At 46.8% G+C, this 72,089-nt stretch overlaps 2 pseudogenes; both read left to right on the forward strand.

The window, feature by feature from the left end:
• Positions 1–14,469: 14,469 nt before the first annotated feature.
• On the forward strand, positions 14,470–15,174 carry LOC149327096 (uncharacterized; annotated as a pseudogene).
• A 21,606-nt stretch (positions 15,175–36,780) lies between these two features.
• On the forward strand, positions 36,781–37,469 carry LOC149327097 (uncharacterized; annotated as a pseudogene).
• Positions 37,470–72,089: the final 34,620 nt, after the last annotated feature.

Genomic DNA, 72,089 nt, shown 5'->3' on the forward strand with positions numbered 1-72,089 from the left:
CAGCAACTCTCTCCCCCTGCTCAGCAGTGGTCTTCCTAGCAGACTTTCTCACCGCCCTCGAACGGATTACCTGTGTGCGTTGTTCGCGTGTGTCTCCTGCTTGGACGGCGCACCCTGGACTCTGGACGAACGGTGAACTCTCCCGCACGCACTTCGTGTGCCTGCTATACTTTTTCGCCCAACGGCCTCTCTTCACGCTGCCTTCTTCTGCTTTCTCTCAGCGCGCCCCCCTGGCCCGCTTCTATACCTCCTGCCTTCCTGGCTTCCCTCGCGCTCGGGGGCGCCCGTTCCGGCGCACTCTCCGCGTTGCTCTTGGGCTGCACGCATGTCGCGGAGTTGGCCGCAGTCGTAGGCCCACACGGGGCGGGTTGGGTTCATACATCGCTATCTGAGAGCGGTAGTCTGCGCTGTCGTGTCCGTCGGGGTGGCCGCCTCGGACTCTCCCTCTTCTGCCGCCACCGCTTGCTCCGTCGTCGCCGCACTGCCCCTGCGCCTCCCGGTCCTTTCGCCGGGCCGCGCCGTCGCCCGCGTTCTCTTCTTGCTCAGGGCGTCGATCGCTCTCGTGCGCTCTTCCTTTGGCTCGCCTCCTTGGCAGCCTAACTCCACTGCGCGCAATTCCATTGCCCGCTAACCGCACACGCGGTAAACCACATGCGAGGTCTCTACCCACATGACTACCCTATTTGCGCACCTCAGGCCTCGCTAACTACGCAACGCGCTCTTACAGCCCGTTCATCTCTCCGGCCGCTCCAAAATTTTGAACGAGCCACCTCCTTCCTTTTCGACTCTCTTCTTCCGCGGGCGCTGCGCGTTTTGGCGATTCTGTGGGTGTCCTCGTGGCGGTGGGTGCACTCTGGAGTTGGCCGCAGTTGTCAGCAAACACGGGGCAGGTTGGACAAGTGCTTCGCTATCTAAGGGCGGTAGTCTGCGTTGTCGTGTTCACGGCGGGGCTGCCCCGGACTCCTCCGACACTGCCGCCACCGCCACACTTCGGCCCGTGTCTCGCTGCCCCTGCTATCCCGCTCTGTCGCCGTGCTGCGCTAGCGCCCCACCACTCTTTTAACGCGCATTCCATGCCTGCAGCTGCGTCGCGGCATACCTCTCTTTTCCTTTTCTTTTAGCGCGCATTTTATGCCCGCTGCCACTTCGCGGCATACCTTTCTTTTCTTTTACTTTGCGCGCATTTTATGCCCGCTGCCGCTTCGCGGCATACCTCTTTCTTCCTTTTCCCTTAGCGCGCATTTTATGCCCGCTGCCACTTCGCGGCACAACCTTTTTCTTTGTTTGATTTCAAATCAAACAATGAATAACCAACTCGCCCATCAGCTTGTGCTTTCAACCTTTTTCTTTGCACGCGCCTCATGCCCGCTGCCGCTCGCGGCAGATCCTTCTTCGCCTTTTTCCGACCTATTCTTCCGCGCGCAGCTACCCTGCCCGCAACCGCCGACACGCCTGGGGTGGTAGACTTCGCGCAGAGGGTCCCTGGGACGCGTGCTCCACTAGCGCACTTCTGCGCCGCATGGTTCCACTCCCTTTCCGCCTTTGCTACGGCACGATCCGTCCCTACTCTATCTCTTTCATTCCCCTTTTCCTTCCCAGTGCAGTGCAGCGATCATGACCCTATATAGGAGACAACACTGCACGAACAATTCTTCACCAAACAAGAACCACTAATCGGTTTCTTCCTCAAAGAGAAAGATTTCCTCCTTTCCATTCAGTACTGTAAATACGTGGATCTCTGCATTCACTCAACTTTAACCCTCATGAAAGACAGTCCACCGTATGAAACCGTTGGATAAATAAGCCTAGATAATTGTACCAGTTGTGTGCGACCTTTTCAATCTGCAACTCTTCACTGGCAACTAAGCAATGCAGACTGCTTCTACAAAGGCTACCTAATCACTTTCCAGAAAATCCTACTGCATTAATCAGTAATGAACTTTTCAAGTATGTATACGAATACTTCGATCCACTGCAACAGGACACCCCCGACTTCATCTACCACTCAGCGAAATTCTCGCTCAATTCTGCACTGCCCATGACCGTCGACAGAGTCCTAATACACGTTGGACCCGCCAACATCGCTGCAGCAGGTGCCTTCGTCACCCTGTCCAGCATGGAGGTCATCGGCAGAATCGGCCGCGAGTAGCTCTCGATAAGGCTTTGCATAAGCCTTCCTCTCCCGTGCACCCTGAACCACCGACTCCTATGAACCTCCAGAGCCATGAAAAGAAGCTTGAACCTTATTCTGAGCGGAGTGGCTGCAAAGCACCACACAGGCAGACTCCGTTCAACCACCTGCTGTGTTGCTTTCAGACAGAGAGAAAATTCTTAAGGCACATCAAGCATTAAGGAATATTACTCATCTTCAAGTTCCAGTCTGATGAGCCAGCCAGCTGGATAAACACGGGATTGCTGACAGACTGCAAACAGCTCACCATCATGACATGACCACGTACGGAGTGTTGCTGAGGCCAAATGCGGTGGTGACATCTCGTGGATTTAGGAAACTAGGACGGCTACTAAAGAGCAAGGCATGGGATTCTAGCTCAACGTCCACCGGAGCATTGCTGGGGGGGACCTCTGAGTTCTCTGCTTTCAGGCGAGACCCATCACAGAAACTGTGCCCTCTCCTTCGGCCAAATAAACCGCACCATTTTCTCGGTGAGAATATGCCATCACCAAGGTGCGTCATGTATAACGAGCTCCTAAAAAAAAAAAGAAGGAAAGCAAGAACATGATGAACCATTACTGATGCCATAGTCGCCTGCACGGCTCATCAAGGATGCTTGTGCCAAGCCTCATGCTGTGCTTCAAAGATGTCGTCAGGGCCTTGCACGACGCTCAAGATCACAAGGTATACCAGCCTGAAATGACAGTCTTCGTTCCATGTCGCTCCATACAGCGCTCTATGTGATCAAGGGGTCCCGTACGGGCCCGGAAACGTCGTTTCCTTTTGAAGAATTTGTTGGCGAGTGTATGTTTGTTATTTGCACCATGTTCGCTCCTCGCCAGACGGTATTCCATCAAACTCTGGACTATACCATCCTGAACTCATGAGAGTTGAGCAGCTGCACCACAATATTTTATTCACCCCAATGATATTCTCAATACCCCAACTGAGTAAACAAAAAGAATGCTGCAGTAGAAATTTTGGAACATTACACATTTTCCAGCCAGTTATGCACAGTAGGGGTGGAACTGGTAAACCCAAGTGCGGCTGGTGTTGAGACTACTGCTGCAAGCCCATAACCAGAAAATGAGGCCCTGGGGAAAGCCCCAACCTATATTGGTTTTATGTGGCCCCATTTCAGCATTCATGGGCTCTAGCAAGGCGCCGACGGTGATTTTTTTCCCTTCCACCCATGTTTCCAGAAATATTCTAAGGAAAGTGGTCACTTGTTGGACCAACCCAATCAAAAAAGACGACGAGAAATTTTTGTAGTAACAACAAGAAATTACTACTACAAGTTACTACAAGAATGTAGTAACTAATGCACTGCTTTCACAAAGGAAGATGGATAGTATAGTGGCAGTGAATAGCAGTCTTAGCCGTGATATCCCATGGAAAGGTACCAAGTCGTTACGTATTAAGAAACAAAGGATGTTGCTTAGGAAACACAAATCTTGTCTTAAGCCCTTCAAGATTGGCACTCAGAGCTGTAAGTTTCTGGCATCATAAAAGCAACACGAGTAAGCATAATATGAAGGAGCGGTCATGAGAGGTCATGGGGCTCGGACTGTTTGCTTATGTTTGGTTGCCGTAAAATACCTTGTGTAAAGCAGGAATTTAACATTCTTTGCCTCAGCTCTTGGAGTACCTGTAGTGGACAGCTGCTTTGGTACCCCTGGCGAAGATGGTCAGGTTAGTGTGCAATTTTGTTTGCCATGTACTCTTATGTATAAGCTGATTCCAAATGTAAGCCAACCCCTGACGTGTATTGAGTATAACAGTTAGGAGGCAGTAATTGGGTAACGTGGCTAGCAAACACTTCAGAAAGAATTACGTTTGAAGATGTGGTATTGATGGGGGGCATGCAGGTTTGAATTGTTTTTCTAGTCCAGCATGATATACGTGCAGCTGGTGCTTAAGGGGGGACCCTGGTCTTAAATTTTTTTATTTTCTGCAGGATTATGGTGAAAACTGCCTTGTTTGTGTAGTTTTTTTGGGCTGATTTCAAATATGCATATATTTTCCATAAACCATCAGTTTTTTTAAGATGAGGTGACTTTTCTCTCAAACTACAAGTGCTATACTGACAATTTATATATTACAATATTATAGAACAAACAGTGTGTGCAATCAGCAAAAATGAATGTTCTTGACTAATTTTAACTAAAGTCAAAGCAATTCATAATGTTGACAAAATATTTTTGTGGTGTGTCTGAGTGGCTGAAATTTTTTCTCTATAGTATGAACTGCTCTAACTTTAGTTAAAATTAGTCGAGAACATTTATTTTTGCTGATTGCACTCTCTGTTCTAGGATATTGTAATAAATGTTCAGTATAGCACTTGTAATTTGACAGAAAAATCACCTCCAAACAAAGAACGTGAAATCCCCAGTATCTTAAAAAATTAATTGTTTACGGAAAATATAAACGCGTATTTGAAATGAGCACAAAAAACTACATAAGGAAATTTTCATAATAATCCTGCAGTAAATAAAAAAATTTAAGACCAGGGACCCTCCAAAAAGGTATGCTTCCTGAGAAAATGTCGAATAGTATTTATGGTAAAGTCTTAGTGAGATGGCAGATTAGATTGAGGTGAGGTATATCCGATTATGATTTTTAAAAATTGGTAACGTGCGAGTAACTCAAGCATTTCAATCCTCTGGCCTTGTTTCAACTCCCTCAAGCGCATTAGCAAGGTGGATGTGATGTGTATTGTAGATGGGTATTCTAAATGAAACTGTGCAAGTAATTTTAAGCCTGTAATTTTGAATATTGCATGGTATGCAACAGTACTTGTGGCTTTTCTAAAATTACTTCGACCAACTAAGTACCGTTAGTGTTTGAGCAAATGTTTCTTTTGTCCTTTTCGTTTTTGGTGTCATTTGAAACAATATGCAAGTGCAGCTTGGGAACGGCGTGCACATGAATGCAGATGTGTGGACAGCACTAATGACGCAGACCACAGACGCTGCATTTTGCAAGCGCCTTGCTGTTGCCTTGTGGGGCATAGAGGTGTTGCGAAACGCAGCGTATTTGGAAAGCAAACCAACAAAGACATTTCACAGGGCAAGACGACAGTGTTTCCACCTCTTTCGCCCATGAAGCTGATGGGAATGTCATGTGAGTAGATGCAGCAGTCTTTTATGCTTATCTTTGTTTTTGTTACAATGCTGTAAGGTGATGAACATTCTAGACATAAAACGTGTAGCACAAAAGCAGTCAGTGTCAAACAACACAAAACAGGAGTGATGAGACTGGAGCAGTGAAATGATCAAATTTCAGTTCACACCGCTGGGATACTAGTGCACTTTATTGTCACTGCTTTGGTATAATCACTGCTGCGTGAAATTATTTCACCCCGTCTGTATTTTTTTATGCGAAGCATATTGCTAGAGCTACCACTCACGGCGTCGCCGTGGGACCCCCACGTGACACCGTGACGTCACACCACGTGACATCGGATGAGAGAGCCGGCCTCCACCTCGCGCCGTCGCCGTGGGACCCCTAGCCGTCACACCCGCGCATTACCGCGCATTTCGAACGCGCGTTCACACTCGGTGTAGGTGAAACGCTCGCTCCACCGGGCAGGCAGACGCGGCTTCCGTGGCAATCCAGGCGCTCACCCAACGCGCGTTAGTGTCTGTTAGTGCAGCCAACTTGGAGTCGATTGGGTAGGCTTCGTCCACTCAAGGAGAGAGCAAATTTGAAAACACTGTTGTCTCACAGAGGCGAAACGAAAGCGAAGAGCCGCAATGAAGCATATATGGGCAGCTGTCTATTAGTGCAGCCAACTTGGAGTCGATTGGGTAGGCTTCGTCCACTCAAGGAGAGAGCAAATTTGAAAACACTGTTGTCTCACAGAGGCGAAACGAAAGCGAAGAGCCGCAATGAAGCATATATGGGCAGCTGTCTATTAGTGCAGCCAACTTGGAGTCGATTGGGTAGGCTTCGTCCACTCAAGGAGAGAGCAAATTTGACAACACTGTTGTCTCACCGAGGCGAAAAGAAAGCGAAGAGCCGCAATGAAGCATATATGGGCAGCTGACTATTAGTGCAGCCAACTTGGAGTCGATTGCGTAGGCTTCGTCCACTCAAGGAGAGAGCAAATTTGAAAACACTTGTCTCACAGAGGCGAAACGAAAGCGAAGAGCCGCAATGAAGCATACATGGGCAGCTGTCTATTAGTGCAGCCAACTTAGAGTCGATTGGGTAGGCTTCGTCCACTCAAGGAGAGAGCAAATTTGAAAACACTGTTGTCTCACCGAGGCGAAAAAAAAGCGAAGAGCCGCAATGAAGCATATATGGGCAGCTGACTATTAGTGCAGCCAACTTGGAGTCGATTGCGTAGGCTTCGTCCACTCAAGGAGAGAGCAAATTTGAAAACACTGTTGTCTCACAGAGGCGAAACGAAAGCGAAGAGCCGCAATGAAGCATATATGGGCAGCTGTCTATTAGTGCAGCCAACTTGGAGTCGATTGGGTAGGCTTCGTCCACTCAAGGAGAGAGCAAATTTGAAAACACTGTTGTCTCACCGAGGCGAAAAGAAAGCGAAGAGCCGCAATGAAGCATATATGGGCAGCTGACTATTAGTGCAGCCAACTTGGAGTCGATTGCGTAGGCTTCGTCCACTCAAGGAGAGAGCAAATTTGAAAACACTTGTCTCACAGAGGCGAAACGAAAGCGAAGAGCCGCAATGAAGCATACATGGGCAGCTGTCTATTAGTGCAGCCAACTTGGAGTCGATTGGGTAGGCTTCGTCCACTCAAGGAGAGAGCAAATTTGAAAACACTGTTGTCTCACAGAGGCGAAACGAAAGCGAAGAGCCGCAATGAAGTATATATGGGCAGCTGTCTATTAGTGAAGCCAACTTGGAGTCGCGTCGGTAGGCTTCGCCCACTCAAGGAGAGAGCAAGAACAAGCACCCAAACCGAAAGAGACAAAAACGCTCATCATCACTTCATCACTCAGGCCTGCAAACCTGAAGCATCATCGTGCATTCAACTTGGAGTCGATTAGGTAGGCTTCGTCCGCTCAAGGAGAGAGCAAATTTCAAAACACTGTTGTCTCACAGAGGCGAAACGAAAGCGAAGAGCCGCAATGAAGTATATATGGGCAGCTGTCTATTAGTGCAGCCAACTTGGAGTCGCGTCGGTAGGCTTCGCCCACTCAAGGAGAGAGCAAGAACAAGCACCCAAACCGAAAGAGACAAAAACGCTCATCATCACTTCATCATCCTTGAAACAAAAAGAGATAATACAAGTGATCAAAAACAGCTTTGATCCTTTGATACTTGGAATCAAGGAGACGACCTTAAGACCAGGTCGGGATGGAGTGGTGGTGACATCAACACACCAGGATTCGCTGGACGCACTCAAGAGCACATCGAAGAGCGTGAAAAATTCAAGAACTTCCAAATCAAAGTGCCCAAAGGAAGAAGAATCGATGTCAAAGTAGTGGGCATTGAGCAGGATATCAGTGATGAGGAACTGACAAATAGGATCATCAAGCAAAACGACCTCACCTGAACAGAAGAAGATTTTCAATTGAAGACGACTTGGAATAGCAAAGGAGGAAAAACGGCAATCTTTGCTCTGAGCAGAACAGGATAAAACCAGGTACGCGACAAAACACACATGAACATTGGATGGACAAAGAGTCCAATTTTCGACTGCATCAAAGTGACAAGATGCCTAAAGTGTGCCACATACGGCCATAGCTCCTTCGGCTGCTACGAGGAATTGCGTTGTAACCAGTGTGGCAGACACGGACATGAATCACGTGATCGCAACTATGGTGCTTCGTGCCCGGTTTGTGTGAAGTCGGGAGCACCGGAACATGAAACAAAGCATTCAATCCTGTCGTTCTTCTGCCCAATCTACGAAACGAACAACAACGAAGAGAGGGAAAAGATCAATAAGAGGCTGACCTAAAGCACTTGAAGACACCATGGCACAGACAACACAAACACCCACCAACGCAACACAAATCAACAGAAACAACCAAAGCACACAATTACAAAAGGACAACACCCTAGAAATAATTCAAGCTACCGTATTTGCACGATTCTAACGTGCACCTTCTTTTCCGAAAATAAGCGTTCAAAAATACACGAGCGCTACAATTGGACTCAAAACGCAAAAAACCTCCAAACCAAAACCTACATCTCAAAAACCGAAACAAAGCAGCTCAATGAACGACAGCCAGCCACATCGCCATCGGTATCAGCAAGTCGTTTTGAGCCTGATCTATCTATGGGCGGATCCAGTGTTTCGATCGCCATTTTTCACATACGTTCCGTTTACCTGGTGTACACAGAAGCTGCATTGGATAGGTGCATTCACCCACAGCACAGTGACAAGATGGAAAGGCAACAACGCTTTCATTACGAGGCGTCGTTTAAGCGGAAAGTAGTCCTGTTAGCAGAGGAACCGGGCAGCGACCCATGCATTAGGTGTCCCGGATACATGCGTTCGCGATTGGCGGAAACAAAGGGGCCGCATTTTTACGTGCAAGGCATTACGGAAGGGCTTCAGTGGTCCACAGCGTGGCCGCTTTCCCGAACTCGAAGATTCGCTTGTGGATTACATCAAAGCCCTACGAGTCAACCAACTGCCCATGTCCTCGGATGTAATCAAGGCAAAGGCTCTACAACTGGCGAGGGAGTACAGCATATCGAGGGACCGCTTCACAGCCAGCAGGAGCTGGATGCAGAAATTTTTGAAGCGGAAAGGGTTCTCGCTGAGGCGGAGAACCAGCATCTGTCAAAAACTACCGGACGCCTACGAAGAGAAGTTGGTAGCGTTCGAGCAGTTCGTCATCAAACTTCGGCTATTACATAACTACCCGCTTGGGCAGACCGGAAACGCCGACCAGACGCCCATTTTCTCTGACATGCCGTCAAATTATACGGCTGAGTCAACAGGTGCCAAGCAGGTGCGTATACTGACATCTGGCAACGAGAAAAACGAGGTGACGGCGATGCTGTGCTGCACGGCAGACGGACACAAATTAAGTCCGTATTTGATATTGAAAAGAAAAACTGCGCCAGTAGACGTTACATTTCCAGACAATTTCGTCGTCCCCATGCAGCCGAAAGGGTGGATGGACACCGACCTCATGGTCGATTGGATCGATTCGGTTTGGCGGAAGAGACCTGGAGCCAGCCCTGGTGTGCGCGCAATGCTGGTGCTTGACTCGTTCAAGTGCCACATTTCTGACCGCGTCAAGGAGAAGCTTGCGGCCTTCCACACTGATCTGGTGGTCATCCCTAGCGGGACGGCTTCCCAAATCCCGTCACTCGATGTCTGTTTAAATAAGCGCAGCGTACAGCGATTGGCTCAGTGAGCAGGCCCTCACGCCGGCAGGCCGTCTCAAGAGAGCGGCGCTCGAAGACATCGCAAGATGGATTGACTGTGCGTGGAAGGCCGTCCCGCAGGCAATGGTCATGCATGCATTAAAAAAATGTGGAATTTCCAACGCTTTAGATGGCACCGAAGATGACTATTTGTGGTCAGTGGACAGTGAAAAAGAGCTGTCTTCCGACTCTGACAGCAAGTAGCCTATGTTCGTGTGTTCTGATTTGTGTTCGTGCGTTCTGAATTTTGTTCTTGAGTTCGATTAAATGTTTTAAGCAACTTTCAGACGCTTGTTGACTGTGTTATTCCGTGTACGCGGTACAATCGGCGCCAAGTTTTTTTTGTGGTTTCACTGCGCATTACAATCGGGAGCGCATTAGAATCGTGCAAATACGGTAATTTGGCAAGGGCATACAAACCAAATGAAGCATTACAACTCTATCAGCAACACAACTCTCACAACGTCTCAGCCATTCAGGAACCATACCACCTTAAAAATAAAATAATTCCTTTCCCAATCCGGCATAGACTAATGGCAACCGAAAATACTCCAAAAACAGCAATAATAATACACAACCAGGACATTCAAGCCTTTCCCATTGTAGTTGAAAGCAAACTAATAATAGTCAGAATAACGAAAGGTAACAAAGCATTTATTATAATAAACAAGGTTTGAAAACGGAGTTTGCCCATTTTTTGGCGATACAAAATTTTGGGTGATATGAAAATTTTCACCTCCCCTTGAATTTCGTATCACCGAGATTCTACTGTATCATGTTACACCGTGTCAGAAATGTTCATTTCAAAAGTGACAAGGCGATGAAGCAAGGTGAATCTCAAGAATTTACAAGAGCTGATGGAAAGGTGGTTGTTGTCAAATGGAAAGATAACAAGTCTTTTACTATTGCTTCTACATGCACAGGTGCAAGTCCAGTAGAAACCGTGAAGCACTGGTCCAAGAAAATGAAGGAATATATTGACGTTCCTTCACCGGCAGTTGTCCGCAGGTAAAATTCATTCATGGGAGGGTTTGATGTCTGTGACCAGCTATTGGACTACTACCGCATCTCAATCAAGACAAAGAAGTGGACTCTGAAAGTCGGTCTCCACATGGTGGACTTGGCCCTAGTGAACGCCTGGATGGAGTACCGAGAGGACCGTAGTAGTAACAATGCCCAACGACGTGAAGTAATGGAGCTAGTGGACTTTCGCCTGCACCAAAACGGTGCAGGTCTGGTAGTGATGATGGAGGTTACCTTGATGACGCACACAGTGATAAAGTCATCAGTGTGGAAAGAATTCCTGGTGTTGACAAGCGTACAGACAGTTTTGACCATTTCCCAATGGCTGACGCTATCAAGAATGCTAGGTGTTGCAGGCTGCCAGGATGCTTGTCAAGAAGTCGCACGCGCTGTACAAAGCGTGACGTCTACCTCTGTCTGACAAGCCATAAGAATTGCTTTAAATCTTTCCATACCAGAGTTTAGGGGGTGCAAATTCGCATGCACTCATCATTTCCTTTACTATACTGGACGTCATACTAATAGAAGCCCAGCCCATACATAAGTGTGGGTTCATTTTGAACATAACGAAGTAAATATTTTCGTTCTTTGATGATAGACGTTAGTTCAGAGGCCCACACAAAAAAATAATCACAGGAAAAAAAAATGCCATTTATCCGGCTGTTTGTGCACAGGCAGGAAAGGGATAGCCAAATGCCTTATCACCTAACTAGTGACAAGCATGAATGGATGAACAAGATTCCCACTGTAATGACACTGTCAGGCAGGGCACTTTTTTCTTATTTCTTTTTTAAGCCCAAACTAATATCTGTAATGACGGTGCATCATCATCGGCGTCTCCGCCTCGATCGGGCGTGCCTGGGCCGAGATACGCTGTTTTTCGTGAATTCAAGCTTCAAAAAGAGGGAGTTTGCAAATTCCATTCAGCACTCCTCCTTCGCGAAGTGTTCGCGAGCACTTTACAACAAACTGCGTGAAAATTGGACCAATATTTCTGAAGATATTTGGAAAAAACGGTCCCAGGACCGCCAGGAGAGCTTTGCCTAGCCTGGGCCTAACTGGGAGAGAAAAACGCTGCTGACGTCAAGGAAAAAGCCAATCACCGCGAATAATAGGTAAATTCGATTCAAAAAACATCCAAGGAATCTAAATCGATCAAAAAAACCACCTTCGATGACCGATTAGAGAAGATATCACCGAAAAACGAGTACAGGCACATGTCACTGAGGAGTAGGGTGCACCCCAGGGAGCAGGAGACCGCCGAACGGAAATCGCAATAAGGCCACATTCTCACAGCCAGTTTTTGGCTTGCTCAGTCGCCTCCGTCGCGCCGGCAGCCGACGGAGGGGACTGGTTTTGGACCGTTTTCCCCCCCAAATCGGGTGGCCGGTGCCGCCGGGTCCTGCTCTACGTTTCCGTCGAGCAGCGGCGACGGAGCCCCGCCCCATGGAAAGCATACCAGTCATAGCACAAGCTCGCCTCACGTCACCCGCGGCTTGCTTGCTGCGACCAAGAGATGGCGCTGGCGAGCATCGTTGGCGGCGGCGGCGATGCGCGGGTGCGCGGGCAGGGAGAAAATAAAAAAAGCCTGCTCATTTTTGTACTCTCCGTGAGATGCACGCGTCTTGCGAGTCTTGCGCCCCGAAAAGCGCCCGCTGTCGAGGAACAGAGAGCGGATGACAGTTTTATTTCATATGGCAATATACGAGGCGTTCGAGCCAAAACGGGTCTCCGAATGAGATTGTGTTTGCACTAGGCGTGGGATATACGATAAATGATTTGTTTTTGTTTTTTCGGGAGGGTAACGAAGTGGGGGACGAAAAGACTGTTGCCAGGTTTAAAGCGAATTGAAGGGGATGGCTGATGCAAAGGGGAACCATCCAGGTGAAGAAAGGAGAAAGAGGCGAGAGAGGTAACTGCGGAGATAACGGAAAGAGCATAAAAACAAAATTCCGTTCACCCATTGCTAGCTCTTGAGGCCTCATTTTTTTTATTAGCCGTTTAAATTGTTTTGGTAGCTTAATTCTTGAATGGTTGTATAGAGACCAATCTCTCAAGCCATTGATAACAGAGTTCATTACCACCCTACATATGTTCAATTTCGTGCATATTGGCCTGAATACTGTGACTGCAGCACTCATTTCAGCTGCTGCTTTAAAAGTAGCTTGCTATACTAATATATATTTGCTTTGGTGCATTACGCGTGTTGTTTCGCTGCAAAAAGAGGGGAGTTGTGTAGAGTTAATAAATTAACTTCAAACTTTTTCCACCGCTCGCGACATCGCATCGTTTTTTTTCTCCGGCCAAAGCACAAGCAGACGACAGACGACTTTTTTTTCGCGCGGAAGAAAAAAACAGGCACTGACGTAGAGTCACGTGGGAGCAGCGAGCGCCCGCCCAAACTGGTTTGCCGGTGTCCGGCGCCGCTTTCGATTAGAACACAAATCCGTTCCGTTGCGGCCGCGGTTCCCGGCTCCGTCGCCGCCGCGCCGGAGAGGAGACCGGCTGTGAGAATCAGGCCTAACTCGGCTAAAAATAACAGCACAGAGAACTATGACCAATGACCACTTCTTGGAAAGGATTCAACAAGAGCTACCGGAATATCTAATTTGTTTTGACGTGGCTTTTGTGGAAATGCTGTTTTGAGAAGCCACCAGCCGGGCACCAAGCACAGGGTTGCTCGATCATAGTGTTGCCAGACCTGGACAAAAAAAATTGTCCTGAATCCGCCAAATTTAGCGGAAGTTCGGAAAAATTGGTTTTTTCGATGGAGGAAGCATTTTGAGTGCTAAGAAGACCCAAGAACAACATTTAGAGCCTCGCAAGGGCTACCAGAACAGGTAACCCAGATATTGAGCTCTTTTTTCACCAAGAACGTGAAAAAAAAAACGGCCTACTACAATACCAACCACAGCCCTGAAAACAAGAACACAAGCTAACCGACCAAGATCTTCAGGACGGAGATCTTGAAACGTACCACCACAGACATGAGTGGAAGGGAGGACTTCCTCTACTCCAGTAGTGAAAGTCAGGCAGACACAACTACGGGAGCTTATAGCTCGAAACAGGACCGCAAGAAGAAGAAAACCAAGAAAGGACAAAAACAAAAAAGGCGAGACGATTTCTTGCAATAAGAGTCAAAGAAAGTAGAAAAGATGGCAAAGCATCTCCCGTCAAACAGCGAGCAACGGAGAAAGGAGAAGTCAAAACAAATCCAACAACAACAGCTGACTCCAAACGAGGAAGACAACAGAGAAGATCAGTTACAAGGACTTCAGACTCATTTAGAAGAGAAAGATGGTGAAATGAGAGACGACGGAAATGCAAGCAACACGTTCTCAGAACAAGGTAACCACCCCATTCACCAAGGAATCTTGGACGAGGCCGCAAACCATCTACCTAGACATATTCAGACGCCCATGCGAAGCAACGCAAGCAACGCCAGCGACAAAGATAAAGAAGATGCAACAGAAAGACCATGGGGAGAGAACATCCGAAACATGACGAAGAAAATGGCAAGATGTGATCAGAACATGTTCTGAGGTGCACCAAATGCCCAAGCCTGGTCATCGGTCGCGCGACCCCAACCCTCCACAAGCTCGGGAGGCCGCCCGGCGACGCCCGAGTACTGGGGCGTTTGCAAAGAGCTTGGGTTCAATGTCGCCAAGCCGAACTGCGATGGGGAAGTTGTAACCTTCTATCGTGCCGCAGCAAAAGGTAGGCGGGCGCAGTTCGGTGCAACAGGTGCCGAAAACAACTCTCGCAACTGCATGGCACTGCTGCGTTGCGAGGGAGGCTGCTCTGCGCGGAAATGGAGGCAGTTCGCCGAGCTTTTTTTTCCCATAAGGACTGCCTAGGCCGCCCTAACGTGAAGCTGCCACGGTCAGCTGTGCTTTACCTGACCTTCTGCATAGCGAAAAAGATCTCCTTGTCCGTCGCCAGAGAGATGCTCAGCAACGAAATCTCCAAGTAGGCCTGCATCGACTGGACGAACTACGTCTGTGAGGTCTGCTGCGCTGAGCTGTCTGAGCAGCCCCCTATGGGTGGGCCTGGCGAACAGGTTTCGATGAGTGCCTCATGAGGGGCAAGCGCAAAGCCAACCACGGCCAGCTTTTGGCAGGCGACAATGTGCCACTGCACCGCCAGAACAACAACGGCGGCGTAGTGGACCGTGGCCCATGGATTTTTGGAATGATGAGGGAGGCCTGCAATGAGTTACGCCTCTTTAACATCGACCGGCGAGATGCTGCGACTTTCGGAGCCATCATCGCCAGCCACGTTCGGTCGGGGACTACTATCGAGAGTGACGAGTGGGCGGCATATCAGTGTGTGCCAGGGCTACTGGACAGGAACGAAGTCAACATCATCCTAACTTGTCACAACACTGTGAACCACTCACAGTTCTTCGTGGACCCTATGACCAGCGTCCACACTCAGAACATCGTGAGTTCCTGGCAGAAGGCCAAGGCCTGCCTGATCAGAAGCGGACGGAAACTCACACTGGAGCTCGCGGAGTCCTACCTTGGGTGGCTTCGGTGGCTGTTCATCAACGGAAGGCAGCGCTGCCATGACCCCTTTCTTTTCACTGATGGAGGTCATCTCAAAGCACTACTGCACGTGAGGTGAGCCCCTGACATCTCTGCTAGTACACAAGGCCCTCTGGGTCTCAAAGCTGCTTTGCCAGTTTTTTTCTTTCACAGTCACTCTGGGGGCCACGGAACGGGCCAAGGAACTAGGCCTGCCGCTGTCAACGATAGTTGGTCAGCGCAACGGGATTATGCAAAATGTGCAGCGCTTCGCAATAAATTCAAATTCAAACTGCCCATCATGTGGAAGTTGGAAGAGGTTCTCCTAACGTGGTTGCTCGAGGTCACGGCAGCCGGCGCCAACATCGACGGAAAAGTGCTTCAAGAAGGTAGCGGACATCGCACTCAAACCGGGAAGTGATAACTGTCAGGCCTCCGGTGGGTGGATTCACCGGTTCAAGGTACGGCATAACTTTTCGTACAAGACCATATGTGGCGAAAGAAAAAAGTCGATGCCGCCGCCGTGGAAGACTGGATGGCAACCACGCTGCCGTCTTACATAGCGGGATATGAGGCACGTGATGTTTTTAATGTAGACGAAGCAGGGCCGTTCTACTATCTCCAGCCTGAAAAAAGTTTGTGCTTCAAAGGCGATGCCTGCCACGGAGGACAAAGAAGCAAACAGCGTGTTACAACTTTCTTTTGTTGCAGCACCGACGGATCAGAAAAGATGCCGCTGACTGTCATTGGCAAGTATCACAAGCCCCGATGCTTTAAGGCGGCCAATCGATTGCCCTGCGTATACAAGGCGAACAAAAAGGCGTGGATGACATCTTCTCTGTCCATGGAATTCGTCACGCACCTTGACCGCAAAATTTCTTGCCAAAACAGAAAAATTGTTTTGCTGCTGGACCAGTGTAGGCTACAGAGTGTTAAGGTGGCGTTCCTGCCCCCGAACGCAACGAGTCATTTGCAACCACTGGATGCCGGAACACCATTTCAAAGCTTTGTTGGTGCGTCGCCTCCTTGCGAAGATTGAACAGGATGCAAATCTCCAGATCAGTCTCCTGGACGCTATGCACTTTCTTGCAACGGCTTGGAATCTCATCACTCCTGCGACTGTCGCCAACTGTTTCGAGAAGTGCGGGATTTTCAAATCCGCAGTGACTACCGCCTCGCAAGTGCCAGACCCGATTCCGATCGATGTCAGGAACCAACTTGGCATCAACTGTTGCGCCGACGATTATGTCACCGCGGACGACAATCTCACCACCTGCGGTCTCCGCACAGTAAAAGGCATCGCGGAGGAAGCGTCATCACATCCTGGCATTCCATGCAGTGACGAAGATGACCAAAGCAGCGATGACCCACCACTGACGGCAGCAGAAACGATGCACACACTCGATATTCTGCAGTGCGCCGTGACCTCTGAGTCTGTGCGTCAAAACATAGCAGCCCAATTTTTCAGTTTTCAAAGCTCTCTGCTGTCAGATCTCGCGGAAAAGAAGGTGCAGAAGGATATACGCGACTTCTTTCAATGAAAATAAATGTTTTGTGCGTGTTGGAAGGTTTGAAAAAAAGAGTTTGCTCATTTTTCGGCGACATGAAATTTCCGGTGATACGAAAAGTTTTCACCTCCCCTTGAATTTCGTATCACCGAGATTCTACTGTATCATGTTACACCGTGTCAGAAATGTTCATTTCAAAAGTGACATGGCGATGAAACAAGGTGAATTTCAAGAATTTACAAGAGCTGATGGAAAGGTGGTTGTTGTGAAATGCAAAGATAATTCTTTTACTATTGCTTCTACATGCACAGGTGCAAGTCCAGTACAAACCGTGAAGCGCTGGTCCAAGAAAATGAAGGAATATATTGACGTTCCTTCACCAGCAGTTATCCGCAGGTACAATTCATTCATGGGAGGGTTTGATGTCTGTGACCAGCTATTGGAATATTACCGCCAAGACAAGACAAATCAAGACAAAGAAGTGGACTCTGAAAGTCGGTCTCTACATGGTGGACATGGCCCTAGTGAACGGCTGGATGGAGTATCGAGAGGACTGTAGCAGTAACAACGCCCAACGACGTGAAGTAATGGAGCTAGTGGACTTTCGCCTCGCAATCGGTGAAGCACTTTGTGCACCACCAAAACGGTGCAGGTCTGGTAGTGATGATGGAGATTACCTTGATGACGCACACAGTGATGAAGTCATCAGTGTAGAAAGAATTCCTGGTGTTGACAAGCGTACAGACAGTTTTGACCATTTCCCAGTGGCTGACCCTATCAAGAATGCTAGGTGTTGCAGGCCGCCAGGATGCTTGTCAAGAAGTCGCACGCGCCGTACAAAGTGTGAAGTCTACCTTTGTCTCACAAGCCATAAGAATTGCTTTAAAGCTTTCCAAACCAGAGTTTAGGGGGTGCAAATTCGCATGCACTCATCATTTCCTTTACTATACTGGACGTCATACTAATAAAAGCCCAGCCCATGCACATGTGTGGCTTCATTTTGAACATAACGAAGTAAATATTTTCGTTCGTTGATGATAGAGATTAGTTCAGAGGCCCCCACAAAGAAATAATCACAGGAAAAAAAAAATGCCATTTATCCGGCTGTTGGTGCACATGCAGGGAGGGATAGCCAAATGCCTTATCACCTAACTAGTGACAAGCATGAATGGATTAACAAGATTCCCACTGTAATGACGGTGGGGGGGGGGGGGAATCTGACTGTGCAGCCTGCTCGTGGCCCCCCCCGCCACCGGATACGGGCCGGTGTAGTTTTGGCTACTAGGCTTTGTTTCGGTGCAATGCCAGCAGTGGGGATGGGATGGCCGGGACTCATCCTCTGGGGATGCAAACCCCCAATGGGAGTGGCAGCGACTCCCAGACGACTGTGAGGGCCAGTCGTGCACGTGAGGTCCGATGCCTGAGCGGAGGCAGGCCTGGGTTTATACTCAGGTTGGACCCACGAAATCCGGCCCGGAAGGCATGTCAAAACGCCAAAAGGTTTTCAAATACATGCTACCTTCCTCTGCGCGCGGGGGCGTGCAAGTCTGGCTACCGATGCGTCGGTTTCTGGTTACGGAGAAACCAGGTCCGCGCGGGGGTTCATAGTGGCCAGGCTCTGAGGACCGCCACCTCGGGGAAGCGGCCTTACGGCCGGCCGCAGGCTTAACCGCCTGCGGGATGCCGGGGGATGAGGGCCTAGTACTGCCTCGTAAGAGTCTGGCGAAAACCGAAGATGTGTGGCGTACCGGTGGAGTAGGCCCGGGTCATCTCATCCTAAGCCACGTTCTTGGTTAGTGGCCCGGTCGCCCGGCCTTGAACACTCTCTCCTCAGTAGGAGAAGAGCAAGCTAGGAGAGGAAATAAGTGCATGGATGGTTGGAGGAAGCACAGATGGGTCCCCCCGGAGCGACCAGTTCTGAGGCCGCGAGGCCGTTGACGTTCTGGACCTCTACTGGCCGGGACTATCACACATACTTCCGGAGTCTGAAAAACCGCGAAAAACCTTCGACGGCTAGTAGCCGGCAGGTGGGAAAAGCCCTCTAGTGAGCGAAGAGGAGCCCCAGGTAGCTACAGACCCCGTGTTAGGTTTTCCTGTCTCCGACGGTCGGAGCCCGTTGCGTATGGTGGGTGGTCGGGCATCCCGTGAGTGGGGCCGCACCATTGGGCAATCTCGATGCTCTCCCTGCCCTGGCCAGGCAGGCCAGTAATGGAGTCGAGATAATTGAAGGATCAGAGCAAAAAACTCGCTGTCCCCATTCCCTTCCCATGTCCCATTTCCCTTTCCGCTACTTCCCAGGGGAGGTCAGGGGAGCCTCCCCGGGCCCGCTCTCTCGGCTGTGGGTCGCTACAGTAGCTTTTCCCTTTTATTTTACTTTTCCACCCACGGGTGGTAAAATTACAACTTGCCTACGGGCCTATTCTTTTATTTTACTATTGGGTTAAGCCTGTTGTACGTAAGTGGTGGAGGCAGGGGCCTATTATTTTTATTTCCTTTTCGGTTGCCCCAACCTATTCAATGTAATGACGGTGCAGCCCGTTGTGCTCTAAGCGGTGCGGGCCAGGCTCTTTTATTTTCCTTTCTTTTTAGACAAGCCCACCCTAATATCTGTAATGACGGTGCGGGCAGGGCAGTTTTTTCTTATTTCTTTTTTAAGCCCAACCTATTCTTTGTAAGCGATACAATCAGCGTTTCCTGGCCGTGGGGGCAGCCTGGAGCTCGCTGGAGAGTTTTTCTACTTTTTCAACTAGAACTTCTTCAGAGTGAGTAAAAAGATTTCGCAGTCCTCCTTTATAAAGGTCTAGCGCATCTATGTTTCAAATTTGAGCTAAATCAGCCCAGTAGTTTTTAAATTATAAGTGTTTTTCTACCTCACTTGGATGTAAACAACGCACACAGCCATGTGCTGAACACAAATAACGTGTTTCTGATCATTTGTCCCCTTTTTAACCAGCTTAAACTGTATGTAGCTTAATCGTGCAGTCTTTTCAATCATTTTGATACTTTATTTATCCCTTTAGACCAATTTGTTTCAAAGTTAGTGGCAATTTTGTGATGTAAACACACGGCCTCCCACCTAGGCCTTTTCTACCAGTGAAGGACAGAAAATTGCTCCCACGCTTAGAATACTTAGTTTAGTCCCATAAAACTATATATTTTTAGATTCCTTGAAGAGTAAGGAATACATCTGTGTTTGTCTTATCTTTGCTGTTTGATGTTTAAGGAAGTTATTACCGGAAAACCTCGCGCACGTGTTCACATAGAGGTGACTTTTGTGTTAAATTTTGTTTTTATAATTTTTTGTCTTAAGCCAAATACACAATGTAACATATCATTGTGACCAGAAAACTCAGAGCATTCACATGCCTTTAATTTCAAGTCTCTAGCTTTATTAGGTGTCAAGTTATCGTTTTTTTCCATCTGAGCTATAGGGAAGTTAATTGTTATTACACTGTCTTACTGAAATCTGCCAGATTTGGTGGAATTGCGCCAAATCGTTTCTGAGCGTTCCAGTTCAAGTCTGCTGTATTTTTCAGGTGTTTTTGAGTGTTGCTCAGCATTTTAAATACTTGGCAAAGTGTAAATCTACTAATTTTGAGTTTTCTTCTGTGCAATTGATCATTGTCACTATACTGTCTCACTAATTTCCATCGGATTTGGCGTATTTGTCGCGATTTTGTTTCTAAAGCCTTTAACTGTGCCTACATTGCGAAAATTGTATGCAAGACCCTAACGGCAAAGCACAAGGGTAATAGGAAGGAAGCGGGAGCCGTACAGAACACAGAGTCAAGCATGGAGAGACAGACTGAAGCACCTCCGGACGTTCAGCAGGGTGGTCATGAACAGCCTGTGGAAACCGCCGACATGGCGACGAATGTCGACATCGACTCCAGTTTCATGACAAATCTTCTGCAGCTACAGAGGGATGGGGCTGATGTCATGGGAGCGAGCAGAAGGCTTTTGGATGATTTTCAGAGGCTGAAAGCATTGACTCTGAGGACCTTTAAAACCAAGGCTTTTTTGGAGGGACGGCTGGCAGAGAGATACAGCACAGTAGTGGAGGAGAGCCTGGGGAATGGGCCTGATAAGGTGATGAGTGAAAGTGATGTGAAACCAGGCGGGCAGGCAGCACTTATTACCGAGCAAGAGGGCAGTGAGGAGTCCTCATCAACAATCAGGAAGACATTAGACTTTTAAGCCTCAAGATTTTGAATTGAACGAAGTTTCATTGCGTCCAATTGGCAATGGAGTCGTGGTGTCAGCCCGAAACATCACGGGGCTTCAGAGGCTAAAAAGTCAGATGGAGAGCGAGACTTTTGGCCGTAAGTGGAACTTCAAGCTCACGGAAGGTGTCCAACCAGAGGTCAAGGTTGTGGGCCTAAGTTCCGGAGTGCCAAACGAGGAGATAGTTGAAAGGCTCATCACGCAAAACAAATTAGACTGTGAGCCAGCAACTATGAAGCTCATTTTTGTCAAGGACAAAGGCACATACAAGAGTGTGACTATACGCATCAATGACCACTCTGTTGCAAGAGCGTTGGTAGAAAGAGAACAAGTCTATGTTGGGTAGAACAGATGTGCCATCTATGAGAACGTCAAGGAGAGGGCTGAGTCGGGCTGGTTGGTTCATGTTGAATGATACGGTGTCTGTCTCATCTTCTTCCGTCCCGTCCGTCAGCACTGTTTTGCCGTACCATTCAATATGAGAACGTGTATGTCAAAAAATGCACGAAACCGCATCGCTGGGCCATACGATGAAATTTTGTAGGGCTGAGAAACCCAGACGCACAGAGTGTAGTGGACCGCATTTTTATAGGGATTGCCAAGAAGAGTGCTTGAGGTGCCCCCTATGCCACGACATGGGAAGGAAAGAGAAAGGCCACTCAATGTGGGAAGGCCGATGTCCGACAGTTCAACAGCGTTATGAACAACGGCGTTATGAGAACGTGTATGTCAAAAAATGCACGAAAGCGCATCGCTGGGCCATACGATGAAATTTGGTAGGGCTGAGAAACCCAGATGCACAGAGTGTAGTGGACCGCATTTTTATAGGGATTGCCAAGAGTGCTTCAGGTGCCCCCTATGCCACGACATGGGAAGGAAAGAGAAAGGCCACTCAATGTGGGAAGGCCGATGTCCGACAGTTCAACAGCGTTATGAACAACGGCGTTATGAGAACGTGTATGTCAAAAAATGCAAGAAAGTGCATCGCTGGGCCATACGATGAAATTTTGTAGGGCTGAGAAACCCAGATGCACAGAGTGTAGTGGACCGCATTTTTATAGGGATTGCCAACAAGAGTGCTTGAGGTGCCCCCTATGCCACGACATGGGAAGGAAAGAGAAAAGCCACTCAATGTGGGAAGGCCTTTGTCTGACAGTTCAACAGCGTTATGAACAACGGCGTTATGAGAATGTGTATGTCAAAAAATGCACGAAAGCGCATCGTTGGGCCATACGATGAAATTTTGTAGGGCTGAGAAACCCAGATGCACAGAGTGTAGTGGACCGCATTTTTATAGGGATTGCCAAGAGTGCTTGAGGTGCCCCCTATGCCACGACATGGGAAGGAAAGAGAAAGGCCATTCAATGTGGGAAGGCCGATGTCCGACAGTTCAACGGCGTTATGAACAACGGCGTTATGAGAACGTGTATGCCAAAAAATGCACGAAAGCACATCGCTGGGCCATACGATGAAATTTTGTAGGGCTGAGAAACCCAGATGCACAGAGTGTAGTGGACCGCATTTTTATGGGGATTGCCAAGAAGAGTGCTTGAGGTGCCCCCTATGCCACGACATGGGAAAGAAAGAAAGGCCAGTCAATGTGGGAAGGCCGATGTCCGACAGTTCAACAGCGTTATGAACAACGGCATTATGAGAACGTGTATGTCAAAAAATGCACGAAAGTGCATCGCTGGGCCATACGATGAAATTTTGTAGGGCTGAGAAACCCAGATGCACAGAGTGTAGTGGACCGCATTTTTATAGGGATTGCAAAGAGTGCTTGAGGTGCCCCCTATGCCACGACATGGGAAGGAGAGAAAGGCCACTCAATGTGGGAAGGCCGATGGCCGACAGTTCAACAGCGTTATGAACAATGGCGTTATGAGAACGTGTATGCCAAAAAATGCACGAAAGCGCATCGCTGGGCCATACGATGAAATTTTGTAGGGCTGAGAAACCCAGATGCACAGAGTGTAGTGGACCGCATTTTTATGGGGATTGCCAAGAAGAGTGCTTGAGGTGCCCCCCATGCCACGACATGGGAAGGAAAGAGAAAGGCCACTCAATGTGGGAAGGCCGATGTCCGACAGTTCAACGGCGTTATGAACAACGGCGTTATGAGAACGTGTATGTCAAAAAATGCACGAAAGTGCATCGCTGGGCCATACGATGAAATTTTGTAGGGCTGAGAAACCCAGATGCACAGAGTGTAGTGGACCGCATTTTTACAGGGATTTCCAAGAAGAGTGCTTGAGGTGCCCCCTGTGCCACGACATGGGAAGGAAAGAGAAAGGCCACTCAATGTGGGAAGGCCGATGTCCGACAGTTCAACAGTGTTATGAACAACGGCGTTATGAGAACGTGTATGTCAAAAAATGCACGAAAGCGCATCGCTGGGCCATACGATGAAATTTTGTAGGGCTGAGAAACCCAGATGCACAGAGTGTAGTGGACCGCATTTTTATAGGGATTGCCAAGAGTGCTTGAGGTGCCCCCTATGCCACGACATGGGAAGGAAAGAGAAAGGCCACTCAATGTGGGAAGGCCGATGTCCGACAGTTCAACAGCGTTATGAACAACGGCGTTATGAGAACGTGTATGTCAAAAAATGCACGAAAGCGCATCGTTGGGCCATACGATGAAATTTTGTAGGGCTGAGAAACCCAGATGCACAGAGTGTAGTGGACCGTATTTTTATAGGGATTGCAAAGAGTGCTTGAGGTGCCCCCTATGCCACGACATGGGAAGGAAAGAGAAAGGCCACGCAATGTGGGAAGGCCGATGGCCGACAGTTCAACAGCGTTATGAACAATGGCGTTATGAGAACGTGTATGCCAAAAAATGCACGAAAGCGCATCGCTGGGCCATACGATGAAATTTTGTAGGGCTGAGAAACCCAGATGCAGAGTGTAGTGGACCGCATTTTTATGGGGATTGCCAAGAAGAGTGCTTGAGGTGCCCCCCATGCCACGACATGGGAAGGAAAGAGAAAGGCCACTCAATGTGGGAAGGCCGATGTCCGACAGTTCAACGGCGTTATGAACAACGGCGTTATGAGAACGTGTATGTCAAAAAATGCACGAAAGTGCATCGCTGGGCCATACGATGAAATTTTGTAGGGCTGAGAAACCCAGATGCACAGAGTGTAGTGGACCGCATTTTTACAGGGATTTCCAAGAAGAGTGCTTGAGGTGCCCCCTGTGCCACGACATGGGAAGGAAAGAGAAAGGCCACTCAATGTGGGAAGGCCGATGTCCGACAGTTCAACAGTGTTATGAACAACGGCGTTATGAGAACGTGTATGTCAAAAAATGCACGAAAGCGCATCGCTGGGCCATACGATGAAATTTTGTAGGGCTGAGAAACCCAGATGCACAGAGTGTAGTGGACCGCATTTTTATAGGGATTGCCAAGAGTGCTTGAGGTGCCCCCTATGCCACGACATGGGAAGGAAAGAGAAAGGCTACTCAATGTGGGAAGGCCGATGTCCGACAGTTCAACAGCGTTATGAACAACGGCGTTATGAGAACGTGTATGTCAAAAAATGCACGAAAGCGCATCGTTGGGCCATACGATGAAATTTTGTAGGGCTGAGAAACCCAGATGCACAGAGTGTAGTGGACCGCATTTTTATAGGGATTGCAAAGAGTGCTTGAGGTGCCCCCTATGCCACGACATGGGAAGGAAAGAGAAAGGCCACTCAATGTGGGAAGGCCGATGGCCGACAGTTCAACAGCGTTATGAACAATGGCGTTATGAGAACGTGTATGCCAAAAAATGCACGAAAGCGCATCGCTCTGCCATACGATGAAATTTTGTAGGGCTGAGAAACCCAGATGCACAGAGTGTAGTGGACCGCATTTTTATGGGGATTGCCAAGAAGAGTGCTTGAGGTGCCCCCCATGCCACGACATGGGAAGGAAAGAGAAAGGCCACTCAATGTGGGAAGGCCGATGTCCGACAGTTCAACGGCGTTATGAACAACGGCGTTATGAGAACGTGTATGTCAAAAAATGCACGAAAGTGCATCGCTGGGCCATACGATGAAATTTTGTAGGGCTGAGAAACCCAGATGCACAGAGTGTAGTGGACCGCATTTTATAGGGATTGCCAAGAGTGCTTGAGGTGCCCCCTATGCCACGACATGGGAAGGAAAGAGAAAGGCCACTCAATGTGGGAAGGCCGATGTCCGACAGTTCAACAGCGTTATGAACAACGGCGTTATGAGAACGTGTATGTCAAGAAATGCACGAAAGCGCATCGTTGGGCCATACGATGAAATTTTGTAGGGCTGAGAAACCCAGATGCACAGAGTGTAGTGGACTGCATTTTTATAGGGATTGCCAAGAAGAGTGCTTGAGGTGCCCCCTATGCCACGACATGGGAAGGAAAGAGAAAGGCCACTCAAGGTGGGAAGGCCGATGTCCGACAGTTCAACAGCGTTATGAACAACGGCGTTATGAGAACGTGTATGTCAAAAAATGCACGAAAGTGCATCGCTGGGCCATACGATGAAATTTTGTAGGGCTGACAAACCCAGATGCACAGAGTGTAGTGGACCGCATTTTTACAGGGATTTCCAAGAAGAGTGCTTGAGGTTCCCCCTGTGCCACGACATGGGACGGAAAGAGAAAGACCACTCAGTGTGGGAAGGCCTATGTCCGACAGTTCAACAGCGTTATGAACAACGGTGTCGACTCATGGGTTTTCTACCGAAAGAGGACAGTAACTAGAAATTGCAGAGCGCAATTGAGGAAAAAAAAAGGCGGAGAAAGAATTTTTATTGTGTGCGTCAATTTGTGTCGAGTACTGTAGCCGCCAAACAACCAAGAAACAATTTGAGCAAATCATAGAATGGCAAAAACATTGAAGGTAACTCAAATCAATTTGGCAAGATCTTTTAAAGCAACAAAACATTTAACTAACGTGGAGTGCCAATTTAAACAGGATGTCACCTTCATCCAGGAACCATATGCACTACAGAATAAAGTAATTGGCTTTCCTACAAAACACAAAGTATTGGCAAGTGCAAGCAACCCAAAAACAGCAATAGTGTCAAAAGAAAACATTCGACAGAAGTCTGTCTGGTTGGGAAATTTAATGTTAGGAGGAGGTAAGTGACGCCAACCAAGTAAAATACAGGAAAAACACGACGTTTCGGGACCGGCTCGGCCCCTTCTTCACGGTGTGACTACGGGCGAGCGCAGCTTGGCTTTTTAAGCCCCTGTGTGGAGGACCTGCGGGTCAATGGCCGCAGCCCATGGACGTAGGATGAGGGGAGAGTCCCCAGGGAACGATTAACATTCTCTCGTGTTTGCTGTATGTGCCACGACTCGAGAAGAAGCCTCCTGCGTGGGTTAGCTTCCGTTTCCAATACAATGGTGCTGTCGAAGTCAATTGGGTGGTCACACCCTTCACAGTGTTCGAACCATCCCATCCCGCACAAAGCATCTGTCGTGACGTCATTACTGAAGAGAGCCGACTCCATATGTTCCTCAAGTGAAGATAAAAGGAAGGAGAAGAACCGAGTCATTTCTGACCTCCAAAAGAACGGCTACCCAAGCTCATTCATCCGGCGCATTATCAGGAAACAAGAAAGGCAAAACAAAATCCGGTCTATTATTTCCTCAGACGCATGCCAGAAGCGGAAACGTGTTTGCATCCCCTACGTGAGAGGCGTGAGCGAGACGCTCGGTCGCATTCTCGGAAAAGAGGGGGTGCTGACAACGCACAAACCGACCGGCACTATCGGTCGCCTTCTCCCCCGCCCAAAAAACCGGCAGCCCAGAGAAAAGGCCCAGGGCGTCGTGTACAAAATTCCGTGTTCCGTCTGCCCGGCGTCGTACATAGGGGAAACGAAGAACTTCGCGGAAAGGATGAACCAACACAAAGCGGACGTCCGTCACATGAATCGTCAACGCAGCGCCGTGGCCGAACACTGTGAAGGGTGTGACCACCCAATTGACTTCGACAGCACCATTGTATTGGAAACGGAAGCTAACCCACGCAGGAGGCTTCTTCTCGAGTCGTGGCACATACAGCAAACACGAGAGAATGTTAATCGTTCCCTGGGGACTCTCCCCTCATCCTACGTCCATGGGCTGCGGCCATTGACCCGCAGGTCCTCCACACAGGGGCTTAAAAAGCCAAGCTGCGCTCGCCCGTAGTCACACCGTGAAGAAGGGGCCGAGCCGGTCCCGAAACGTCGTGTTTTTCCTGTATTTTACTTGGTTGGCGTCACTTACCTCCTCCTAACAGCAATAGTGGTACACAATGAAAAGATAGGAGTTTTATTCCCTATAAAGTTAAGTGAAAACATAGTAGCTGTGAAAATTAATTGGCACAACAAGGAGCTTCTACGCATTAATTGCTATATACCACCATTTCAAGCACTAAATTTAACTCTAATGGAAATAGAAGTAATCGGAAAATATCCTTCAGATAACATCTTAATTGTAGGAGACTTTAATGCGAAAAATCATATTTGGGGAGGAAAACAAACTGATGAAAAAGGTACACAGATGGCTGAATTTATTATCCGAAATAATTTAAAATTACTAAATCAAAATAAATCGCTCCCAACATTTGAGACTACTAATGGAAAAAGCTGGATAGATCTATCAATAATTTCGCATGAACTGTATTCGAGTATTAAAAATTGGGAAGTTCTTGATGACTATTGCGGCAGTGATCACAGGTACATCAATTTGGAATTTTTCTCGGAGCGAGGTAAGGGAGAAATCAGACTGACAAAGATGGGTGAATTTAAAGTACTGGAGGCACTAACCAAAGACAATTGGATGGAGGAAACAGGACACCAGTCCATACAATCAAAACAACAACTAAATGAGGTAATCATAACTTTCTATAAGAAAGTAGGAGATTTGGCCAAAAAAAGTTTTCGAGGAAGATAAATAACAAAACTGAAAGAGCAAAGGCATGGTGGAAACCAGAACTGGAGATAGAGAGAAAAAAAGTGAACGCTCACAGAAGGCGTTATCAGAGAGCTCAAGGGGACATAAGAGAAATTTATAAGAAGGTATATAAACAGGCAGTTAAGAAATATGAACAAAATTTAAGCGAAGCAAAAGATAAATCGAGGAAAGAATTATGTGCTCAAACCAGTAGGAATCCCTTGACGCTCCCATACAAGTTAGCAGCTGGTAAGATCAAGAGAGCAATAATAATAATACCCAGCATAACAACTCCATCAGGGACTGCCACAAAAACAGAAGACAAAAAGAGAATACGAGGCAGTGGACTTCATTCTCAGGAGTTTGTACGAGGCAGTTGATAATAATGACAGTCAAGGAGTGCAGGCAGAGGCTAATAATGAGGGGAGACAGTATCAGAATTTGGGGAAGAGAGCAATGGTCAAATAAGTGTAATGGAAACATATTGCAACATAGACTGCTCTGAAGAAGAGGTTAACCGTGTAGTGGCAACACTTAAAAAATTCATTGCACCAGGCCCCGACAACCTTAGAACATACTTCATTCAAGAATTATACGTAAAACAAAAGCATTTCTTTATTAACATATTTAATACGGCATTTAGATTAGGGGTTATTCCAGACATGTGGAAAATAACTAGAGTAATACTAATTCCAAAGAACAATAAAAAATCAGACAGTATTAATTCTTTCAGACCTATAGCTATTAACTCTGTTTTTGGAAAGGTACTGGAAAAATTATTGAATGATCGGGCATATTTCTACCTAGCAAGTAACAATCTTCTTCCAAGTAGACAATTTGGGTTTAAACACAAAACTTCGGCAACAATGGCACTGAGTCATATCAGAGAGAACATAGGAAAGGAAATGGAAAAATTTAAGAAGGTATTAGCCCTATCACTGGATATCAAAAATGCATTCAATCAAATTAACGAAGAAAATATAGAACCGATATTAAACAAAGTAAACAAAGTAATGTAAAAAACCTAATTTTAGATTCATTAAGGAACAGAATAATAAGGTATGAAACAGAGAGCATTAAAGTACAATATGCCTTACAGAAGGGATCCCCTCAGGGGTCTCCTCTAAGCGCGCTGCTTTGGAACCTTATCATGGCAGAATTATTAACTCAAGAAAAATCAGCAAAATTTGAAATTCAGGCTTTTGCAGATGACATCACAGTAAGTGTAAGTGGTAAGTCACGTCTGGAACTGGAAAAAAACAGTGAGGAAGCCCTCCAGCAAATTTCAAAATGTGCAAAAGATAATCGTCTTCAGTTTAATTATAGTAAATGTCAATACTTACTAGTAAGAAGAAAAAACTATCAGAAAAGACCGCCACAAATCAAATTAGATAATGCCAACATCCAAAGAGTAAAAGAAATGAGAATTCTGGGAGCGATATTTGATGACGGCATGTCATTCTCACCACACCTAAAACAAGTTCAAGAGACGGTTACCTCGTTTGCATTACGACTATCAAAATTCACAGGGCCAAATTGGGGAATGACAACAAGCCAGCTCAGACAAATATACAAGAGAGCAATCGAGAGGATAATTGTCTATGGCTCACCCGTATGGTACACACAACACTCACACATGATCAGGAAACTGAAGGCTATCCAAAGGATATCGCTTTTAAAGATCTGGAAAGCTTGTAGGACTACACCTAACGTATCACTAAACATACTGCGCAATGTTTTGCGAGTTCATCTCACCATTGAGAAAGAAAATCGTCTTTATAATATTGTGCACAATAAAGAAGATTTTGAATGGGATAATCAAGTTTTTAAGGGGGAGGAAATTGTGCAAAGAATGAATAAGTGGTCCATTCACCCAGCAAAAAGACAAAATATCCCATTCGGTAAACAAATCGAACCATCAGATTATCAAATTTTCAGACGGTTCGGAAACCGAAACAACAGTCGGGGCAGCCTTCGTCGTTTTTGATAAAAAGGGGAAGGTGGTAGACTCTCAACAATTTAGACTACCAAAACATGCAAACAATTTCATTGCCGAAGCGACAGCTATCAAAGAGGCAGTACGTTATATTAGAAGCGTACAAGGCAATTCTCAGCATTATCAGATAATTACCGACAGCCTTTCAACTCTACAAGGACTAAAAAATCCATACAATGATAACTTATTCATAGATCAGATTAGGACACTAGTTAAAGAACAAAACAATCACAAGATAACCTTTACCTATGTAAGAGCACATAGAGGAATCATCGGTAATCAAGTGGCAGATCATTTGGCAAATAAAGCGAGAACACGCGGATTAGATGTAATGGTACCAATAACAAAAAAATTCGTTAAAAGCAAACTCTATAATGAAGCTCAACACAAATGGGAATTATATTGGCAAAAATTTGTAAAAGAAACGCATATCAATGGACCCAAACCATTAAAAGCATTCCAAACCATTTCCCCACTAATCATTTGCCGCCTCAGGCAATTAGTGGCCACGGACGATTTCCATATTATTTAAAGCGATTTAACATAGGCAATCAAGACTGTCTGAGTGGCAAAGAGGCAGACATCTTTGATCATTTTATTGTAGATTGTGAAATCACAAAGGGGTTATCAAAAAAATTAAAACAAGTTCTATCAAATGACAGCACAAGTAATAAAACAGAAATAGTCAAAAACAGAAAAGCCTTAAAGATCATAGAAGAGGTAACCGCACTCATAAACGAAAAATGCTCTTATTGTAAATGAGCAACAGGAAAACGCTAACCTATGAATTCCGTCTCCGGATGGAGGAAAGGGGAAGATAACAGTGAGGCCAACGGTGGTGGGCTGTGACCGCTCCGTCGGAAAAAAAAAGAGAGCCCCGGGATCACTCTGAGAGACCAACCATGGTGAGCAATCACCACAGATCAAGTAAAACAAGCACATCAATCTCTTCCATGGCTCCCTTCGGGTAGAGCGGTCCATCCGTGGACACGACAGGCGACGAGCTCATTTCGGGCCGAAACTGCACACTCAGTGGATCATCAAGTAAATAGCTCCCTACGGGTTGAGCGACTTCACTCTGTGAAGATAAGTCCACCAGCTCCCTAAGAGGTGAGCATCTTATTCCTTCCCTTTGGGGTCGAACATCACAGTCTCCCTGGGTGCTTGACCCACTCAGGATCAAAAATAATCCTCTTAAGGACAATCACAGAAAAAAAAAGCACCACCATGGCAATCTCAAGTTTGATTCCCCAAGCCCCGAGGAGGCATGTTCTGCGGTTAGCGGTAATCAAGTAAACAACAACATCATGTGGAACTGGAGTTATCTTGTGCTGTTATAACAACAGAACAATAGGAGAAGAATATAGTGTAAAAAAACAAAAAAAGTAAGATCAGCATCAGCAATACAGAATTCTGGCAAGCACTCGATACTAACACTTCAAGTAGAATAAGAAATAGAGAAATTAATACGTAGCATAGTAAACGACGGCTGCCCCATCAGGGGAGAGCAAATTAAATAACGAGGAATTATTGCACAGTATGTTTAATGCAGTAATGAAAGTAGAGGGAATAGACGTATTGGGACAAGGGGACTAGGAGTTGAATGGCAAAAAACTGATCATGGCCTTCTGTGGAAATACCTCCCAACGTTTTTCATTCAACAATGAGAGGAAATAAAACAGCAAAAGTAAAACAACTAGTTACTCGAATTAATTGAAAGGAATAAAGGGTAGATTATACTAAAAGAACTTTTGAGTTGACTTCAGACGGAGACCGTAAGAGTTAAGAATCCAATGGGTAAGCAGGCATCATAAAGCAAGACAGGACATTTTTATATTGAAATTCCATACTACTTTTTACTGTTTCCTACAAACCATTTATTAATCAACTAGCAATAGTATTTATTTGTTACATTTCAAATCACTTAACAGTGTATCCAATCTCAGAGTAGAGGAAAACATTGCTTTCAAAATGTCAATAGTTAATACTAGTTATTAACAGAAAGTAATGCATCTAATATGCCCATGTTTTTCTTTACTTATTGCCGTGTTTTATGCATTTTTTCTTCTTCCCTTCCACTATTTTCTTTTCTTTTTTTTTTACTATATGTGACTATTAACTCTCCTACTAATTTTCTTTTCTCAAGAGGAAATTAATGCTTTCTTGAGTTTTAAAAGTTTTCCAGAAGGAAATCGACTACCTGGGAAGACGGAGCGATCTTCAGTACCTGGTTACCGTTTCCTACGAGAGCATCTTAACACAAGGCGACAAACAGGAAAGAAATGCAAGACCTTTGTACGTCAAGAGGACAAGATTAGATGTGTCATTAATGTAGTTAGAGAAACAAGAAGAATCAAGATACATGTGCGTCAAGATTCCAAGATTAATTAGATGCGTAATTAAGTGGAAGAGAATAAATACCGTTGAGCCGGGCCCCCCCTCGGCTGTGGTTTCGCTGATGATGGTAGACCCCCCCCCCCTTTTTTGTTCTTTTTTCCCTTTTCTGCAATGCAAAATTTTTTTTTTCATCTTTTTTTTATATTATATTGGTTTAAGCCCGTTGTGCTTTTAGCGGTACGGGCGGGGCACTATTATTTTTCATTCCTTTTAATCGCCCACACTAACATCTGTAAGCGATACATTAGTTTTGCGGGGCGTCTACTTCAATTAGACTCAACTACACTCTGTAAGAGGAAACATAGGAAGGCAAAGAAGCCCGTTGAGGAGGTCCCCCCAACAGCAAAGGAGACTACCACCCCGCCCACAGCAGGTGGGGAAAGGGAGAAGAAAGCTGCGAAAGACAGCACACCAACGGCAGATGCACGGAGCAGCTACTGTAGGGAGGAATGGCTTTAAGGAGGAATGGGATCAAGGGGAAACTCCAAGAGTTCATCTCCCGCAGTCACCCACTTTTGGGGGAACACAGGGCCATCACGACGCGGATTTTCCCCCCTCTCCTCTTCGAGTGTTCATCAACCCACAGTGAACCAACAGAGAAAAGATATGCAGTGAACAAAATGGGCAAGATTGACGCTGTAATGTTCAAGGCAATAACACGGTTGTCAGTTATAAACGATGGCAATATCGAAGCTGAACAGCACATAAATGACACTTTGACAAACGTTGCCAAACTCAAGATGCTACTTCTAGAATCTACCCATGAGGTAGAAGGCCTGAAGGGCCACGTTAGAGAACTGAGAGAAAGAGAGCCTCTCGAGGGGAGACCCATTCAGGCAAACATGGCATGGAGTGACGCAGTGGAGAGGGGAGAGCAACCGCCTGCTCCCCAAACGAGGGAAGTTGAGAGGGCCCAAAGATCTCCTCGAACCGAGGCAGCCATCATGCATTCAGATGAACTGAACTCGAACAGAGTTGTGGTACTCATTCGTCGGAACTTAGACCCATGTGCTTTGGGACTGAAGGACGTCACGATGAGACCCTGCCGAGCGGGAGTAGTTACCACATCTGATTCTAGAGATACCATTGCCAGGTTAGAAGAATTGAGCAAGTGTGAGGTCATCAGGAAACCTGTCCAACTGCGACGACCAAAGAAAAAGCACCCACAGGTAAAGATAGTCAGAATCCCCAAGGAGATCACAACGGAAGAAATCGTGCCAAGGATCTTGGTTCAGAATGACAAGCAATGTGCAGAGGAAGATGCTAAGGTTGTCTAAGAGAGGGAAGGCAAGTTCGGCAAAACAGTGCTATTGGAACTCACAAAAAAGATCTTTGAGGCCCTCAGAGAGCGCACAGATATCAACATTCAGTGGACAATATGTCCGCTATATGACGCAACCTATGTGCCGAAATGCAAATGCTGCGCATGCAATGGACATACACAGTGATTCTGTAGTAATCCAAAGAGGTGTATTGATCGCGGAGGAGATCACCGCGTCCGACATTGTAATGAGAAAGAGTACTCTTGCAAGGCCTGTGAGGACAGGGGCCGCGACCGAGAGGAGTGCCAACACTCATTCTGGAACTGCACCACTTTCCAGGCCGCACAGACAGCAGAAACTCTGGCCCTCGTTAAGAGCTTAGGCCAATAAGAACCAGGACAAGCAACATGGCTTCCGTAGTGAAAATTTCTGCAAATAAATCTAGCCACAGCATTTAAAGCAACAAAACATTGACAAATTTTCAAACTCAACTCAAACAAGACATTCCTATAATCCAAGAGCCATACGCATTACAAAATCAAGTAATCGGATTCCCATTAAACACAAAGTATTAGCGGGAACAATTAATTCAAAACCCGCCATAGTAATTCATAACAAAAAAAATTTGTTTCCCCTATTAAGCTAAAGCAGAACATGGTGGCCGCGATACTCAATTTTGGCAGTCATCAAGTGTTACGTATAAACTGTTACAAGTGAAAGCCTAGACCACACACTTGGCATGGTAGATAAGGTTCTGTAGGATTTCCCGTCCTGCTATACCTTAATAGCGGGGGACTTTGATGCAAAGAATTCAGTATGGGGAGGAGACATCACTGATGAAAAAGGAAAGCAAATGGTGGACTTTATAACATTAAATAGTTTAGAGTAAATTAACGATAGGGAATACCTTCCAACATTTGAAAGCACGAATGGTAAAAGTTGGATTGATTTCACCGTGACGTCAGTCTCTTTGTACTCGCACATGAAATGGGAAGTGCTAGAAGACTACTCAAGTGGTGATCACAGCTATATTTACTTGCAAATGCTTCTGGAACAAAAGGACCTTCCGCTGTTCTCTCGGAGGGGGGTCGCTGGATAGTAGGCTATTCTCTTTTCCTCTTTATTTCCCTATTTCCTCACCCCATTTCACTCTTTCTTTATTTTTACAAAATTCATTTCGGTTCTATACCGTTTTATTTTATTTTACAACTGGCTTACTGCGCTCCCGTGACACAATTGTGGTACGGGAAAGGTGACTTCTTCAGCTCAAACTACATCGGTCCCAGTGAAATACTCTTCAAAAAGGTCCAAACAATCTAAATCAACCAAGAGAACAGCCTTCAATGCCCTGTTTTTGAAGATTCAGCAAGGAAACACTCCCGTGCACATGGGCCAAAAGAGTGGGGCACGGCCCCGGGCAGAGGAGACAACCGAGTGAAAATCCGAATGATTCGGTGAAAAATCATCCGACAAAGAACTATAACCACTCATTTTAAGCATCTCGACAAGGACCATTAGGATATATCATCTGTTTTTGCCTGTCGCCTTTCGAAACCATTTTTTCGGTCCACCCTTGCGGAGTGAAAGTACACAAGGTTGCTCGACCATAGGGTCGAGCACTTCTCCAAAATCCACCATACTTGGCAGTATTCAGAAAAAATCGTTTTTTTTTTCACTGGAAAAAGCATCCACAGTAATCAGATGAACTAGAGACAAACATTCTGAGCCTCCTACAAGCACGAGTGAGACAAATTGGTTGAAATTCTGCTGGATTAACAGAATTTTTAGGAAAACTGACAGCCTCTGTAGAAACTCAACAAGAACATTTGGGAATTTTGCCCGAAGAGTGAAAAGAAAGGAATCTTCACAAAGGAGAGAGAGCATCGGCTATTGTGGAAGCAGGAAGATATGAAGAGACTCCGAAGGAACAAAAAAGAAGAACGTTTGGGCAAGGAGCCCGAAGACAAAAAAGAACAACGATGAAAAAAGACAAAAATAAAGGAGCCACGACAGCAAAGCTTCCCAAAGCCACTAACAAGGACAAAACAAGTCAAGAAAACTTGTTCAATAGACCAATGAGTGCCAAGAAAAAAGAAACGAAAGAGCAAAAACGACAAGACAAGAACGACAAGGTTTGGGAAGGATGGAGTCCAGACGAAAGGGTCACTAAGACGACTCAAACAAGGAAAAATGACAGACCAAGAGTCGGTCTCAGCGAAACGATCAAAATCTGCGAAACAAAAGGACGGAGTAGCGGATAAAGAAGAAGAGAGCCTACTGACGAAACTGTTGAAACTGGATGCAATGATTACAAAGGCACTAATAAAGGTCCCGGTGCTAACGAAAGGAAAGGAAGAAGTCCAGGAACACCTTGACAAGATAGTGACAGCAGTCAATGATCTAAAGGCAATCACATTGGAAACAAACCAACAGTGCCGCTACCTGACAGGAAGATTGGAAGCAGTGAAAGAGCAAGTCAAAGTAAAGTCAATGCCCTCATATGCAGAGGTGCTCAAGACAGCGTCAACAGAAGAGAAAAAAGAAGCAAAAGAAACACAAGCACTGATCATTTTCTCGAAAGGGACAACACAGAATGATCTCATGGATCTACTGAAAACCCAAGTAGACCCAGTGGAACTGCACCTGAGGGATACAACCTTGAGACCCGGTAGAGAGGGAGTGATCGCGACTTCATCACATGCACCCTCACTGGACATCTTGTCTAAACACATTGAAGAAACAGGAGAGCCTGGACAACTAGAAGTGAAAAGGCTCAAAGGCAGAAGATTCGAGTTCAAGGTGGTGGGAGTCAAAGAAGATATCGAAATGGACAGTTTGGCAGAAAGGATCGTCGAGCGAAATGGCTTGAACCTAGAAAACGACGACGTGGAGACAAACCAGCTGGACTGGTAAAAATGGAAAGACAGTTACCGTTACAGCAACCAAGAAAGGTTACAAGGCTTTGCAAGAAAGGACACACTTGACCGTCGGGTGGACAAGGTGCCCCATCAACGACAATGTAAGAGTTCTGAGGTGCACCAAATGCCCAAGCCTGGTCATCGGTAGTGCGACCCCAACCCTCCACAAGCTCGGGAGGCCGCCCGGCAACGTCCGAGTACTAGGGCGTTTGTGGAGATCTTGGTTTCGACGACGCCAAGCCAAACTGTGACGGGGAAGTTGCAATCTTCTATCGCGCCGCAGTGAAGGGTAGGCGGGCACAGTTCCGGTGCAACAGGTGCCGAAAACAACTCTCGCAACTGCATGGCACTGCTGCGTTGCAAGGGAGGCTGCTCTGCGCAGAAACGGAGGCAGTTCGCCGATCTTTTTTGCCCATAAGGACTGCCTAGGCCACCCTAACGTGAAGCTGCCGTGGTCAGCTGTGCTTTACCTGACCTTCTGCATGGCGAAAAAGATCTTGTCCGTCGCCAGAGAGATGCTCAGCAACGAAATCTCCAAGCAGGCCTGCACCAACTGGACCAACTACGCCCGCGAGGTCTGCTGCGCTGAGCTGTCTGAGCAGCTCCTGTCTGGCGAACAGGTGTCGATGAGTACCTCATGAGGGGCAAGCACAAAGCCAACCACGGCCAGCTTTTGGCAGGTGACAACGTGCCACTGCAATGCCAGAACAACTACGGCAGCATAGTGGACCGTGGCCCATGGATTTTTGGAATGATCAGGGAGGCCACCAAGGAGTTACGCCTCTTTAAAGTCGACCGGCGAGATGCTGCGACTCACGGAGCCATCATCGCCGGCCACGTTCGGTCGGGGACTACTATCGAGAGTGGCGAGTTGGGCGGCATATCAGTGTGTGCCGGGGCTACTGGACAGGAACGAAGTCAACATCATCCTCACTTGTTGAACCACTCACAGTTCTTCGTGGACCCTATGACCGGCATCCACACTCAGAACATCGTGCGTTTCTGGCAGAAGGCCAAGGCCTGCCTGATCAGAAGCGGACGAAAGCCCACACCGGAGCTCGCGGAGTCCTACTTTGGGTGGCTTTCATGGCTGTTCGACAAAGGGAGGCAGTGCTGCCATGACCCCTTTCTTCGACTGATGGAGGTCATCTCAAAGCACTACTGCACGTAAGGTGAGCCCCTGACATCTCTGCTAGTACACAAGGCCCTCTGGGTCTCAAAGCTGCTTTGCCAGTTTTTTTTTCTCTTCATGGTCCCTCTAGGGGCCACGAAACGGGCCAAGGGACTAGGCCTGCCGCTGTCAACGATTGTTGGTCAGCGCGACCGAATTATGCAAAATGTGCAGCGCTTCGCGATAAATTCAAATTCAAACTGCCCATCATGTGGAAGGTGGAAGAGGTTCTCCTAATGTGGTTGCTCGAGGTCACGGCAGCCGGCGCCAACATCGACGGAAAAGTGCTTCGCAAGAAGGCAGCGGACATCGCACTCAAACTGGGAATTGATAACTTTCAGGCCTCCGGTGGGTGGATTCATCGGTTCAAGGTACGGCATAACTTTTCGTACAAGACCGTATGTGGCGAAAGAAAAAAGTCGACGCCGCCGCCGTGGAAGACTGGATGGCAACCACGCTGCCGTCTTACATAGCGGGATATGAGGCACGTGATGTTTTTAATGTAGACGAAGCAGGGCTGCTCTACTATCTCCAGCCTGAAAAAGTGTGCTTCAAAGGCGATGCCTGCCACGGAGGACAAAGAAGCAAACCGCGTGTTACAATTTTGTTTTGTTGCAGCACCAACGGATCAGAAAAGATGCCGCTGACCGTCAATGGCAAGTATCACAAGCCCCGATGCTTTAAGGCGGCCGGTCGATTGCCCTGCGTATACAAGGCGAACAAAAAGGCGTGGATGACATCTTCTCTATTCATGGAATTCATAACGTACCTTGACCGCAAAATTTCTTGCCAAAACAGAAAAATTGTTTTGCTGCTGGACCAGTGTAGGCTACAGAGTGTTAAGGTGGCGTTCCTGCCCCCGAACGCAACGAGTCATTTGCAACCACTGGATGCCGGAACTATAAGAAATGTTAAACACCATTTCAAAGCTTTGTTGGTGCGTCGCCTCCTCGCAAAGATTGAACAGAAGGACGCAAATTTCCAGCTCAGTCTCCTGGACGCTATGCACTTTCTTGCAACGGCCTGGAATCTCATCACTCCTGCGACTGTCGCCAACTGTTTCAAGAAGTGCGGGATTTTCAAATCCGCAGAGGCTACCGCCTCGCAAGTGCAAGACTCGATTCCGATCGATTCCTGAAACCAACTTGGCGTCAAGTGTTGCGCCGACGATTACGTCACCGCGGACGACGATCTCACCACCTGTGGTCTCCGCACAGTAGAAGGCATCACCGAGGAAGCGTCATCACATGTTGGCATTCCATGCAGTGACGAAGATGACCAAAGCAGTGATGACCACCACCGATGGCAGCAGAAACGATACACGCCCTCGATATTCTGCAGTGCGCCGTGACCTCAGAGTCTGTGCGGAAGAACACAGCAGCCCAATTTTCCAGTTCTCAAAGCTCTCTGCTGTCAGATCTCGTGGAAAAGAAGGTGCAGAAGGATATACGCGACTTCTGTCAATGAAAATAAATGTTTCTTGCGTGTTGGAAGGTTTGAAAATGGAGTTTGCTAGTTTTTCGGCAACACGAAATTTTGAGTGGTACGAAAATTTTCACCTCCCCTTGAATTTCGTATCACCGAGATTCTACTGTATCATGTTACACCGTGTCAGAAATGTTCATTTCAAAAGTGACATGGCGATGAAACAAGGTGAATTTCAAGAATTTACAAGAGCTGATGGAAAGGTGGTTGTTGTGAAATGCAAAGATAATTCTTTTACTATTGCTTCTACATGCACAGGTGCAAGTCCAGTACAAACCGTGAAGCGCTGGTCCAAGAAAACGAAGGAAATATTGACGTTCCTTCACCAGCAGTTGTCCGCAGGTAAAATTCATTCATGGGAGGGGTTGATGTCTGTGACCAGCTATTGGAATATTACTGCATCTCAATCAAGACAAAGAAACGGACTCTGAAAGTCTGTCTCTACATGGTGGACTTGGCCCTAGTGAACGCCTGGATGGAGTACCGAGAGGACTGCAGTATTAACAACGCCCAACGACGTGGAGTAATGGAGCTAGTGGACTTTCGCCTCGCAATCGGTGAAGCACTTTGTGCACCACCAAAATGGTGCACGTCTGGTAGTGGGGATGGAGATTACCTTGATGACGCACACGGTGATAAAGTCATCAGTTTAGAAAGAATTCCTGGTGTTGACAAGCGTACAGACAACGTTTGACCATTTCGCAATGGCTGACCCTATCAAGAATGCTAGGTGCTGCAGGCTGCCAGGATGCCTGTCAAGAAGTCGCACGCGCTGTACAAAGCGTGACGTCTACCTCTGTCCGACAAGCGTTATGAATTGCTTTAAAGCTTTCCATACCAGAGTTGAGGGGGTGCAAATTCCCATGCACTTATTTCTTTTGCTGTACTTGAAGTCATGCTAATAAAAGCCCAGCCCATACATATGTGTGGGTTCATTTTGAACATAACGAAGTAAATATTTTCATTCTTTCATGATAGAGGTTAGTTCAGAGGCCCACACAAAGAAATAATAGCAGGAAAAAAATGCCACTTCTCCGGCTCTTCGTGCACGGGAAGGACAGGAATAGCCAAACGTCTCACCACCCAATGAAAGGCACACATGAATGGATTAACAAGATTCCCACTGCATTGCTTCTCGGCCTTTTGGCTTAATATCATGCGAAGATATCTGTTCTTATCAGCCTAATTCTGTCCCTCAAGCCTTCCCCCGTGATACAATTGTCGTATGGGAGAGGTGACCTCTTCACCTCAAACTACATCTGTCCCTCAAGCCGAGTCATCACCAAAGACTACCTACCTTCAAAAAGTGTAGGCAGAACTCCTCTCGCAAAACATGTCTCGTCACCAAACTAGTGACGCACATGAATGGATTAAAGAGATTCCCACTCAGACTACTGTAAGGGGGCATAATCCAACTCCCTCCCCAAACCTTCTGAGGATCAGGTGCGTGGAACAAGATGCGTGGAACAATTCTTGGTCTGATGAAGATCAGCTACATGTTGAAGTCGAGCAGTCCTATTTAACATTTACATTAATGATATTGTTGCCCTAGACCCTACAGCGCGTTTCATAATCTACGCAGACGACACAAGCATATTCATCCCTGGCAGCAATTCTGATCTTACACCGCGTGTGCAAAACATATTAAATGCGCTGGAATCCTGGTCAACTTCGAACCTGTTAGCCGTTAATGTGTCGAAATCAAAAATTGTCATTTTTCGTCCTAAAAACAAGATATGTCACCTATCAAACGACCTTTACTACAAGTCGAATAGAATTGAAATAGTACACTCATTCAGGTCATTAGGTGTAGTTTTATCTGAACACATTCATGATATATCATTAATATTATCAAGAGCTATTGGCCTTGTTTACCGCCACAGGAATTTATTGCCACTAACAGTGAAAATAATTCTGTACCGCGCCTTATTCTGCTCTCACTTGAATTACTGCACACTAATATGGGCCACCACAACAAACACAAACCTACAGAAACTGTCAGTACTGGAAGAAAACATGCTCAGAATAATATATGGGTTACCCTACGGACACACAACCAGGCACTTGTTTACCACATTCAGCATTGTAAACGTCCAGAAAATATATAATTACAGGTTAATTAAATCTGACATAACTGAACAAAAAGCCTACTTAAACACAATTACCCACTAAGCCTCACTTCAGGATTTCCAGACTCCATACCCACAACGTCACAAACCACACTGGTCTATACCTGTTACACGAACAAATTACGGACACCAAATGCTTAATTACCGTGTCCCGCTACTTTTAAACATATTTATTGATTCAAACATTGATGTCCTTCATATTCCATTTTCCACCGTACGTGATTTTATAATTCAAAGCTTGTAACTATACTCATTCTTAATCATAAGCAGCACTAACACCACTTTTGGAATGAAGCCTTGCATTGTGTTATTTTTGCCTTACTATGTGTGTTAATGTTGTATTACGTGTTGTTAATTCTTTTGTTGCAGTTTCGTTTTTGTTTCTGCGGCATGTGTGCAGTACGTACAGAGCGCAATGGGTCTGGCTGTATGCTACTGCCTGAGGTGGTGAGAACTTAGTCAAGCGTCCTTGCTTTTTTTCTCACCACCTCCATCATTTGTTATGATGGAAATAAACATTATTATTATTATTATTATTAAAAGAATGAGATTGAGGAAACAGGTGCCACTAATGAGGAGGACTTTCCTCCACTTCCCACCATCCTGGAGACTGACTATGAGCGAAGTAGTAAGTGAGAAGCTGATACGACAAATTGTAGAAATCGATGGAGCCCCCTTCAAGGCAGCCACTAAGATAGCAGCAGAAACAGGGCAACGAGGAAGTAGAAATGCGACTTAACCAGATAATCACTTAAGTTGCAAAAATGAAGAGGCTCTTTAATATTAGAGTCCACGTATGCAGCGCAAGGACGAAGAGGTAACACCCCAGCTACACGGCTGTTTCGAATGTCTTCCAACCGAATGTCATTCGACTCGACTGCCGAACTTACGCTGCTACACGAAGTTTTCCGATGGCATTCGGTTCAGATGACATTCGAGTCGACGGATCTCGGCGAAGACATTCCAGATTTTGGAATGCCTTCGAAACGCGAGCACAGCCTGAACTGACCAATAGTAGTCGCCGCCGTCGCTTCGCCCCGCCCACAGCCCAACAGCCGCGCGACTGCTTTCGGCTCTGTGGCTGTTCATTTCTACCCGCTGCTCACTTTTTTCTGCTGTTTGTTTAGCAAATAGCTAGTGTTCTGTCTTAGTGAATGCTTGCAGATAATAGTACACCAATGAACATTTACCGCATGTGCATGAAATTTCCCCAGGAGTGCGCCAATGAGGACGACCGCACTCATACTGCTGTTCACATCGTTGCGTATGAACTGTTTGTGCTCGTTTGCAAGACATAAAACGAAATATGTGGTTTAGTTCTATTAAATAGTCTCTTCTCTTCAGTACCGGTTGTACCCATGCTTGTTTACGCAGTGCGACAATCTGTGGGAAGCGCCGACGCGATCGCTCGCCTGAGAAGCACTTGACAGCCAGGTTGTTGACATCGCGTAGGACTGGCGCTTCTCGCTAATTTTCCCGGCTTCCTCCGACATGCCCAGTACTTTATTTTAAACTGCTTGATCCAGAAGTATGTTTGGCGACCGTTCGCGTTAACTGAAACAGCCTAACTTGTTACCCACAAGCTAGCGACGGCGACGACTGCTGCTGGCCGTAAAGCACGGCTCGGCAGCCCGAGTCACACCGCCGCTTCCCGTTCATCGTATGCGCGTCCTGCGATGTAAGCAATAGTTGATTTCATGTCACTGTTGTCAAAACTACACTCGTTGACCATTTGCATTCGCTAGAACTTGTGAATTCGTTCTTCACAACCACCGCAATCACCGATCCAACCCTGCAGACTCGCTAGGCCTAGTCGTCGCGGAAGGGAACGGAGTCGTCGTCGACTGAAATTACTTTGTCAAGTGCTTATCGCTAGTGAGTGTCCAAGTGTGCACATGTGAAATATAGCCGTTCGTTTCGCTTATTTCCAATACGGATAATGTATAAGCGCGCATGTATTCGCACCGTCACCTCATCAGAGTGTTTTCGCTCAGCCGCCGAACTCCCGAGGGCATGAAGGCTGACCGTCCGCCGATCGGATTCGTCAGTGTCGTTTAGCCAAAAAACTTCTCCCACTACAACAATATTAAAGTGAACTAGATAGTTCACTATAATCACATGCTGCTGTTCACCGTGATAGTGCCGTTGTCGGACAAGTGTGACCGTCATCGTTGTACACTGAAAACGAGCTGAGAATTTCGAATGCGTTTGGAAAGTGTCGTGTAGCACCACGGGAGTTCGTCGAGTTCGAATGCCATTCCAAGTCTCGACTGCCATTCGACTCAGATGTCATTCTAAAGTGCCCGTGTAGCACAGGTATAAGATTGTAGGAATGAAGGAATGCTTCCAGGCATCGAAGGAAGAACAGGTTCGTAAGGTCACACGTTGATGAGGAGGACCAGAAAAAGAAGAGGCAGGTTGCCCCTAAATTCAAGGAGGCTTTAGTTGTGACATCAGAGACCTTGTCAAAGAAAAATTTGGGCAAGTTAATCGAGAAGTTCATTGATTCCTGTTCCCTCAGCCTGATGGACGTAGAGATGCGGCCGTCAAGAGAAGGAGTGGTAATTACCGCAGACTCAACTCTCCGGAAAGCATTAAGCGACTCCATACGGCTCTTAGAGAGAACAGAGCAACAAGGAAACAGGTGGAAACTAGAACGCCAAGGAAGAAAAAACGTCAGCTCAAGGTGGTAGGAATTTCCGAGGAGGTCCCGGAGGGTGAGACAGTTCACAGCTTTGTTAACCGAAACAACTTGAGGTGTGAAGCGGAGGAATTCACACTGCTCAAAACTTGGAAAGGAAAACAAGGTACTACTGCAGTCATTGAATTGAGTAAGGATGCTTTCGAGGCCCTAAAGGGGAAAGCTCGGTTGAACACTCTCTGGACAAGCTGCACCTTTTTCGATCACACTTTCCTGCCAAGATGCAAGAACTGTGCCCGGTTGGGACACAGAGAGATTCTGCAACTCGGAATCACGTTGCACAGACTGTGGACAAAACCACCATGTAAGACAGCGTACGAGCCAGGTAAAGCACTGTAAAATCTGCGAAGAAAAGGGGTGACATGCAGCACTGAGCAACGCCGCTGATCTTGCCGACAACTGGCGTGAGTCAGAGCTGCTCAAGGTGCTGCAGGAGCAACGACCAGAAGATATATTTAACGCAGACGAAACTGCCCTTTTTTAATGAGCTGCTTCCTGAGAAAACACTCTGTGAGAAGAGAGATCCCAGCAAAGGTGACGAGAAGTCGAAGCAACGCTTGACCGTGCTGTTTTGTTGTTGTAACGCTGCAGGTATGGAGAAGCTGGAGCCGCTTGTGGTCGGACGGACTGCGAAACCACGCTGCTTCAAAGGCATGCGTTGCCTTCCGGCTAAGTATGTGGCCAACAAAAAGGCCTGGATGACGGCGGAGTTGTTCCAAGCCCAACTTTTGCAAGTGGAGAAAATGATGCGGCTGCAGAACTACAAGATTGCCTCTGTTGTCGGCAACTGTGCCGCGCACAACAAGATCCCGATGCTAGAGCACCTGGATGTAATTTTCTTGCCACCAAACTGCATCTCCCTGTTGCAGCCGCTAGATCAAGGAATAATACCAAGGCGCACAACAGTGAATTGCGTTACACCTGAAGCACAAGGTTGAGCTACCAACTAGGGTAAACGTTCGCCAAGCCACTGAAATGATTATGAGAGCTTGGTGAAGCGTCCCCCCAGACGTCGCGCGTAACTGCTGGTTGAAGGCTGGATTTGCTACAGCTCAGGACAGCGCTAGCGATGCACTTGACGAGCGTGCCGATGACAGAGACTGTTCCTGTCCTGCTGCACAGGTCCAGGAATCGCTCAACACGTACGCCGCTTTCTGCAACACAGCAGCGGGTGTGACGGCGGGCGAATACGTCGCGGTTGACTATGACGTGATGACCTGCTCTGCAGTGACCACTGAAGACAATGTCGAAGCAATCAAGAATGGAAAAGAAGCGGAGGCCTACAAAGATAGCAGTGATGAAGAGCCTGTAGACGAAACAGAACTTTTGATGACAAGAGAGGCCATAGCGGCATTCCAATGCTAACCGAGTGCTTGGATACTTACGACGCAACTTTTCCAAAGCACCACCCTCTCTAAAATTAATCCTTTACAAAACTCTAATACGGCCAAAGCTCGAGCACGCCGCGTCAATTTGGGATCCAGGCCAAACAAACCTAACGCAGGCATTGGAAATGGTTCAGAATAATTCTACTCGCTTTATTCTTTCTAACTATACCAGAACAGCAAGCATCAGTGCCATGAAATCTAGCCTCAACTTACCATCCTTGTCATCACGTCGCAAAATTTTTCGCCTCTGCCTTTTTGACAAATTATTCTATCACCCGCAGTTTCATGCCGAACTTATCTCACCACCTCAGTACGTATCACCAAGACTACATCACATTCATAAGGTTCGCATCCCTTTCTGCAGACCAAAAACTTTTTTCCAGTCATTCGTACCACGCACATCGAATAAGTGGAATCACCTTCCTTCTTCGACGGCCACCATCACCGATCATCAATTATTCAAGAATGTCATAGCTAACATTGTCTAACTAGGATTCATTTTATACTGTGTTATCATTTTTTTCTTTTTTTCTATTTCCTGAACGCCTTAGCTATTAATGTATGTGTCAAAGTCATGTTTGTACCGTGTCTGTTTCATTAACTCTTGTTTGTTGATTACATTTTTTTGTTTTGTAACCACTCGCCTCTGTAATGCCGTAATGGCCCTGAGGGTATAGTAAATAAATAAATAAATTATGTAAATTTGCGCAACTTTCCATCCTTTTTAGGGACATCAATAAAGACGGTACGACAGGCTCGGGCGCCATCCAACAGCACCATTACAGTCGGATCCATGCATTCTTGGGGTCGTTACCAATGAACGACCCCTCACTCATTCAGGAAACCCGCTGTGCTGCGGGAGCCACTGTAGAGGAGGTATGATAATGCCACGAGCCAAAGTGAAGGTCACTCAGGCGTGCAAGCAGCACTAATCATAACTAAGAGGGCAGTGCCGAGTCTCCCACAACAATCAGAGAGGCATTAGAGAGTAACTTTCAGCCCCAAGACTTTGATTTGAACCAGGTCTCTTTGCGACCAATCAACAATGGAGTTTTAGTGTCAGCACAAAATGTCACTGGGCTTCAGAAGCTGAAAACTCAAATGGAAAATGAGACGGTTAGCTGCCAGTGGAATCTCAAGCTCTCGGAGGGGGTTCAGCCAGAAGTTGATGTGGTAGGAATCAGTTCTGATGAGATATTAGAAAAGGTTACATATTAGATATTAGAAAGCCTTCCCAAAATACCCGCATCGGCTGGTCTCGAAGAATCCGGCCTGTGCGGCAGTCAATCAGGTCAGTCTGCATGTGGCCAAAGTCACGGCAGAAGCCGTCGGGGTGCCATAAAGATGCATCGAGGCGGTTGAACACACCGGAGACCAGCACGGGGTGTTCAGACCAGCACGGGGGAGATCCCTTTCGTATTCCAGCTGCAGGAACCTTGGAGTTCAGAATGTCAAAGAGGTCATTTAGTAGCATCGTGAACTGTTCCGTTCCAAAACTGTCGGCGAAGCCAGGTACCATCATTTGTCTGTAGACCTTCAGGCAAATCGACACACTTCGGCTGAAGAGCTGCAAGCGAAAAAGAGTAAAAGAAATTTGTAAAGCTTGGAAAAACATGATGGCAAATTAGTTTTGAAAATGTCTGGACGCTGACAAGCACAGATGTAATGTATAAGCATGCAGTTTTATGGCACCAACTGCTTACAATGTTTACAATGACTGAATGGCCAACTTTACCTGAGTCGCCAGACGAACGTTCATGGTCTGGAGCTTCTGTGGCTTGACATGGTGCTCAGTCAACTTAGGAACCACTTTTATAGCGGCCTTTTTTTCCGCCTCAAAAAGACGTTCATAGTTCATGATGAGATATTAGAAAAGCTCATCACACAGAACAATCTAAAATGTGAACCAACAGCAATGAAGGTTACGTACATCAAGAACAAAAACGTGAATATCCCTATCAGTGACTGCGGAGTTGCAGGAGACCTAGTGGAGAGAGAGAGGGTCTACATTGGATGCAGGACCAGGATGAGGAGGACCAGGAAAAGAAGAGGCAGGTTGCCCCTAAATTCAAGGAGGCTTTAGTTGTGACATCAGAGACCTTGTCAAAGAAAAATTTGGGCAAGTTAATCGAGAAGTTCATTGATTCCTGTTCCCTCAGCCTGATGGACGTAGAGATGCGGCCGTCAAGAGAAGGAGTGGTAATTACCGCAGACTCAACTCTCCGGAAAGCATTAAGCGACTCCATACGGCTCTTAGAGAGAACAGAGCAACAAGGAAACAGGTGGAAACTAGAACGCCAAGGAAGAAAAAACGTCAGCTCAAGGTGGTAGGAATTTCCGAGGAGGTCCCGGAGGTTGAGACAGTTCACAGCTTTGTTAACCGAAACAACTTGAGGTGTGAAGCGGAGGAATTCACACTGCTCAAAACTTGGAAAGGAAAACAAGGTACAACTGCAGTCATTGAATTGAGTAAGGATGCTTTCGAGGCCCTAAAGGGGAAAGCTCGGTTGAACACTCTCTGGACAAGCTGCACCTTTTTCGATCACACTTTCCTGCCAAGATGCAAGAACTGTGCCCGGTTGGGACACAGAGAGATTCTGCAACTCGGAATCACGTTGCACAGACTGTGGACAAAACCACCATGTAAGACAGCGTACGAGCCAGGTAAAGCACTGTAAAATCTGCGAAGAAAAGGGGTGACATGCAGCACTGAGCAACGCCGCTGATCTTGCCGACAACTGGCGTGAGTCAGAGCTGCTCAAGGTGCTGCAGGAGCAACGACCAGAAGATATATTTAACGCAGACGAAACTGCCCTTTTTTAATGAGCTGCTTCCTGAGAAAACACTCTGTGAGAAGAGAGATCCCAGCAAAGGTGACGAGAAGTCGAAGCAACGCTTGACCGTGCTGTTTTGTTGTTGTAACGCTGCAGGTATGGAGAAGCTGAAGTCGCTTGTGGTCGGACGGACTGCGAAACCACGCTGCTTCAAAGGCATGCGTTGCCTTCCGTCTAAGTATGTGGCCAACAAAAAGGCCTGGATGACGGCGGAGTTGTTCCAAGCCCAACTTTTGCAAGTGGAGAAAATGATGCGGCTGCAGAACTACAAGATTGCCTCTGTTGTCGGCAACTGTGCCGCGCACAACAAGATCCCGATGCTAGAGCACCTGGATGTAATTTTCTTGCCACCAAACTGCATCTCCCTGTTGCAGCCGCAAGATCAAGGAATAATACCAAGGCGCACAACAGTGAATTGCGTTACACCTGAAGCACAAGGTTGAGCTACCAACTAGGGTAAACGTTCGCCAAGCCACTGAAATGATTATGAGAGCTTGGTGAAGCGTCCCCCCAGACGTCGCGCGTAACTGCTGGTTGAAGGCTGGATTTGCTACAGCTCAGGACAGCGCTAGCGATGCACTTGACGTGCGTGCCGATGACAGAGACTGTTCCTGTCCTGCTGCACAGGTCCAGGAATCGCTCAACACGTACGCCGCTTTCTGCAACACAGCAGCGGGTGTGACGGCGGGCGAATACGTCGCGGTTGACTATGACGTGATGACCTGCTCTGCAGTGACCACTGAAGACAATGTCGAAGCAATCAAGAATGGAAAAGAAGCGGAGGCCGACAAAGATAGCAGTGATGAAGAGCCTGTAGACGAAACAGAACTTTTGATGACAAGAGAGGCCATAGCGGCATTCCAATGCTAACCGAGTGTTTGGATACTTACGACGCAACTTTTCCAAAGCACCACCCTCTCTAAAATTAATCCTTTACAAAACTCTAATACGGCCAAAGCTCGAGCACGCCGCGTCAATTTGGGATCCAGGCCAAACAAACCTAACGCAGGCATTGGAAATGGTTCAGAATAATTCTACTCGCTTTATTCTTTCTAACTATACCAGAACAGCAAGCATCAGTGCCATGAAATCTAGCCTCAACTTACCATCCTTGTCATCACGTCGCAAAATTTTTCGCCTCTGCCTTTTTGACAAATTATTCTATCACCCGCAGTTTCATGCCGAACTTATCTCACCACCTCAGTACGTATCACCAAGACTACATAACATTCATAAGGTTCGCATCCCTTTCTGCAGACCAAAAACTTTTTTCCAGTCATTCGTACCACGCACATCGAATAAGTGGAATCACCTTCCTTCTTCGACGGCCACCATCACCGATCATCAATTATTCAAGAATGTCATAGCTAACATTGTCTAACTAGGATTCATTTTATACTGTGTTATCATTTTTTTTCTTTTTTTCTATTTCCTGAACGCCTTAGCTATTAATGTATGTGTCAAAGTCATGTTTGTACCGTGTCTGTTTCATTAACTCTTGTTTGTTGATTACATTTTTTTGTTTTGTAACCACTCGCCTCTGTAATGCCGTAATGGCCCTGAGGGTATAGTAAATAAATAAATAAATTATGTAAATTTGCGCAACTTTCCATCCTTTTTAGGGACATCAATAAAGACGGTACGACAGGCTCGGGCGCCATCCAACAGCACCATTACAGTCGGATCCATGCATTCTTGGGGTCGTTACCAATGAACGACCCCTCACTCATTCAGGAAACCCGCTGTGCTGCGGGAGCCACTGTAGAGGAGGTATGATAATGCCACGAGCCAAAGTGAAGGTCACTCAGGCGTGCAAGCAGCACTAATCATAACTAAGAGGGCAGTGCCGAGTCTCCCACAACAATCAGAGAGGCATTAGAGAGTAACTTTCAGCCCCAAGACTTTGATTTGAACCAGGTCTCTTTGCGACCAATCAACAATGGAGTTTTAGTGTCAGCACAAAATGTCACTGGGCTTCAGAAGCTGAAAACTCAAATGGAAAATGAGACGGTTAGCTGCCAGTGGAATCTCAAGCTCTCGGAGGGGGTTCAGCCAGAAGTTGATGTGGTAGGAATCAGTTCTGATGAGATATTAGAAAAGGTTACATATTAGATATTAGAAAGCCTTCCCAAAATACCCGCATCGGCTGGTCTCGAAGAATCCGGCCTGTGCGGCAGTCAATCAGGTCAGTCTGCATGTGGCCAAAGTCACGGCAGAAGCCGTCGGGGTGCCATAAAGATGCATCGAGGCGGTTGAACACACCGGAGACCAGCACGGGGTGTTCAGACCAGCACGGGGGAGATCCCTTTCGTATTCCAGCTGCAGGAACCTTGGAGTTCAGAATGTCAAAGAGGTCATTTAGTAGCATCGTGAACTGTTCCGTTCCAAAACTGTCGGCGAAGCCAGGTACCATCATTTGTCTGTAGACCTTCAGGCAAATCGACACACTTCGGCTGAAGAGCTGCAAGCGAAAAAGAGTAAAAGAAATTTGTAAAGCTTGGAAGAACATGATGGCAAATTAGTTTTGAAAATGCCTGGACGCTGACAAGCACAGATGTAATGTATAAGCATGCAGTTTTATGGCACCAACTGCTTACAATGTTTACAATGACTGAATGGCCAACTTTACCTGAGTCGCCAGACGAACGTTCATGGTCTGGAGCTTCTGTGGCTTGACATGGTGCTCAGTCAACTTAGGAACCACTTTTATAGCGGCCTTTTTTTCCGCCTCAAAAAGACGTTCATAGTTCATGATGAGATATTAGAAAAGCTCATCACACAGAACAATCTAAAATGTGAACCAACAGCAATGAAGGTTACGTACATCAAGAACAAAAACGTGAATATCCCTATCAGTGACTGCGGAGTTGCAGGAGACCTAGTGGAGAGAGAGAGGGTCTACATTGGATGCAGGACCAGGATGAGGAGGACCAGGAAAAGAAGAGGCAGGTTGCCCCTAAATTCAAGGAGGCTTTAGTTGTGACATCAGAGACCTTGTCAAAGAAAAATTTGGGCAAGTTAATCGAGAAGTTCATTGATTCCTGTTCCCTCAGCCTGATGGACGTAGAGATGCGGCCGTCAAGAGAAGGAGTGGTAATTACCGCAGACTCAACTCTCCGGAAAGCATTAAGCGACTCCATACGGCTCTTAGAGAGAACAGAGCAACAAGGAAACAGGTGGAAACTAGAACGCCAAGGAAGAAAAAACGTCAGCTCAAGGTGGTAGGAATTTCCGAGGAGGTCCCGGAGGGTGAGACAGTTCACAGCTTTGTTAACCGAAACAACTTGAGGTGTGAAGCGGAGGAATTCACACTGCTCAAAACTTGGAAAGGAAAACAAGGTACAACTGCAGTCATTGAATTGAGTAAGGATGCTTTCGAGGCCCTAAAGGGGAAAGCTCGGTTGAACACTCTCTGGACAAGCTGCACCTTTTTCGATCACACTTTCCTGCCAAGATTCAAGAACTGTGCCCGGTTGGGACACAGAGAGATTCTGCAACTCGGAATCACGTTGCACAGACTGTGGACAAAACCACCATGTAAGACAGCGTACGAGCCAGGTAAAGCACTGTAAAATCTGCGAAGAAAAGGGGTGACATGCAGCACTGAGCAACGCCGCTGATCTTGCCGACAACTGGCGTGAGTCAGAGCTGCTCAAGGTGCTGCAGGAGCAACGACCAGAAGATATATTTAACGCAGACGAAACTGCCCTTTTTTAATGAGCTGCTTCCTGAGAAAACACTCTGTGAGAAGAGAGATCCCAGCAAAGGTGACGAGAAGTCGAAGCAACGCTTGACCGTGCTGTTTTGTTGTTGTAACGCTGCAGGTATGGAGAAGCTGAAGTCGCTTGTGGTCGGACGGACTGCGAAACCACGCTGCTTCAAAGGCATGCGTTGCCTTCCGTCTAAGTATGTGGCCAACAAAAAGGCCTGGATGACGGCGGAGTTGTTCCAAGCCCAACTTTTGCAAGTGGAGAAAATGATGCGGCTGCAGAACTACAAGATTGCCTCTGTTGTCGGCAACTGTGCCGCGCACAACAAGATCCCGATGCTAGAGCACCTGGATGTAATTTTCTTGCCACCAAACTGCATCTCCCTGTTGCAGCCGCAAGATCAAGGAATAATACCAAGGCGCACAACAGTGAATTGCGTTACACCTGAAGCACAAGGTTGAGCTACCAACTAGGGTAAACGTTCGCCAAGCCACTGAAATGATTATGAGAGCTTGGTGAAGCGTCCCCCCAGACGTCGCGCGTAACTGCTGGTTGAAGGCTGGATTTGCTACAGCTCAGGACAGCGCTAGCGATGCACTTGACGAGCGTGCCGATGACAGAGACTGTTCCTGTCCTGCTGCACAGGTCCAGGAATCGCTCAACACGTACGCCGCTTTCTGCAACACAGCAGCGGGTGTGACGGCGGGCGAATACGTCGCGGTTGACTATGACGTGATGACCTGCTCTGCAGTGACCACTGAAGACAATGTCGAAGCAATCAAGAATGGAAAAGAAGCGGAGGCCGACAAAGATAGCAGTGATGAAGAGCCTGTAGACGAAACAGAACTTTTGATGACAAGAGAGGCCATAGCGGCATTCCAATGCTAACCGAGTGTTTGGATACTTACGACGCAACTTTTCCAAAGCACCACCCTCTCTAAAATTAATCCTTTACAAAACTCTAATACGGCCAAAGCTCGAGCACGCCGCGTCAATTTGGGATCCAGGCCAAACAAACCTAACGCAGGCATTGGAAATGGTTCAGAATAATTCTACTCGCTTTATTCTTTCTAACTATACCAGAACAGCAAGCATCAGTGCCATGAAATCTAGCCTCAACTTACCATCCTTGTCATCACGTCGCAAAATTTTTCGCCTCTGCCTTTTTGACAAATTATTCTATCACCCGCAGTTTCATGCCGAACTTATCTCACCACCTCAGTACGTATCACCAAGACTACATCACATTCATAAGGTTCGCATCCCTTTCTGCAGACCAAAAACTTTTTTCCAGTCATTCGTACCACGCACATCGAATAAGTGGAATCACCTTCCTTCTTCGACGGCCACCATCACCGATCATCAATTATTCAAGAATGTCATAGCTAACATTGTCTAACTAGGATTCATTTTATACTGTGTTATCATTTTTTTTCTTTTTTTCTATTTCCTGAACGCCTTAGCTATTAATGTATGTGTCAAAGTCATGTTTGTACCGTGTCTGTTTCATTAACTCTTGTTTGTTGATTACATTTTTTTGTTTTGTAACCACTCGCCTCTGTAATGCCGTAATGGCCCTGAGGGTATAGTAAATAAATAAATAAATTATGTAAATTTGCGCAACTTTCCATCCTTTTTAGGGACATCAATAAAGACGGTACGACAGGCTCGGGCGCCATCCAACAGCACCATTACAGTCGGATCCATGCATTCTTGGGGTCGTTACCAATGAACGACCCCTCACTCATTCAGGAAACCCGCTGTGCTGCGGGAGCCACTGTAGAGGAGGTATGATAATGCCACGAGCCAAAGTGAAGGTCACTCAGGCGTGCAAGCAGCACTAATCATAACTAAGAGGGCAGTGCCGAGTCTCCCACAACAATCAGAGAGGCATTAGAGAGTAACTTTCAGCCCCAAGACTTTGATTTGAACCAGGTCTCTTTGCGACCAATCAACAATGGAGTTTTAGTGTCAGCACAAAATGTCACTGGGCTTCAGAAGCTGAAAACTCAAATGGAAAATGAGACGGTTAGCTGCCAGTGGAATCTCAAGCTCTCGGAGGGGGTTCAGCCAGAAGTTGATGTGGTAGGAATCAGTTCTGATGAGATATTAGAAAAGGTTACATATTAGATATTAGAAAGCCTTCCCAAAATACCCGCATCGGCTGGTCTCGAAGAATCCGGCCTGTGCCGCAGTCAATCAGGTCAGTCTGCATGTGGCCAAAGTCACGGCAGAAGCCGTCGGGGTGCCATAAAGATGCATCGAGGCGATTGAACACACCGGAGACCAGCACGGGGTGTTCAGACCAGCACGGGGGAGATCCCTTTCGTATTCCAGCTGCAGGAACCTTGGAGTTCAGAATGTCAAAGAGGTCATTTAGTAGCATCGTGAACTGTTCCGTTCCAAAACTGTCGGCGAAGCCAGGTACCATCATTTGTCTGTAGACCTTCAGGCAAATCGACACACTTCGGCTGAAGAGCTGCAAGCGAAAAAGAGTAAAAGAAATTTGTAAAGCTTGGAAGAACATGATGGCAAATTAGTTTTTAAAATGCCTGGACGCTGACAAGCACAGATTTAATGCATAAGCATGCAGTTTTATGGCACCAACTGCTTACAATGTTTACAATGACTGAATGGCCAACTTTACCTGAGTCGCCAGACGAACGTTCATGGTCTGGAGCTTCTGTGGCTTGACATGGTGCTCAGTCAACTTAGGAACCACTTTTATAGCGGCCTTTTTTTCCGCCTCAAAAAGACGTTCATAGTTCATGATGAGATATTAGAAAAGCTCATCACACAGAACAATCTAAAATGTGAACCAACAGCAATGAAGGTTACGTACATCAAGAACAAAAACGTGAATATCCCTATCAGTGACTGCGGAGTTGCAGGAGACCTAGTGGAGAGAGAGAGGGTCTACATTGGATGCAGGACCAGGATGAGGAGGACCAGGAAAAGAAGAGGCAGGTTGCCCCTAAATTCAAGGAGGCTTTAGTTGTGACATCAGAGACCTTGTCAAAGAAAAATTTGGGCAAGTTAATCGAGAAGTTCATTGATTCCTGTTCCCTCCGCCTGATGGACGTAGAGATGCGGCCGTCAAGAGAAGGAGTGGTAATTACCGCAGACTCAACTCTCCGGAAAGCATTAAGCGACTCCATACGGCTCTTAGAGAGAACAGAGCAACAAGGAAACAGGTGGAAACTAGAACGCCAAGGAAGAAAAAACGTCAGCTCAAGGTGGTAGGAATTTCCGAGGAGGTCCCGGAGGGTGAGACAGTTCACAGCTTTGTTAACCGAAACAACTTGAGGTGTGAAGCGGAGGAATTCACACTGCTCAAAACTTGGAAAGGAAAACAAGGTACAACTGCAGTCATTGAATTGAGTAAGGATGCTTTCGAGGCCCTAAAGGGGAAAGCTCGGTTGAACACTCTCTGGACAAGCTGCACCTTTTTCGATCACACTTTCCTGCCAAGATGCAAGAACTGTGCCCGGTTGGGACACAGAGAGATTCTGCAACTCGGAATCACGTTGCACAGACTGTGGACAAAACCACCATGTAAGACAGCGTACGAGCCAGGTAAAGCACTGTAAAATCTGCGAAGAAAAGGGGTGACATGCAGCACTGAGCAACGCCGCTGATCTTGCCGACAACTGGCGTGAGTCAGAGCTGCTCAAGGTGCTGCAGGAGCAACGACCAGAAGATATATTTAACGCAGACGAAACTGCCCTTTTTTAATGAGCTGCTTCCTGAGAAAACACTCTGTGAGAAGAGAGATCCCAGCAAAGGTGACGAGAAGTCGAAGCAACGCTTGACCGTGCTGTTTTGTTGTTGTAACGCTGCAGGTATGGAGAAGCTGAAGTCGCTTGTGGTCGGACGGACTGCGAAACCACGCTGCTTCAAAGGCATGCGTTGCCTTCCGTCTAAGTATGTGGCCAACAAAAAGGCCTGGATGACGGCGGAGTTGTTCCAAGCCCAACTTTTGCAAGTGGAGAAAATGATGCGGCTGCAGAACTACAAGATTGCCTCTGTTGTCGGCAACTGTGCCGCGCACAGCAAGATCCCGATGCTAGAGCACCTGGATGTAATTTTCTTGCCACCAAACTGCATCTCCCTGTTGCAGCCGCAAGATCAAGGAATAATACCAAGGCGCACAACAGTGAATTGCGTTACACCTGAAGCACAAGGTTGAGCTACCAACTAGGGTAAACGTTCGCCAAGCCACTGAAATGATTATGAGAGCTTGGTGAAGCGTCCCCCCAGACGTCGCGCGTAACTGCTGGTTGAAGGCTGGATTTGCTACAGCTCAGGACAGCGCTAGCGATGCACTTGACGAGCGTGCCGATGACAGAGACTGTTCCTGTCCTGCTGCACAGGTCCAGGAATCGCTCAACACGTACGCCGCTGTCTGCAACACAGCAGCGGGTGTGACGGCGGGCGAATACGTCGCGGTTGACTATGACGTGATGACCTGCTCTGCAGTGACCACTGAAGACAATGTCGAAGCAATCAAGAATGGAAAAGAAGCGGAGGCCGACAAAGATAGCAGTGATGAAGAGCCTGTAGACGAAACAGAACTTTTGATGACAAGAGAGGCCATAGCGGCATTCCAATGCTAACCGAGTGCTTGGATGCTTACGACGCAACTTTTCCAAAGCACCACCCTCTCTAAAATTAATCCTTTACAAAACTCTAATACGGCCAAAGCTCGAGCACGCCGCGTCAATTTGGGATCCAGGCCAAACAAACCTAACGCAGGCATTGGAAATGGTTCAGAATAATTCTACTCGCTTTATTCTTTCTAACTATACCAGAACAGCAAGCATCAGTGCCATGAAATCTAGCCTTAACTTACCATCCTTGTCATCACGTCGCAAAATTTTTCGCCTCTGCCTTTTTGACAAATTATTCTATCACCCGCAGTTTCATGCCGAACTTATCTCACCACCTCAGTACGTATCACCAAGACTACATCACATTCATAAGGTTCGCATCCCTTTCTGCAGACCAAAAACTTTTTTCCAGTCATTCGTACCACGCACATCGAATAAGTGGAATCACCTTCCTTCTTCGACGGCCACCATCACCGATCATCAATTATTCAAGAATGTCATAGCTAACATTGTCTAACTAGGATTCATTTTATACTGTGTTATCATTTATTTTCTTTTTTTTCTATTTCCTGAACGCCTTAGCTATTAATGTATGTGTCAAAGTCATGTTTGTACCGTGTCTGTTTCATTAACTCTTGTTTGTTGATTACATTTTTTTGTTTTGTAACCACTCGCCTCTGTAATGCCGTAATGGCCCTGAGGGTATAGTAAATAAATAAATAAATTATGTAAATTTGCGCAACTTTCCATCCTTTTTAGGGACATCAATAAAGACGGTACGACAGGCTCGGGCGCCATCCAACAGCACCATTACAGTCGGATCCATGCATTCTTGGGGTCGTTACCAATGAACGACCCCTCACTCATTCAGGAAACCCGCTGTGCTGCGGGAGCCACTGTAGAGGAGGTATGATAATGCCACGAGCCAAAGTGAAGGTCACTCAGGCGTGCAAGCAGCACTAATCATAACTAAGAGGGCAGTGCCGAGTCTCCCACAACAATCAGAGAGGCATTAGAGAGTAACTTTCAGCCCCAAGACTTTGATTTGAACCAGGTCTCTTTGCGACCAATCAACAATGGAGTTTTAGTGTCAGCACAAAATGTCACTGGGCTTCAGAAGCTGAAAACTCAAATGGAAAATGAGACGGTTAGCTGCCAGTGGAATCTCAAGCTCTCGGAGGGGGTTCAGCCAGAAGTTGATGTGGTAGGAATCAGTTCTGATGAGATATTAGAAAAGGTTACATATTAGATATTAGAAAGCCTTCCCAAAATACCCGCATCGGCTGGTCTCGAAGAATCCGGCCTGTGCGGCAGTCAATCAGGTCAGTCTGCATGTGGCCAAAGTCACGGCAGAAGCCGTCGGGGTGCCATAAAGATGCATCGAGGCGGTTGAACACACCGGAGACCAGCACGGGGTGTTCAGACCAGCACGGGGGAGATCCCTTTCGTATTCCAGCTGCAGGAACCTTGGAGTTCAGAATGTCAAAGAGGTCATTTAGTAGCATCGTGAACTGTTCCGTTCCAAAACTGTCGGCGAAGCCAGGTACCATCATTTGTCTGTAGACCTTCAGGCAAATCGACACACTTCGGCTGAAGAGCTGCAAGCGAAAAAGAGTAAAAGAAATTTGTAAAGCTTGGAAGAACATGATGGCAAATTAGTTTTGAAAATGCCTGGACGCTGACAAGCACAGATGTAATGTATAAGCATGCAGTTTTATGGCACCAACTGCTTACAATGTTTACAATGACTGAATGGCCAACTTTACCTGAGTCGCCAGACGAACGTTCATGGTCTGGAGCTTCTGTGGCTTGACATGGTGCTCAGTCAACTTAGGAACCACTTTTATAGCGGCCTTTTTTTCCGCCTCAAAAAGACGTTCATAGTTCATGATGAGATATTAGAAAAGCTCATCACACAGAACAATCTAAAATGTGAACCAACAGCAATGAAGGTTACGTACATCAAGAACAAAAACGTGAATATCCCTATCAGTGACTGCGGAGTTGCAGGAGACCTAGTGGAGAGAGAGAGGGTCTACATTGGATGCAGGACCAGGATGAGGAGGACCAGGAAAAGAAGAGGCAGGTTGCCCCTAAATTCAAGGAGGCTTTAGTTGTGACATCAGAGACCTTGTCAAAGAAATATTTGGGCAAGTTAATCGAGAAGTTCATTGATTCCTGTTCCCTCAGCCTGATGGACGTAGAGATGCGGCCGTCAAGAGAAGGAGTGGTAATTACCGCAGACTCAACTCTCCGGAAAGCATTAAGCGACTCCATACGGCTCTTAGAGAGAACAGAGCAACAAGGAAACAGGTGGAAACTAGAACGCCAAGGAAGAAAAAACGTCAGCTCAAGGTGGTAGGAATTTCCGAGGAGGTCCCGGAGGGTGAGACAGTTCACAGCTTTGTTAACCGAAACAACTTGAGGTGTGAAGCGGAGGAATTCACACTGCTCAAAACTTGGAAAGGAAAACAAGGTACAACTGCAGTCATTGAATTGAGTAAGGATGCTTTCGAGGCCCTAAAGGGGAAAGCTCGGTTGAACACTCTCTGGACAAGCTGCACCTTTTTCGATCACACTTTCCTGCCAAGATGCAAGAACTGTGCCCGGTTGGGACACAGAGAGATTCTGCAACTCGGAATCACGTTGCACAGACTGTGGACAAAACCACCATGTAAGACAGCGTACGAGCCAGGTAAAGCACTGTAAAATCTGCGAAGAAAAGGGGTGACATGCAGCACTGAGCAACGCCGCTGATCTTGCCGACAACTGGCGTGAGTCAGAGCTGCTCAAGGTGCTGCAGGAGCAACGACCAGAAGATATATTTAACGCAGACGAAACTGCCCTTTTTTAATGAGCTGCTTCCTGAGAAAACACTCTGTGAGAAGAGAGATCCCAGCAAAGGTGACGAGAAGTCGAAGCAACGCTTGACCGTGCTGTTTTGTTGTTGTAACGCTGCAGGTATGGAGAAGCTGAAGTCGCTTGTGGTCGGACGGACTGCGAAACCACGCTGCTTCAAAGGCATGCGTTGCCTTCCGTCTAAGTATGTGGCCAACAAAAAGGCCTGGATGACGGCGGAGTTGTTCCAAGCCCAACTTCTGCAAGTGGAGAAAATGATGCGGCTGCAGAACTACAAGATTGCCTCTGTTGTCGGCAACTGTGCCGCGCACAACAAGATCCCGATGCTAGAGCACCTGGATGTAATTTTCTTGCCACCAAACTGCATCTCCCTGTTGCAGCCGCAAGATCAAGGAATAATACCAAGGCGCACAACAGTGAATTGCGTTACACCTGAAGCACAAGGTTGAGCTACCAACTAGGGTAAACGTTCGCCAAGCCACTGAAATGATTATGAGAGCTTGGTGAAGCGTCCCCCCAGACGTCGCGCGTAACTGCTGGTTGAAGGCTGGATTTGCTACAGCTCAGGACAGCGCTAGCGATGCACTTGACGAGCGTGCCGATGACAGAGACTGTTCCTGTCCTGCTGCACAGGTCCAGGAATCGCTCAACACGTACGCCGCTTTCTGCAACACAGCAGCGGGTGTGACGGCGGGCGAATACGTCGCGGTTGACTATGACGTGATGACCTGCTCTGCAGTGACCACTGAAGACAATGTCGAAGCAATCAAGAATGGAAAAGAAGCGGAGGCCGACAAAGATAGCAGTGATGAAGAGCCTGTAGACGAAACAGAACTTTTGATGACAAGAGAGGCCATAGCGGCATTCCAATGCTAACCGAGTGTTTGGATACTTACGACGCAACTTTTCCAAAGCACCACCCTCTCTAAAATTAATCCTTTACAAAACTCTAATACGGCCAAAGCTCGAGCACGCCGCGTCAATTTGGGATCCAGGCCAAACAAACCTAACGCAGGCATTGGAAATGGTTCAGAATAATTCTACTCGCTTTATTCTTTCTAACTATACCAGAACAGCAAGCATCAGTGCCATGAAATCTAGCCTCAACTTACCATCCTTGTCATCACGTCGCAAAATTTTTCGCCTCTGCCTTTTTGACAAATTATTCTATCACCCGCAGTTTCATGCCGAACTTATCTCACCACCTCAGTACGTATCACCAAGACTACATCACATTCATAAGGTTCGCATCCCTTTCTGCAGACCAAAAACTTTTTTCCAGTCATTCGTACCACGCACATCGAATAAGTGGAATCACCTTCCTTCTTCGACGGCCACCATCACCGATCATCAATTATTCAAGAATGTCATAGCTAACATTGTCTAACTAGGATTCATTTTATACTGTGTTATCATTTTTTTCTTTTTTTCTATTTCCTGAACGCCTTAGCTATTAATGTATGTGTCAAAGTCATGTTTGTACCGTGTCTGTTTCATTAACTCTTGTTTGTTGATTACATTTTTTTGTTTTGTAACCACTCGCCTCTGTAATGCCGTAATGGCCCTGAGGGTATAGTAAATAAATAAATAAATTATGTAAATTTGCGCAACTTTCCATCCTTTTTAGGGACATCAATAAAGACGGTACGACAGGCTCGGGCGCCATCCAACAGCACCATTACAGTCGGATCCATGCATTCTTGGGGTCGTTACCAATGAACGACCCCTCACTCATTCAGGAAACCCGCTGTGCTGCGGGAGCCACTGTAGAGGAGGTATGATAATGCCACGAGCCAAAGTGAAGGTCACTCAGGCGTGCAAGCAGCACTAATCATAACTAAGAGGGCAGTGCCGAGTCTCCCACAACAATCAGAGAGGCATTAGAGAGTAACTTTCAGCCCCAAGACTTTGATTTGAACCAGGTCTCTTTGCGACCAATCAACAATGGAGTTTTAGTGTCAGCACAAAATGTCACTGGGCTTCAGAAGCTGAAAACTCAAATGGAAAATGAGACGGTTAGCTGCCAGTGGAATCTCAAGCTCTCGGAGGGGGTTCAGCCAGAAGTTGATGTGGTAGGAATCAGTTCTGATGAGATATTAGAAAAGGTTACATATTAGATATTAGAAAGCCTTCCCAAAATACCCGCATCGGCTGGTCTCGAAGAATCCGGCCTGTGCGGCAGTCAATCAGGTCAGTCTGCATGTGGCCAAAGTCACGGCAGAAGCCGTCGGGGTGCCATAAAGATGCATCGAGGCGGTTGAACACACCGGAGACCAGCACGGGGTGTTCAGACCAGCACGGGGGAGATCCCTTTCGTATTCCAGCTGCAGGAACCTTGGAGTTCAGAATGTCAAAGAGGTCATTTAGTAGCATCGTGAACTGTTCCGTTCCAAAACTGTCGGCGAAGCCAGGTACCATCATTTGTCTGTAGACCTTCAGGCAAATCGACACACTTCGGCTGAAGAGCTGCAAGCGAAAAAGAGTAAAAGAAATTTGTAAAGCTTGGAAGAACATGATGGCAAATTAGTTTTGAAAATGCCTGGACGCTGACAAGCACAGATGTAATGTATAAGCATGCAGTTTTATGGCACCAACTGCTTACAATGTTTACAATGACTGAATGGCCAACTTTACCTGAGTCGCCAGACGAACGTTCATGGTCTGGAGCTTCTGTGGCTTGACATGGTGCTCAGTCAACTTAGGAACCACTTTTATAGCGGCCTTTTTTTCCGCCTCAAAAAGACGTTCATAGTTCATGATGAGATATTAGAAAAGCTCATCACACAGAACAATCTAAAATGTGAACCAACAGCAATGAAGGTTACGTACATCAAGAACAAAAACGTGAATATCCCTATCAGTGACTGCGGAGTTGCAGGAGACCTAGTGGAGAGAGAGAGGGTCTACATTGGATGCAGGACCAGGATGAGGAGGACCAGGAAAAGAAGAGGCAGGTTGCCCCTAAATTCAAGGAGGCTTTAGTTGTGACATCAGAGACCTTGTCAAAGAAAAATTTGGGCAAGTTAATCGAGAAGTTCATTGATTCCTGTTCCCTCAGCCTGATGGACGTAGAGATGCGGCCGTCAAGAGAAGGAGTGGTAATTACCGCAGACTCAACTCTCCGGAAAGCATTAAGCGACTCCATACGGCTCTTAGAGAGAACAGAGCAACAAGGAAACAGGTGGAAACTAGAACGCCAAGGAAGAAAAAACGTCAGCTCAAGGTGGTAGGAATTTCCGAGGAGGTCCCGGAGGGTGAGACAGTTCACAGCTTTGTTAACCGAAACAACTTGAGGTGTGAAGCGGAGGAATTCACACTGCTCAAAACTTGGAAAGGAAAACAAGGTACAACTGCAGTCATTGAATTGAGTAAGGATGCTTTCGAGGCCCTAAAGGGGAAAGCTCGGTTGAACACTCTCTGGACAAGCTGCACCTTTTTCGATCACACTTTCCTGCCAAGATGCAAGAACTGTGCCCGGTTGGGACACAGAGAGATTCTGCAACTCGGAATCACGTTGCACAGACTGTGGACAAAACCACCATGTAAGACAGCGTACGAGCCAGGTAAAGCACTGTAAAATCTGCGAAGAAAAGGGGTGACATGCAGCACTGAGCAACGCCGCTGATCTTGCCGACAACTGGCGTGAGTCAGAGCTGCTCAAGGTGCTGCAGGAGCAACGACCAGAAGATATATTTAACGCAGACGAAACTGCCCTTTTTTAATGAGCTGCTTCCTGAGAAAACACTCTGTGAGAAGAGAGATCCCAGCAAAGGTGACGAGAAGTCGAAGCAACGCTTGACCGTGCTGTTTTGTTGTTGTAACGCTGCAGGTATGGAGAAGCTGAAGTCGCTTGTGGTCGGACGGACTGCGAAACCACGCTGCTTCAAAGGCATGCGTTGCCTTCCGTCTAAGTATGTGGCCAACAAAAAGGCCTGGATGACGGCGGAGTTGTTCCAAGCCCAACTTTTGCAAGTGGAGAAAATGATGCGGCTGCAGAACTACAAGATTGCCTCTGTTGTCGGCAACTGTGCCGCGCACAACAAGATCCCGATGCTAGAGCACCTGGATGTAATTTTCTTGCCACCAAACTGCATCTCCCTGTTGCAGCCGCAAGATCAAGGAATAATACCAAGGCGCACAACAGTGAATTGCGTTACACCTGAAGCACAAGGTTGAGCTACCAACTAGGGTAAACGTTCGCCAAGCCACTGAAATGATTATGAGAGCTTGGTGAAGCGTCCCCCCAGACGTCGCGCGTAACTGCTGGTTGAAGGCTGGATTTGCTACAGCTCAGGACAGCGCTAGCGATGCACTTGACGAGCGTGCCGATGACAGAGACTGTTCCTGTCCTGCTGCACAGGTCCAGGAATCGCTCAACACGTACGCCGCTTTCTGCAACACAGCAGCGGGTGTGACGGCGGGCGAATACGTCGCGGTTGACTATGACGTGATGACCTGCTCTGCAGTGACCACTGAAGACAATGTCGAAGCAATCAAGAATGGAAAAGAAGCGGAGGCCGACAAAGATAGCAGTGATGAAGAGCCTGTAGACGAAACAGAACTTTTGATGACAAGAGAGGCCATAGCGGCATTCCAATGCTAACCGAGTGTTTGGATACTTACGACGCAACTTTTCCAAAGCACCACCCTCTCTAAAATTAATCCTTTACAAAACTCTAATACGGCCAAAGCTCGAGCACGCCGCGTCAATTTGGGATCCAGGCCAAACAAACCTAACACAGGCATTGGAAATGGTTCAGAATAATTCTACTCGCTTTATTCTTTCTAACTATACCAGAACAGCAAGCATCAGTGCCATGAAATCTAGCCTCAACTTACCATCCTTGTCATCACGTCGCAAAATTTTTCGCCTCTGCCTTTTTGACAAATTATTCTATCACCCGCAGTTTCATGCCGAACTTATCTCACCACCTCAGTACGTATCACCAAGACTACATCACATTCATAAGGTTCGCATCCCTTTCTGCAGACCAAAAACTTTTTTCCAGTCATTCGTACCACGCACATCGAATAAGTGGAATCACCTTCCTTCTTCGACGGCCACCATCACCGATCATCAATTATTCAAGAATGTCATAGCTAACATTGTCTAACTAGGATTCATTTTATACTGTGTTATCATTTTTTTCTTTTTTTCTATTTCCTGAACGCCTTAGCTATTAATGTATGTGTCAAAGTCATGTTTGTACCGTGTCTGTTTCATTAACTCTTGTTTGTTGATTACATTTTTTTGTTTTGTAACCACTCGCCTCTGTAATGCCGTAATGGCCCTGAGGGTATAGTAAATAAATAAATAAATTATGTAAATTTGCGCAACTTTCCATCCTTTTTAGGGACATCAATAAAGACGGTACGACAGGCTCGGGCGCCATCCAACAGCACCATTACAGTCGGATCCATGCATTCTTGGGGTCGTTACCAATGAACGACCCCTCACTCATTCAGGAAACCCGCTGTGCTGCGGGAGCCACTGTAGAGGAGGTATGATAATGCCACGAGCCAAAGTGAAGGTCACTCAGGCGTGCAAGCAGCACTAATCATAACTAAGAGGGCAGTGCCGAGTCTCCCACAACAATCAGAGAGGCATTAGAGAGTAACTTTCAGCCCCAAGACTTTGATTTGAACCAGGTCTCTTTGCGACCAATCAACAATGGAGTTTTAGTGTCAGCACAAAATGTCACTGGGCTTCAGAAGCTGAAAACTCAAATGGAAAATGAGACGGTTAGCTGCCAGTGGAATCTCAAGCTCTCGGAGGGGGTTCAGCCAGAAGTTGATGTGGTAGGAATCAGTTCTGATGAGATATTAGAAAAGGTTACATATTAGATATTAGAAAGCCTTCCCAAAATACCCGCATCGGCTGGTCTCGAAGAATCCGGCCTGTGCGGCAGTCAATCAGGTCAGTCTGCATGTGGCCAAAGTCACGGCAGAAGCCGTCGGGGTGCCATAAAGATGCATCGAGGCGGTTGAACACACCGGAGACCAGCACGGGGTGTTCAGACCAGCACGGGGGAGATCCCTTTCGTATTCCAGCTGCAGGAACCTTGGAGTTCAGAATGTCAAAGAGGTCATTTAGTAGCATCGTGAACTGTTCCGTTCCAAAACTGTCGGCGAAGCCAGGTACCATCATTTGTCTGTAGACCTTCAGGCAAATCGACACACTTCGGCTGAAGAGCTGCAAGCGAAAAAGAGTAAAAGAAATTTGTAAAGCTTGGAAGAACATGATGGCAAATTAGTTTTGAAAATGCCTGGACGCTGACAAGCACAGATGTAATGTATAAGCATGCAGTTTTATGGCACCAACTGCTTACAATGTTTACAATGACTGAATGGCCAACTTTACCTGAGTCGCCAGACGAACGTTCATGGTCTGGAGCTTCTGTGGCTTGACATGGTGCTCAGTCAACTTAGGAACCGCTTTTATAGCGGCCTTTTTTTCCGCCTCAAAAAGACGTTCATAGTTCATGATGAGATATTAGAAAAGCTCATCACACAGAACAATCTAAAATGTGAACCAACAGCAATGAAGGTTACGTACATCAAGAACAAAAACGTGAATATCCCTATCAGTGACTGCGGAGTTGCAGGAGACCTAGTGGAGAGAGAGAGGGTCTACATTGGATGCAGGACCAGGATGAGGAGGACCAGGAAAAGAAGAGGCAGGTTGCCCCTAAATTCAAGGAGGCTTTAGTTGTGACATCAGAGACCTTGTCAAAGAAAAATTTGGGCAAGTTAATCGAGAAGTTCATTGATTCCTGTTCCCTCAGCCTGATGGACGTAGAGATGCGGCCGTCAAGAGAAGGAGTGGTAATTACCGCAGACTCAACTCTCCGGAAAGCATTAAGCGACTCCATACGGCTCTTAGAGAGAACAGAGCAACAAGGAAACAGGTGGAAACTAGAACGCCAAGGAAGAAAAAACGTCAGCTCAAGGTGGTAGGAATTTCCGAGGAGGTCCCGGAGGGTGAGACAGTTCACAGCTTTGTTAACCGAAACAACTTGAGGTGTGAAGCGGAGGAATTCACACTGCTCAAAACTTGGAAAGGAAAACAAGGTACAACTGCAGTCATTGAATTGAGTAAGGATGCTTTCGAGGCCCTAAAGGGGAAAGCTCGGTTGAACACTCTCTGGACAAGCTGCACCTTTTTCGATCACACTTTCCTGCCAAGATGCAAGAACTGTGCCCGGTTGGGACACAGAGAGATTCTGCAACTCGGAATCACGTTGCACAGACTGTGGACAAAACCACCATGTAAGACAGCGTACGAGCCAGGTAAAGCACTGTAAAATCTGCGAAGAAAAGGGGTGACATGCAGCACTGAGCAACGCCGCTGATCTTGCCGACAACTGGCGTGAGTCAGAGCTGCTCAAGGTGCTGCAGGAGCAACGACCAGAAGATATATTTAACGCAGACGAAACTGCCCTTTTTTAATGAGCTGCTTCCTGAGAAAACACTCTGTGAGAAGAGAGATCCCAGCAAAGGTGACGAGAAGTCGAAGCAACGCTTGACCGTGCTGTTTTGTTGTTGTAACGCTGCAGGTATGGAGAAGCTGAAGTCGCTTGTGGTCGGACGGACTGCGAAACCACGCTGCTTCAAAGGCATGCGTTGCCTTCCGTCTAAGTATGTGGCCAACAAAAAGGCCTGGATGACGGCGGAGTTGTTCCAAGCCCAACTTTTGCAAGTGGAGAAAATGATGCGGCTGCAGAACTACAAGATTGCCTCTGTTGTCGGCAACTGTGCCGCGCACAACAAGATCCCGATGCTAGAGCACCTGGATGTAATTTTCTTGCCACCAAACTGCATCTCCCTGTTGCAGCCGCAAGATCAAGGAATAATACCAAGGCGCACAACAGTGAATTGCGTTACACCTGAAGCACAAGGTTGAGCTACCAACTAGGGTAAACGTTCGCCAAGCCACTGAAATGATTATGAGAGCTTGGTGAAGCGTCCCCCCAGACGTCGCGCGTAACTGCTGGTTGAAGGCTGGATTTGCTACAGCTCAGGACAGCGCTAGCGATGCACTTGACGAGCGTGCCGATGACAGAGACTGTTCCTGTCCTGCTGCACAGGTCCAGGAATCGCTCAACACGTACGCCGCTTTCTGCAACACAGCAGCGGGTGTGACGGCGGGCGAATACGTCGCGGTTGACTATGACGTGATGACCTGCTCTGCAGTGACCACTGAAGACAATGTCGAAGCAATCAAGAATGGAAAAGAAGCGGAGGCCGACAAAGATAGCAGTGATGAAGAGCCTGTAGACGAAACAGAACTTTTGATGACAAGAGAGGCCATAGCGGCATTCCAATGCTAACCGAGTGTTTGGATACTTACGACGCAACTTTTCCAAAGCACCACCCTCTCTAAAATTAATCCTTTACAAAACTCTAATACGGCCAAAGCTCGAGCACGCCGCGTCAATTTGGGATCCAGGCCAAACAAACCTAACGCAGGCATTGGAAATGGTTCAGAATAATTCTACTCGCTTTATTCTTTCTAACTATACCAGAACAGCAAGCATCAGTGCCATGAAATCTAGCCTCAACTTACCATCCTTGTCATCACGTCGCAAAATTTTTCGCCTCTGCCTTTTTGACAAATTATTCTATCACCCGCAGTTTCATGCCGAACTTATCTCACCACCTCAGTACGTATCACCAAGACTACATCACATTCATAAGGTTCGCATCCCTTTCTGCAGACCAAAAACTTTTTTCCAGTCATTCGTACCACGCACATCGAATAAGTGGAATCACCTTCCTTCTTCGACGGCCACCATCACCGATCATCAATTATTCAAGAATGTCATAGCTAACATTGTCTAACTAGGATTCATTTTATACTGTGTTATCATTTTTTTTCTTCTTTTCTATTTCCTGAACGCCTTAGCTATTAATGTATGTGTCAAAGTCATGTTTGTACCGTGTCTGTTTCATTAACTCTTGTTTGTTGATTACATTTTTTTGTTTTGTAACCACTCGCCTCTGTAATGCCGTAATGGCCCTGAGGGTATAGTAAATAAATAAATAAATTATGTAAATTTGCGCAACTTTCCATCCTTTTTAGGGACATCAATAAAGACGGTACGACAGGCTCGGGCGCCATCCAACAGCACCATTACAGTCGGATCCATGCATTCTTGGGGTCGTTACCAATGAACGACCCCTCACTCATTCAGGAAACCCGCTGTGCTGCGGGAGCCACTGTAGAGGAGGTATGATAATGCCACGAGCCAAAGTGAAGGTCACTCAGGCGTGCAAGCAGCACTAATCATAACTAAGAGGGCAGTGCCGAGTCTCCCACAACAATCAGAGAGGCATTAGAGAGTAACTTTCAGCCCCAAGACTTTGATTTGAACCAGGTCTCTTTGCGACCAATCAACAATGGAGTTTTAGTGTCAGCACAAAATGTCACTGGGCTTCAGAAGCTGAAAACTCAAATGGAAAATGAGACGGTTAGCTGCCAGTGGAATCTCAAGCTCTCGGAGGGGGTTCAGCCAGAAGTTGATGTGGTAGGAATCAGTTCTGATGAGATATTAGAAAAGGTTACATATTAGATATTAGAAAGCCTTCCCAAAATACCCGCATCGGCTGGTCTCGAAGAATCCGGCCTGTGCGGCAGTCAATCAGGTCAGTCTGCATGTGGCCAAAGTCACGGCAGAAGCCGTCGGGGTGCCATAAAGATGCATCGAGGCGGTTGAACACACCGGAGACCAGCACGGGGTGTTCAGACCAGCACGGGGGAGATCCCTTTCGTATTCCAGCTGCAGGAACCTTGGAGTTCAGAATGTCAAAGAGGTCATTTAGTAGCATCGTGAACTGTTCCGTTCCAAAACTGTCGGCGAAGCCAGGTACCATCATTTGTCTGTAGACCTTCAGGCAAATCGACACACTTCGGCTGAAGAGCTGCAAGCGAAAAAGAGTAAAAGAAATTTGTAAAGCTTGGAAGAACATGATGGCAAATTAGTTTTGAAAATGCCTGGACGCTGACAAGCACAGATGTAATGTATAAGCATGCAGTTTTATGGCACCAACTGCTTACAATGTTTACAATGACTGAATGGCCAACTTTACCTGAGTCGCCAGACGAACGTTCATGGTCTGGAGCTTCTGTGGCTTGACATGGTGCTCAGTCAACTTAGGAACCGCTTTTATAGCGGCCTTTTTTTCCGCCTCAAAAAGACGTTCATAGTTCATGATGAGATATTAGAAAAGCTCATCACACAGAACAATCTAAAATGTGAACCAACAGCAATGAAGGTTACGTACATCAAGAACAAAAACGTGAATATCCCTATCAGTGACTGCGGAGTTGCAGGAGACCTAGTGGAGAGAGAGAGGGTCTACATTGGATGCAGGACCAGGATGAGGAGGACCAGGAAAAGAAGAGGCAGGTTGCCCCTAAATTCAAGGAGGCTTTAGTTGTGACATCAGAGACCTTGTCAAAGAAAAATTTGGGCAAGTTAATCGAGAAGTTCATTGATTCCTGTTCCCTCAGCCTGATGGACGTAGAGATGCGGCCGTCAAGAGAAGGAGTGGTAATTACCGCAGACTCAACTCTCCGGAAAGCATTAAGCGACTCCATACGGCTCTTAGAGAGAACAGAGCAACAAGGAAACAGGTGGAAACTAGAACGCCAAGGAAGAAAAAACGTCAGCTCAAGGTGGTAGGAATTTCCGAGGAGGTCCCGGAGGGTGAGACAGTTCACAGCTTTGTTAACCGAAACAACTTGAGGTGTGAAGCGGAGGAATTCACACTGCTCAAAACTTGGAAAGGAAAACAAGGTACAACTGCAGTCATTGAATTGAGTAAGGATGCTTTCGAGGCCCTAAAGGGGAAAGCTCGGTTGAACACTCTCTGGACAAGCTGCACCTTTTTCGATCACACTTTCCTGCCAAGATGCAAGAACTGTGCCCGGTTGGGACACAGAGAGATTCTGCAACTCGGAATCACGTTGCACAGACTGTGGACAAAACCACCATGTAAGACAGCGTACGAGCCAGGTAAAGCACTGTAAAATCTGCGAAGAAAAGGGGTGACATGCAGCACTGAGCAACGCCGCTGATCTTGCCGACAACTGGCGTGAGTCAGAGCTGCTCAAGGTGCTGCAGGAGCAACGACCAGAAGATATATTTAACGCAGACGAAACTGCCCTTTTTTAATGAGCTGCTTCCTGAGAAAACACTCTGTGAGAAGAGAGATCCCAGCAAAGGTGACGAGAAGTCGAAGCAACGCTTGACCGTGCTGTTTTGTTGTTGTAACGCTGCAGGTATGGAGAAGCTGAAGTCGCTTGTGGTCGGACGGACTGCGAAACCACGCTGCTTCAAAGGCATGCGTTGCCTTCCGTCTAAGTATGTGGCCAACAAAAAGGCCTGGATGACGGCGGAGTTGTTCCAAGCCCAACTTTTGCAAGTGGAGAAAATGATGCGGCTGCAGAACTACAAGATTGCCTCTGTTGTCGGCAACTGTGCCGCGCACAACAAGATCCCGATGCTAGAGCACCTGGATGTAATTTTCTTGCCACCAAACTGCATCTCCCTGTTGCAGCCGCAAGATCAAGGAATAATACCAAGGCGCACAACAGTGAATTGCGTTACACCTGAAGCACAAGGTTGAGCTACCAACTAGGGTAAACGTTCGCCAAGCCACTGAAATGATTATGAGAGCTTGGTGAAGCGTCCCCCCAGACGTCGCGCGTAACTGCTGGTTGAAGGCTGGATTTGCTACAGCTCAGGACAGCGCTAGCGATGCACTTGACGAGCGTGCCGATGACAGAGACTGTTCCTGTCCTGCTGCACAGGTCCAGGAATCGCTCAACACGTACGCCGCTTTCTGCAACACAGCAGCGGGTGTGACGGCGGGCGAATACGTCGCGGTTGACTATGACGTGATGACCTGCTCTGCAGTGACCACTGAAGACAATGTCGAAGCAATCAAGAATGGAAAAGAAGCGGAGGCCGACAAAGATAGCAGTGATGAAGAGCCTGTAGACGAAACAGAACTTTTGATGACAAGAGAGGCCATAGCGGCATTCCAATGCTAACCGAGTGTTTGGATACTTACGATGCAACTTTTCCAAAGCACCACCCTCTCTAAAATTAATCCTTTACAAAACTCTAATACGGCCAAAGCTCGAGCACGCCGCGTCAATTTGGGATCCAGGCCAAACAAACCTAACGCAGGCATTGGAAATGGTTCAGAATAATTCTACTCGCTTTATTCTTTCTAACTATACCAGAACAGCAAGCATCAGTGCCATGAAATCTAGCCTCAGCTTACCATCCTTGTCATCACGTCGCAAAATTTTTCGCCTCTGCCTTTTTGACAAATTATTCTATCACCCGCAGTTTCATGCCGAACTTATCTCACCACCTCAGTACGTATCACCAAGACTACATCACATTCATAAGGTTCGCATCCCTTTCTGCAGACCAAAAACTTTTTTCCAGTCATTCGTACCACGCACATCGAATAAGTGGAATCACCTTCCTTCTTCGACGGCCACCATCACCGATCATCAATTATTCAAGAATGTCATAGCTAACATTGTCTAACTAGGATTCATTTTATACTGTGTTATCATTTTTTTTCTTTTTTTCTATTTCCTGAACGCCTTAGCTATTAATGTATGTGTCAAAGTCATGTTTGTACCGTGTCTGTTTCATTAACTCTTGTTTGTTGATTACATTTTTTTGTTTTGTAACCACTCGCCTCTGTAATGCCGTAATGGCCCTGAGGGTATAGTAAATAAATAAATAAATTATGTAAATTTGCGCAACTTTCCATCCTTTTTAGGGACATCAATAAAGACGGTACGACAGGCTCGGGCGCCATCCAACAGCACCATTACAGTCGGATCCATGCATTCTTGGGGTCGTTATCAATGAAC

This window comes from Amblyomma mixtum, chromosome 10 (assembly GCF_055824585.1).
Source record: "Amblyomma mixtum isolate Tamu chromosome 10, ASM5582458v1, whole genome shotgun sequence".
NCBI classification, from domain to species: Eukaryota; Metazoa; Arthropoda; class Arachnida; order Ixodida; family Ixodidae; genus Amblyomma; species Amblyomma mixtum.